This window comes from Xyrauchen texanus, chromosome 31 (genome assembly GCF_025860055.1).
Source record: "Xyrauchen texanus isolate HMW12.3.18 chromosome 31, RBS_HiC_50CHRs, whole genome shotgun sequence".
NCBI lineage: Eukaryota > Metazoa > Chordata > Actinopteri > Cypriniformes > Catostomidae > Xyrauchen > Xyrauchen texanus.
In genome coordinates, this window is record NC_068306.1 from 14,266,831 (window position 1) to 14,338,919 (window position 72,089).

The 72,089-nt window shown below is 38.8% G+C and overlaps 2 protein-coding genes across 3 annotated transcripts; one reads left to right on the top strand and one right to left on the bottom strand.

The window, feature by feature from the left end:
• Positions 1-12,141: 12,141 nt before the first annotated feature.
• Positions 12,142-20,972, bottom strand: LOC127625396 (zinc finger protein Gfi-1b-like). 2 transcript variants are annotated; one of them, XM_052100674.1, is made up of 7 exons: positions 20,858-20,972; positions 20,031-20,149; positions 17,974-18,159; positions 17,627-17,856; positions 16,926-17,063; positions 13,410-13,575; positions 12,142-12,949 (listed from the first exon to the last, which is right to left on the bottom strand). In XM_052100674.1, exons 2-7 carry the CDS (start codon positions 20,140-20,142, stop codon positions 12,771-12,773), a joined length of 1,011 nt encoding a protein of 336 aa, XP_051956634.1. In that variant the 5' UTR covers positions 20,143-20,149; positions 20,858-20,972; the 3' UTR covers positions 12,142-12,770. The 2 variants fall into 2 exon arrangements, with proteins under 2 accessions (XP_051956634.1, XP_051956633.1); XM_052100673.1 differs by having other exon boundaries at positions 20,031-20,208; positions 20,858-20,969.
• Positions 20,973-25,261: 4,289 nt separating this feature from the next.
• LOC127625242 (hamartin-like) lies at positions 25,262-56,639 on the top strand. The gene is given in 23 exon segments (XM_052100402.1): positions 25,262-25,319; positions 27,340-27,605; positions 29,270-29,373; positions 32,523-32,675; positions 32,765-32,909; positions 34,016-34,170; positions 34,482-34,555; positions 34,650-34,828; positions 36,215-36,330; positions 37,579-37,744; positions 38,349-38,467; positions 39,948-40,044; positions 40,921-41,016; positions 42,805-43,399; positions 44,247-44,290; positions 45,481-45,647; positions 46,312-46,494; positions 48,267-48,377; positions 48,981-49,103; positions 49,237-49,424; positions 49,694-49,867; positions 52,065-52,210; positions 52,213-56,639. Coding segments are annotated over 22 exon segments (3,693 nt in total). The 5' UTR covers positions 25,262-25,319; positions 27,340-27,496; the 3' UTR covers positions 52,662-56,639.
• The last annotated feature ends 15,450 nt before the right edge of the window (positions 56,640-72,089 follow it).

Here is a 72,089-nt window from a genome sequence, read left to right on the forward strand (position 1 = left end):
TAAAAGAGAATATGAAGGCCCCTTTATCTCTCATCAAACTCTCAATGTTTGCAGCTCCATATTACACAGTCCTCTGTGACAAATGATGAATAGTGTCCTCTTATCAGTATGAAACTAAACCATAAATCAAAGCCAGGGGAAACTAAATTGCTCACAGAAATTAGGTTATGCCAAGCATTCCCATTATGTTAATGTCTTTATTTAATGTGCTTAATTTTATTCTTGAATGCTACTGGGAGAAGAATATTGGAGCATTGGGGAAAATGCACCAGTTGAATAAGAGATACGGAGTATGTTATTTGAAAAACTATTATTTGTAGTGCACATGGTTGAATTACTGATGTGATTACACTTTTGAAAAAAGCTTGCATGGCCTGTAAACCATTACAAATTATTTACACTCTGAAAACGTATGTTCTGTTAAATTGTTTAATTGACTCACATTGACTTAATGATTCAGTCTGTTCTCTTAGGTCTAAAGTCTTGTATGGCAACAAGGGATAGAAAGGTGCAAAGATTGATACTGGAGTATCCACAGTGTAACAGTTTTTAAATTGTTGGTATTTAACTGCATCGGTCATATCCATTTTAGTGTTATCATGGACATACTGCACAGCCACTGGGACAGCCTATGGATTCTCTCCATTTTTCCTCACAATTTATTCTCGCTAATACCTTAATGTTCTGGTTATAGGACTTTACAAATAGATACTGAATTCTGCAGACTGAAACGTTTGGAAGGCATTTGCAGCCTCTGTTTATACACAAAATGTTTAATAAAACCTCCTGTATAAGAGAAATATCTGTCTTTGTCCTTTTGTTTTCACTCTAGAATCTCAAATTTTATATTAATGTTTGGTACCAATTTTACACTTTATTATCAGTTATATGTAAATGTAATTGTATTATTATGGCTGTTATTGTTTGTTGGCCTGTTTACCAATGCTGTTATTAATCGATTCATACTGTAATCCATATCTTCACATTCGTATGATGCTTTGAATGTCAGTTGATTATGGATTTGATATTTATAGTTTATGTATTTGTCCACAAGGGGACAGCACAGCCTTGAAATGCACAAAGTGCCTGTAACTGTGCAGATAATACAGCAATTGCAAACTCATTTTTAAAGGTGCACTCAGCAATATATTTACACATTTAAACATTTTATTTCTAAAGAAATGAATAGTAATTTTGAAACGTATGTATAAAATCATGACCACTCATGTGAGATGAAGAGTTCAGTTATAAAAGCTGTTTTATTGTACATGGAGCAGGTGTGCCTCATGGGGGCAGCCATGTTAGCATCACATGACTACTCTCAGTAACTGCCCTGTTATTGCACTCACTCATGGATTAAATTAATCCTGGCTAACTGCGTAGTGAATATCTTTAATGGCATTGGTAACTGAAAACTATTATTTTGAATGATGCAGCATCCAAGCCACTAGGTGTCAGTGTAAGACATACTTAGACATACTTTAAAAATTACTGAATGCACCTTTAAAATGTTGTTTTGATATTTTTGGATACCCCTTATTAAAAAGTGACATATCATTGAACCGTCGTATCACTAAATTTGATGTCCTGAGAATGACATGTTCATTAAAATGCAAAAAGCTGACTGTGGCCCACATGTGTTAACCAATAATAAACATAGAAGGCTACAGTTAACTGTTGTTTAGAGCCATGGAAGACTGGGGGAGTGTTTGGGAAACCATTTGTAAAGTAATTTGTTTTGCAATTACATCCAGCGGTCAGATAGGAGATTTAGATGTATCAGACCGCTCATCCGGGTTCTGTGACCGTCTTCATTCAGTCTCTTGTTTCTCGGCTCACTGTGCAATCTGTACAATAAGCTAATAAAATAATTTAAACAAATCAATGTTTCATGTACATTTAGTTATTCACTTGTTTGGCAAGTAGCCTTGTAATAGGCTGAATAATGAGTAGTCATATGGTCATTAAACACTAACAGAACTCCGACACAAACGAGAGGTTGATTCCAGCCGTTCAGCTATTTATTTCTTTTCACATAATCACATAATTTCAGAGCAAATCTAAATTATATGTCCATGTATTTATTTATTTGGTTGGTAGCCATCTAATAAGCAGGATAGCAGTTGTTTTTTATCCCAAACAAACCCCTTTAGGGTGATGCAAGTCCCCCTTTGCTTCACGTTGTTTACTTATGAGATGCTGTTTCTCTGTAAACGTTCTAAGACAGTTCATATGAAAATAATTCGAGTTTATAGACCATTTCAAAAATATAAACAAAGGAATTAGAACGGTCCAAATGTATTTCCAGATTCTTTCAACAAAGTTTCTTTTCAAGGTAAGTCAGTCCACTCTGTGGCTGTCTTTGGAACGCTCTTGGGGAGTTTGGGCAGCTATTTTTCTATGTAAACAAGCGTCATGAAAATGCAGCTCCAACCTACTTAAATGGGGATAGACAGAAATAACCAAAACTGTTGGTCAAGGTCACAATAAAAAGAAAAACATAATTCAAATAAGCAGTAAAGTCTGAAAACACTGTGTGGTGGGGTGAGCAAGAGACGGACACAGTGGGTGTGGCATCAGGTCTCGGAGAGGCATTTATTTAAAATGTCCACAACAAAAGGGAATATGAGGCATTCACGGTGGAAAGGGCAATGTGAAGAAAGAGTAGTGAAAATGGGAAGTTCCAGGTGATAGTGGATGGGTTCCTGGCAGCTGTTGGCACGTAGGGTGGCAGCTTCACTCGAGTGGTCCAGCTTCCCTGGGCCTCGAACTTGAGGGGAATAGCAGCCCAGCATCCTGCCCCGTCAGCCGCGATGCATACTCGCCAATCCCCCACAACTAACTCACACAAGAGTTGCGGGTCCGGCAACGCATCTAACTGGCACCAGAACCTCCCTGCTCCATTCCTGGACCTGCGAAGATGCCAGCAGGTGGGCCAGGTCTCCAGAGGAGAGACGTGCTCTGTGTTTAAAGGCAGCGGTGATGATGAGGCTCTTTGTTGGGTTCAGGTGAGCCCCATCATATGGCTCCAAACGAGAAAAATTCCCCACAGGCGACGATGATCCACAGGAGATGCGTGTCGTTCCGTCACAGCTGGTATAATAAATTGTGTGTCTTTAACTAAGTTAACAGACAAAAAAACAAAATTTTACCTTCTTGTATAGCTAATGCGCATATGGATTCTCTAGTTGATTAACAGGTGATTTCTGTATCTAAAAAGTGACTGGCTAGTTTACCTGTAAGGTGGGACTTCCTTTCTACATCCGTTGACCATTGGCTGCCATTGGGCATTCCAATTTCTCCCATTTAATTTAATAGAAATGGCCCAGATCTGCTCAGTAGTCTCTGTTTTGACAATCAGGAAATGTTCATAGAAAAATAACATCACTTGACATCACCAATAAACAGTCAAGAATTTAAACAAAAACAAAAAAGGAGTTAGAGTGGTCCAAATGTATATCTGGATCCTTTCAACAAAGTCTCTTTTTCAAGTTAAGTCAGTCCACTTGGCGGCCATCTTTGGAATGCTCTTGGGGAGTTTGGGCAGCTATTTTTCTATGCAAACAAGCATCATGAAAGTGCAGCTCCTACCTACTTGAATGGGGAAAGACCAAAAATGTTTGGTCAAGAGAAAAGATGCTTCTCCTACATTCAACTTCTGTGAATGTAGCCTTGGCCAGGAGGAGTTGATGTTGTTAGACGGTGTCCAATGTTCATTGGGGATTTCGACCCAGAACCGTAACACCCTCCCATTGGTGGGTCGGCAGTGGTGACCAAATCACTGCCCATCTCCTTCTTCTGGCTTCCAGCATGGCTCCTCCTGTTCCATAGCCAGCAAGAGGCTCTTTCTGCTGCTTCCCTCATCCTGCAATCTGCTGTCTTCTTTTCCTTTCCTATCATTCCAATGGCAGGGAATCCTCTACAGCCAACATCAACTGGGAACAGCCGCACCGCCATCCTTTCTCCCGACAATCTTGCAAAATATCCTGGTATTTGGCACTCTTTCTTTCAAAGGCTTGGTCACACCCTTCTTCCCACGGGACTGTAAGTTTGATCAGGATGATCTTCTTCACCAGCTCAGAACACAGGGCCACAGGCCTTCCTCCCAGGTCTACCTTCATATCCCATGAGTGGGCCTCTTGTAGTAGGCTGTCTGTTGTTCTTACTGTGGTTGATGGCTTTTCTCCCTCTCTCACAAACTTGATCGATGGTGTTGGTTTCCTGTGTGTTTGGTGTTTCTTGCATCTCTTGTGCTCCAGAGTGTTAGCAAGCGTCATGAGCACCTTCCATCTGTATCTTCCCTGGGTGAGTGGTGTTTTACACCCTGACAAGATGTGTGCCATGGTGCCCTACTCCCCACAAAGCTTGCATAGTGGTTCCTCTCTCATACCCCACTTGTGCAAATGAGCTGGGAGCATGTCATACACCGATCGCAGCAGGAAGAAGATACTGAAAGGCTCCAGTTTCCATAGATCCGCCCATGTGATCTTCCTCTTGGGAAGTTCACATTTGGTCCAGGCTCCCTGGTATGCTAGCACCATAGACCTTGATCTTCGTCCTCCAGGTACCGTACTTCCTCCTGGATCATGGCGCTTCTTTCCTTGGTATCTGTCTTCCCCATTGTTGGAAATGGGAATTTCTGAAGCCCTGTCTCCCTGTGCATGTCATTCCAATGATGTCATGTATCTTCAGCATACTTTCAGCTTGTGTGACAGAGGTGTCGGCTGTCAACTTGCATCCTGATCTTGTAGTAATGCCTGCGTGTCTGTCTTGTTCATCCTGGGAGTGTCTGTATGTCATTACCACTCTACACATTGCCACTTTGAATTCCTCCACCACTGATGACAGAGGAAGTTGGAGCTGTCCTGATCTTATGTAGAGGCCTTCTGAAGTGAAGCTTGGAGGGATTCCCAGCCACCTTCGGAGGTACTTGTTAATCTTCCTCTCCACTCCTTCCACACTTGTCATAGGAATTTCAAACACTGTCAACAGCCACATGAGTATCAGCAGCCGTCCGTGTTGGTAGAGCCATTCTTTGAATTTCCCAGGAAGTCCTGATTTTTCTATCCTTCTCAGCCATTACCTCTGACTGCTTTTCAGTGATGGTGATGTTGTTCCTGTCAGTGAGTCATCAAACCACTTTCCGAGGCATTTGATTGGATTCTCCTCTATCGATGGAATATCCTCTCCCTGCACTTGCAGCTAAAACCTGTTTATCAATTTGCCTTTTCTGATCACCATACTACTGGATTTCATTTGCTTAATCTTCATTCTGGCCCACGTTGCCATGCAGTCAAGTACTGTTAGCACCCAACTTGCCTCCACATGGGTTGTGGTTGTCAAAGTGAGATCGTCCATGAAACCTCTTATTGGGGGTTGTCGGATGTCCGATTCCATTTTTGGTCCTCGGGATTCTTTCCCAGCAGCTGTTACAAGGAGGTTCATTCCCATAATAAAGAGGATGGGGAGATTGTGCATCCAGTTACGATTCCCTTTTCCAGGTCTTGCCTCTGAGTTGTAAAGTGGTGTCGATGTATCCATTCTCTGTCATGTACAAAGTCACCCTTTTAGATAGCACTGAATATAACATTTCAAATAAGCAGTAAAATCTGACAACAGTGTGTGACAGACTGAGCAAGAGATGGACACAGTGGGCGTGGTGTCAGGTCTCGGAATGATGTAATCAAATGAACATTTATTTCAATCTACTTTTCAACAGGAAAGAAGAAAATAACTTAAGGATGATGTTGTAATATGAACTTTTGGTTTCCTTGTTTCCTTATATTTTCAGTTTCTGAATGTTATGGGCACATGTTTAATCCTCTCAGTGGATTTAAATAATGATTGCCCCTTATCTGGTGTCCAACTCTAATCTGTGTGTTTTGAGTCTTGCTGTGTCACTGCTCTGCTCTATCGTCTGCGTCTATCTGTGGCCTCTCCTCATCTCCAAAGCCATAAAACTCACTGACAGGAGCTTTGTCTGAGAAACAGCAGTAGAGATGTGGATTGAAGTCTGATAATAATTAACTCTTTCACATTCACACTCATCAGCAAGCCAGTAGGTCTTTGTGCATGTGTAAAAAAAGCAAAAATCAAGGTCACAGCGAGGCACTTACAATGGAAGTGAATGGGGGCAATGAAAGTGAATGTGGACAATTTTTGGAGGTTTAAGGCAGAAATGTGAAGCTTATAATTTTATAAATGTACTTCAATTTTTCTGTTAAAACTCATGTATCATTTGAGTTGTAAAATTGTTTAAATAATCATTTTTACAGTCGTTTTTAGGTTTTAGGGTTTGTTGACATTACACCATAATGGTAACAAAATTTTTAAATTGACTGTAAAGTTACACAGAAAAGGTTTGGAAGTGGTTTTATCACACTAAAATAATGTTCACATGCAAATTATTTACGTCTTGTGGCTACACTTTTGAAAAAGTTAGTATTTTAATATAAAAAAATTGGCCCCTATTCAATTTCTTTGTAAGTGCCTCGTTTTTAAGTGTGCTTTTTTTTTTTTTTTAGTATAATGCATAATTTAAAAAATAATAAATTTTTACACTTGTATTACAGACTAACCTACATTTACACACTTATTTCCATATGATTAGCTTGTGCAGTAGCTCACCTGAGAGACTTTGAACTCGGAAATCCGCGGTTCAAGAACAGTCAAGCATGACATGAGACGAGTGTCACAAAAGCGACATGAGATCACATGGTTGCTTCAGAACATATGCTGTTTTTGGACACTATCGATTAGGTTTAGCAGTAGGATGTCTTGCTTTGTTGACCTCTCATATAGTTTTAGATCACTAGTGGTTAGGTTTAGGTTAAAGTTTAGGTTACTTATTAAAACCTCCATCTAATATTTACCTTAAAACCTTGTCTGATTATGACACCATTTCACTTACTTTTGGAGCCCCCTGCTGGACATTTCAGTGCGAAACTGCAGTCAAACATGTAACAAAGCAAGTAATTTTGTTTTGCTAAAATGTGCCATGATTATTTTGAAAATTCACAAGAAAGAAACATCCTAAAGCTAGATTGAAAAGATAATGCTTTGCTTAAAGAGATAGTTCACCCAGAAATTAAAGCTCATCGTAATGTTGTTACAAACCTGATTGAGTTTCTGTTTGGAAAAAGTTGCAATGAAAGAGAATGGTGGCTGAGGCTCACATTCTGCCTAATGTCTCCTTTTATGTTACACGGAAGAAAGAAAGTCAGGGGTTCGGAAGAACATGATGGTGAGTAAATTATGACAACATTTTTATTTTGGGTGAACAATGACTTTAAGCTGTTTAACGTTTTTGGCATCAGATCTTGCCTTTCTGCTGTGCTTTCGACAAGATTAATAGAAAGTTAAAATTTCTAAAGGTAATAATTTTCATTTTTGACAGAGCTTTCTGTGATAAGGCTTCTGCTTTCCCGTACACTGTCACCTGCTGCTTTGCCTCAGGCAAGCACAGAGACAAAGTGCTTTGCATATGGCTCATTTGCCAACCAAATCTCTCTCTCTCTCTCCCTCTATCTTTTTTCTCTCCTCTGTTTTCCCTCCCTTTTTACTGCCTTTCACTCCAAAACTATGCATGTGTACACTTTTAAAGATGTCATGACCTCTTGAGTCAATGTTCATAATTGATGAAGTGCAAGCTTGATGACTTTGTGTATGGAGAAGTGGAGTGTGTTGGTGTTATTTTATTGTGCTGATGTGTTGACTCAGTGAGCATGTGTTCATAAGTACGGACTGATGTACACTAGGTCAAATTTATCTTCTTGCCTGCAGGCATAAACAGTTTTTGGCACTGGATCCATTATAGAGTTTTATTACAGTGCCAGCCTTTCCAAAAACCTGAAGCCACATCTCGCCTATTTCCTGTTTTATCATTCCTCAGAATTAAACCTGAATTAACTGTTCAAACACAGAACAGCTAAAAATCACAGTTTAAAAAAGTGATTCTGACATATGATGCTTGAATTATTTCATAGAATACAGTTGCCTTGAAACTTTTTGGACCCTTAAAGGAACAGTTCATGCAAAAAAAAATAAAAAAATAAATACAAATAAATAAATCTGTAATAATTTACTCACTATGATGTTGTTCCAAACCCTTTCATTGCCATGGAACACAAAAGGAGATGCTATATGTTAGTCTCAGTCAATTCACTTTCATTGCATCTTTATTCCATACAATAAAAGGGAATGGCCCAATATCTTTTGAGTTCCACGGAAGAAAGGACATTTGGAACAAAATGTGAGTGAATAACTTATTTTTGGGTAAAGTGCCCCTTTAAGACACACAAATGCACGGATTTGATTGCATCAGAAAAAAATTATATCAAACCAATGTGGGATTTATTCTGAAGAAAGATAGCACAAGCATTTTAGAAAAGAAGTTTGTTAGGTTTTAGATGATAAAACAATAGATATACTTTGCCAAAATTACAACAAAATGTATTTTGGCACCTTCTGGTAGTCAGACTTAGTGGAACATACAGTATATACAGTAGTTAATGTGATGAACTAATGTGTGAATATAATTGACTTACCACCACATATTCATCATTAAACGTAGCTTTGGGACCAGTTTGTTAATTGTAAATATGTCCAAACAATTGTTCAAAAAAATAACAAATACTTTGTGGTGTCATTGTATATTAAAAGCATGGGTCACACTTTATTTTTCAATAAGCTGCTTGTATTTCCATTTAATTTCCAAGTCCTCGTGGTGGTGTAGTGACTCGCCTCTATCCGGGTGGTGGAGGATGAATCTCCACGTCTAAGACAGTCAATCCGCACATCTTATCATGTGGCTTGTTGAGCGCGTTACCATGGAGACAGCGCATGTGGAGGCTTCACGCTATTCTCCACGGCATCCATGCGCAACTCACCGCGCACCCCACCGAGAGCGAGAACCGCATTATAGTGTCTACGTGGAGGCATGTGACTCTACCCTCCATAGCAACTGGGCCAATTTGGTTTCTTAGGAGACCTGGCTGGAGTCACTCAGCATGCCCTGGATTCGAACTCGCGATTCCAGGGGTGGTCTTTACTCGCTAAGCTACCCAGGCCCCCCATTATGGTATTTACCAATAGTAACATGTAACAAAACTACACCGAAATATAAAGAGCTACCGCAGTGTTTTTACGTAAGGTATTAGTGGACTGTGGCTGTACTGGCTACTAAAACTGCTTACATTTTATTATCAGATTTTACTATTAGTGGACTGTTTTCAGATTTACAAAATCACATGTGAAAGCATTGATCCATAAACTACTCTATCAACACACAAACGCACCTCTGTTAAAATAGGGAAGTGGAACTCAGATGTGTTTTTTTTTCTTCTTCTGTGCCTGCCCCTTTATCTCCCTTTTCTCTCTCCGAGAATACATTTGGCCCCCACCCACTTGCCTTAGTCCAAAAATCCTGTTTGTTAAGGCATGGTCTTCCAAATCTGACACCCGTTGGCTTTGCTTGTGATTTGCTGTTGGATTTACTGTCTCACTCAGGATGTAGCTCTATAACTGTCCAGACTCAGACCCTGTTGACGAAGTAATACACGCAATCATTTGCATGAGCACCACGGATTTGTTTACCAACTGTACTGGGAATGCAGTTCCCACCCCGATGCAGACACTGATTTCTAATGTCCAACCTGTTACATTAGTGAGGAGGTGTGCAGGGGCAGATGGGGAACAGGTCAGTAGTAGAAGTGATGTGATTTCTGCCAAACTATCTTCAGCTTGTCTCTCAATCAGTTCCCACTTACATTAATGGTTGAATGACAACACTTACTTGTAATTTAACATGTTTTTTCTTCTTTTTACTATTAAAATAGATCAAACAGTACCCATGGCAAAGGTTAAACACCAGTGTACAAATTGAGGAGGATGTAGGGTGATTTCCAGACCCACATAAGAACAAAAAAATAAACTTTTTTTTTTAACGGATCAAGGTCATAAACTGTTTAAGCATAAACCGATCAACATTCATAGAGTTTTGCCATTTACCCTGATTTCGTTAAGCTTATAAACATATTTACTGCTGTTCTTACCAGCTTATCCAATGTGTGCAAATGTTGCGTGCATGACTGTTTAGGATTTGACGTCAAAAGCAAAGAGTAACCCGATAATTTCAACAAACATGTAAATGCCGTTTTCTTGCTTTGTCAGATTATTTTGAAAATGGTAATTTTTTGCTGTTATCACTGCAAGCTCGGTTAGACACGAACACTAGGCGTGTCGCAAATTTTGACTCGAGCACTAAATGTGTGCTATTTTTCTAGCCGTGCTCACTCTGAGCGTGCGCATGCGCCTGGAATGATATGCACTAATTAGAGGGTCCACAAGGTGGCAACACTCACAACTGAGCTGTTGTCGTCACGAAGAAGCGCTAGATGTAATCCCTGGTAAACAACAGGATATGAAGGTGAAAACAACAACAGAGGAAGAGGTCAGGAGATCCCTGCATGTGTACAACTTGAGACTGAGGGAAAATAAAGGCATCTTTATGGATCTAAACTCCTGAAGAGAAATAGTCTCATAGCAGTCGCATCGCCCAACTGCCTGTATGCGTGCTCAGTCAAATGATGTATACTTTGAAAGGCTGTGGGTTCGACTGAAGGCAGACACTAAGCTTTTGTGTCAAAACCACTGATCTGTATATATATATAGATCAGTGGTCAAAACCGAAGTATACTCTGGGCTTTAATGCTCAGTGTTTCGAAAATGACTTTCCGGCGATAACTTTTAAATGCCCAAGGTGCTGTGCTTTTAGAATGGGACTGACACGAAGTGCACTCGTCTTCACATGACAAGACTAAAAGTAAAAATCTTCATAAATGTATGAATGATCATACAAGTAAAATGCTGTAATTTATCTTTGTTTTAGTTTTATAACACTAGAACAGAGGTTCGTAACTCCAAAGGGGGCCTCAAGATGATTGTAAATTAGTTAAATTAAAATATGATAACTTTAAAATTTGATAAAATCATGATGTAGGCCTACAACATATAAACGAACAGTTCCTGAAATGTCTGGAATCTTGAAATTGAAGGTTATTTATTCTATTTACATTCCAATTTTCTGGGGTTCCGAATATTGTCTTGGGCAATCAGAATGCCTCGGAGTCAAGAAGGTTAAGGACCGCTGTGCATGCAGATATTTTAAGGTAATCTAAAGTAGTTAGTGCAGGATTAAGGACTGTATAATTGGAGCAGACTTCATTACTACTTTGAAGTCAAATTAATCCGAAAAATCAGTCAAATGAAACCAAATAAGATCCCACTCCTGATAATATATCGACTGGCACAACGTTGCATATATTATTATTATTGTTTTATCCAGCTCCACTTTTGAAATAAGGGGGGACCCCTAGGCAGCACTGAAAACAACATTTAATGTTCTGAGGGGATCACAGCGGAGTTAAGTAATATGTGTTTTATGTCATGCCACAGTGTAGACTGATTCGATTTTCCTAACTGTCTCTTTTGTTTGAGAGAGGCGGTGTGCGTAAAGCTACAGTGTGTCTGTATGAATTTGTTTGGCAAAGCAGCTGGAACTCTACTAATGGGAGTGACCTGGGAGGGAGATGTCAGTAAATTTTTTAAGTATGAGTTTTTTCTCAAAGATGGCTTGGGTACGATGTCTTTACTTGGTCAAACTTTGCAAAAGTTCTAAAAACACAAGAATAATATATTTATCTAAATTTATATGTATCCCATTTATTTATCTAAATGTATATGTTTTCCTGTATTGCCTTCCTCTGACAAGGTTATGGTGACTGAGGTCTGTTTTTTCAGCCACAGTTTACAAACCTGCTAGGCAGGCGATTTGCATGTAGAGTTCCAGGTACCTATTTGAATGAAGCTTTATCTCCAGTCACACCAGAGATTTCACACAGCCTCTGGCAGTGTGCAGAAGCTTCGGCAGGGCCTATGGAACCGTGTATCCGGATCCTCATCAGGGCGGAGACACAAAAAGACAAACGCTGCAAAGCCTTGTTTGCTAACTGTTCTATTTTTTTTCACTGTTCCAAGACTGATTCCTAACAAATTTACACTACGTACTCACCGTCACCACCCCTTCAACCTACAGTTTAATAATCCACTTTATAAATTGACCATGCACTTTACAACGCCATTTCAATATTTATTTAGAATTCTCAGTAAGACACTATAAATAGAACAGAACAAAAAGACTAAATCAAATCAAATATAAACACATACAATATTTTCACAGCATTTAAAAAGCATTAATATAAAAAAAAATGTCTAATTTTAAGAGAACTAAAGTATTCAAGAGGTAGCACACAGGCCACTTCTGAGAATATGCTATTGAGAGTGAGAAATATGGCATGCTAACTTACATGTGGATGTGATTTAATAGTTTGAAATGCAGATAGAGCTTTTAAAAGTTTTAACAGAACAATTAATGTAAGTGCTTTTATAAAATTATAAGCTTCACATTTCTGCCTTTAAACCCTCTAACAATTGGCCCCATTCACTTCCATTGTAAGTGCCTCACTGTAACCAAGGTTTTGTCTATTTGTAAAGAAAGAAACAAAATAAATGTTTGTGGTTATTAACAATATGCCACAAATGCTGTCAATTGAGCTTAATGTGTATTAACCCGGAACGTTCCTTCAACATGAGTTGATTTAAATTAACTAAAAACCTCTTCATTTCACGTTCTTCAATTGTCTTTTTACCAGCCCTTGGTTTGCATACAACAGCCATAGGTAGTCTTCATTCCTTCCTTGCAGTCCATCACATCATTTAAGGCCGTGCTGACTCTCGTGGTGTCTACGAAGATCCACTTTCCTTTGGAAGCCCTTGGAACAGATCTCACAAATGAATGGCTTGAATCCGGTGTGTTTGCGACTGTGTGTAATGAGGTTGGAGCTCTGGCTGAAGGCCTTCCCACACACCTGACATTTATGAGGTTTCTCACCTGTAAACATAACATTTAACATAATTGCATTTTTGTAAACTGAAAGCCTTTTTAATCAGTGATAAAACAGTTGTGAATCTTTGCTTTAAAAAACAGCTTGAAGCTAAGATTTGCCTGCCACCCAGATTTGTTCTGTTTTCCAATACAGGAATGGCTGCCTGCTACAGCATACATGCAAACATAACTTTCTGTAAGGCTTCAGCAAAGCAGGAAGACCAGCTATGCAAATCGAGGCAGCATTTGTTCAATCTTCTTTTCTTGATTTATCTGTTGCTGTGCCGCTCTTCGAAAACACACCCTAGAAAGTGTATCTCTATTCAGGATAAGCAAGACTCGGTTTTACTGATGTACATAGAATGAAATCAGAGATAACACTTTGAATGTATTTCCAAATAACATGGGAACAGTTATTCAGCTACATTAAACCACAAGTGTTCTTGTTCATCTCATGACGTCTCACCTGTGTGGATGTAGGTGTGTTTCTTCATATCGGATTTCTGGTGGAATCTCTTGCCGCAGTATTGGCAGGGGTAGGGCCGTGTGTCAGAGTGGATCAGCAGGTGTGTGGACAACGTTGAGGAGCGTTTGAAGGTCTTTCCACACATCTTGCACTCAAAACTTCTTTCCTGTTCACACAAATCGACAACAACAACAACATTAATTACATTCAAATTTCTTTTAAAAGCCAAAATGCAAGCTGATCTCAAATGGGACCTCCTACTACCAGTTTATTTGCCGTTATTTACTTGTTTTTGCAAGCAAACAAAATGTGTTTAAGTTAGTTAAGATCAAAGTCAAATACATCAAAAAGTACATTTTGTTTGGTAAAACAAAACAGTTGCCATTAAACAGGGTTAAAAGGATTAGAAACCATGTAACATTCAAACGAGGAACAAATTGTCAACAAACATCAAACAAATGAAACAAAATGACTATCAATAACAAAAGTGCAGCAAAAGCTAAATATTTTTTAAGAAGTAGGGATGTAATAGTGTAGTAACCCCAAACAAGCAAAGAACTAAAGCTATTTTGTTCAATGTTCTCTACTATAACAAACTACTAGAAAAAAGATTGTTGGCATTGAAGTTGGCCCTTTCACTCCAAATGCAAATTTTCATAGCAATTTCTCGGCCCAACAAAGATTTCTAAACCGACAAAGTGATTTTTTTTTTTTTTTTTTTTTAAGAGTAAGTGTGTAATCTTTTTTCTCGCCTGGTGATGAAACGAGCTTTGGATCATGTGTCAGGAGCCACCGCATTTAACAAAACCATGCAATTAGTTGCTCAATGATAGTAAAAGCTGAAGTAACTCAAGGAAGCATCCTGAACCAGCAGTAAGTATGTATATTTTATTTGCATCAAAGTCTCAAAAATATAATTCTCTTATGGGTTCTCTTAAAATTTAAACAATATTGCATCTGAAACTGCATCCCTGACTTGCAAAATTCTTATGTGGATTATCTTCATATTGTTGCATTTTTGCCTTGTATATGTTTATATATACACTCACCTAAAGGATTATTAGGAACACCATACTAATACTGTGTTTGACCCCCTTTCGCCTTCAGAACTGCCTTAATTCTACGTGGCATTGATTCAACAAGGTGCTGAAAGCATTCTTTAGAAATGTTGGCCCATATTGATAGGATAGCATCTTGCAGTTGATGGAGATTTGTGGGATGCACATCCAGGGCACGAAGCTCCTGTTCCACCACATCCCAAAGATGCTCTGTTGGGTTGAGATCTGGTGACTGTGGGGGCCATTTTAGTACAGTGAACTCATTGTCATGTTCAAGAAACCAATTTGAAATGATTCGAGCTTTGTGACATGGTGCATTATCCTGCTGGAAGTAGCCATCAGAGGATGGGTACATGGTGGCCATAAAGGGATGGACTTGGTCAGAAACAATGCTCAGGTAGGCCGTGGCATTTAAACGATGCCCAATTGGCACTAAGGGACCTATAGTGTGCCAAGAAAACATCCCCCAAACCATTACACCACCACCACCACCAGCCTGCACAGTGGTAACAAGGCATGATGGATCCATGTTCTCATTCTGTTTACGCCAAATTCTGACTCTACCATCTGAATGTCTCAACAGAAATCGAGACTCATCAGACCAGGCAACATTTTTCCAGTATTCAACTGTCCAATTTTGGTGAGCTCTTGCAAATTGTAACCTCTTTTTCCTATTTGTAGTGGAGATGAGTGGTACCCGGTGGGGTCTTCTGCTGTTGTAGCCCATCCGCCTCAAGGTTGTGCGTGTTGTGGCTTCACAAATGCTTTGCTGCATACCTCGGTTGTAACGAGTGGTTATTTCAGGCAAAGTTGCTCTTCTATCAGCTTGAATCAGTCGGCCCATTCTCCTCTGACCTCTAGCATCAACAAGGAATTTTCGCCCACAGGACTGCCGCATACTGGATGTTTTTCCCTTTTCACACCATTCTTTGTAAACCCTAGAAATGGTTGTGCGTGAAAATCCCAGTAACTGAGCAGATTGTGAAATACTCAGACCGGCCCGTCTGGCACCAACAACCATGCCATGCTCAAAATTGCTTAAATCACCTTTCTTTCCCATTCTGACATTCAGTTTGGAGTTCAGGAGATTGTCTTGACCAGGACCACACCCCTAAATGCATTGAAGCAACTGCCATGTGATTGGTTGATTAGATAATTGCATTAATGAGAAATTGAACAGGTGTTCCTAATAATCCTTTAGGTGAGTGTATATATATACACACATACACTGGCGGCCAAAAGTTTGGAATAATGTACAGATTTTGCTCTTATGGAAAGATATTGGTGCTTTTATTCACCAAAGTGGCATTCAAATGATCACAATGTATAGGCAGACCATTAACAACGTGAAAAATTACTATTACAATTTGAATTAAACTAGTTCAAAGTGTTCTCATCAAAAAATCCTCCATGTGCATAAATGACAGCTTTGCAGATCCTTGGCATTCTAGCTGTCAGTTTGTCCAGATACTCAGGTGACATTTCACCCCACTCTTCCTGTAGCACAAATGAGGCTGTCTTGTCGGGCACTTCTCACACACCTTACTGTCTAGCTGATCCCACAAAAGCTCAATGGGGTTAAGATTCATAACACACTTTTCCAATTATCTGTTGTCCAATGTTTCTTTGCCCACTCTAACATTTTCTTTTTTTTTTCTGTTTCAAAAGTGGCTTTTTCTTTGCAATTCTTCCCATAAGGCCTGCACCTCTGAGTCTTCTCTTAACTGTTGAAAAATGGAAACTGGTGTTGAGCAGGTAGAATTCAATAAAGCTGTCAGCTAAGGACATGTGAGGTGTCCTTTTCTCAAACTAAAGACTCTGATGTACTTATCCTCTTGTTTAATGGTGTATCTGGCATTCCACATCTCTTTCTGTCCTTGTTAGAGCCAGTTGCCCTTTGTCTTTGAAGACTGTAGTGTACACCTTTGTATGAAATCTTCAGTTTCTTTAGCAATTTCAAGCATTGTATAGCCTTCATTCCTCTAAACAATGATTGACTGATGAGTTTCTAGAGAAAGCTTTTTCTTTCTTTTTTTTTGTTGTTGCCATTTTTGACCTAACATTGACCTTAAATCTGTTACATACTGTGGCAACTCAAAAAACAAATACAAATGCAATGTTAAGCATCATTTATCGAACCAAATAGCTTTCAGCTGTGTTTGATATAATGGCAAGTGATTTTCTAGTACCAAATTAGCAATTTAGCATAATTACTCGAGGATAAGGTGTTGGAGTGATGGCTGCTGGTCTAGATTTGATCAAAAATAACATTTTGTTTTTCAAATAGTGATGGTGCTGTTTTTTACATCAGTAATGTCCTGACTATACTTTGAGATCAGTTGCATGCCAAGATTTGCTGGGGCCTGTTGACATCTCACACATTTTGGTGATCAAGATGTTAAAAAATAAAAGACCCTACATGATCTCCCAGTAGCTAAATACCCTTGATTGTTCTTACCTGAGAGTGGACGTTCATGTGTTGCTCCAAGCTAACTGCATGGCCAAAGCTCTTTCTGCAGATGCTGCATCTGAAGGGACGTGTACCACTGTGAGAGCGTCTGACATGAACCTCCAGGCCATGAGGGGTGGAGAACACCTTCAGATGAGAACAGAACCCAGTGGTGAAAAAAATTCTAAAAGACAATTCTGTGTCATCAGACTGAACATTCTGATTACCATCTCCTTCTGTGTTCTACGGAAGAAAGAATGTCATATGGGTTCGGAACAACTTGAGGATGAATAAATGACATGGCCGCCGCTGGCCAAATTGATGCCCTATGCAGAGCTCCGCGTATCATATCGTGTGATATGAGCGTGAAGTGATCGTCTGTGTTCCGCAACTGCTTTTGGGCCCTTGAATAACGTATAACGTGTGAGTAAGGTTAGCCGGTGGACATTCTGGTACCCTCCTAGGGTAAGATGGTGCCCCCCTAGGGAGTTAGTGCCCTACGCAGACTGCATAGTATGCATATAGGGAGCGGTGGTACTGATAAATGATGACAGAATTTTCATGTTTGAGTTAACTATCCCTTTAAATATGGAAAATAGTAATGATAAAGAATGAGTGTGCATTTGTACATTTATTCTTTATTCTTTATATGCTTAATGAAGTGGAAACATAGGTACACACATTCACAAATGCCATTCATATCTGAATACCTTGTTGCAGGTAATACAGTGGAAGGTGTTAGACATAGGTGAGTAGTGTGTGCTGCAGTCAAGCGCTTGTGAAGGCTCTGAGCTCTGCTTCAGATGAGCTCCATACAGGCTGCTGGCATGCTGCAGGAGCGATGGAGGAAAGCTCATCTGCCTGAAGTTATATGGTGAGGGAACATGATCCCAGGCGTAAGAGCTCTTGTAGTAGGGAGGGAACTCTGCCAGTTGAGGCTCTGTTGGAGGTAGAGTAAAATATGTCCATTATGTGTGGATATTGTAACACTGAAATCATTCAATATTATACCAGTTCTTCATATATAACTATCAGCAAAAAAGAGTCAGTCACTCACTGGATATGTAATAAGGCTGGCTGGTTGTAACAGGTAGCTCAGGAAGAGATGGTATCTGGCAGTCAGGCTCTGTCTCACACTTGATAAAGTCATATGGTTCTTGGTGGGATAGGCGAGTGAAGGAATCTAATGGGGGCTGCTCTGGGGAACAGCGTTTCTTTAGTTCCAAAGGGACTAGTGCTGGGACTAAGAAATCACAACAAAATCAAAAGATATTGTAAACAGCTGCAATTTATCTAATGACATACAGAGGCCCCAAATGTATTTGAACATTTCAGTCACAAATGCATGCATTTCATTGATTAGATAATTCATGATCAAACCAAGTGGCGTTTGCAAACAAATGATGCTAGCTCATTTACTCACCCTCATGCCATCCTAGACGTGTATGACTTTCATTCTTTAAGCTTTTTCATCTCTGTTGGTCATTGAATGTAAGTGAATGGTAACCAGAACTTTGAAGCTCCTTAAAGCATAAATGCAGCATAAAAGTAATCCATACGACTCTAGTGGTTAAATCCATGTCTTTAGTAGCGATATGATAGGTGTGTGTGAGAAACAGATCAATATTTAGGTCATTTTAAATATAAATGACCACTTTCATTTTCACTTGCACATTCTTTTTTGTTTTTGGATATTCGTATTCTTTGCACATATTGCCACCTCCTATGCAGGGAGGAGAATTATAGAAAAAAATAACTTAAATATTGATCTGTTTCTCACCCACACCTATCATATTCGGAAGATATGGATTTAATCACTGCAGTCGTACTTATAATTTTATGCTGACATTTTATGCTTTCTGGCCACCATTCACTTCCATTGAATGGACCTACAGAGCTGAAATATATTTCAAAAAATCTTCATTAGCATTTAGCAGATGAAAGAAAGTCATACATAGGCCTATCTGGGATGGCTTGAGTAAATGATGAGAGACTTTACATTTTTGGGTGAACTATCTCTATTTTTGCAGTCGCATTTAATCTAGTCCAGAAGTTGTTTTTAGTATCAAAACGTGTCCAAATACATTGTGTTATAGCTAATATCTAATGTGTTGTTTAAAGCAAACAAACTTATTTTCCTGAAATGTTTTGCTTGAAAAGTGTTCGTGTTCTGTCATTAAAATGAATGCCACTTGATTTAATATTTTATTTATGCCTAATACAATTACATTTATAAATTATTAAGTGTGTCTGAAGTGTCCAAATTCATTTGGCGACACTCTATTCACTGGAAACACAAGCTGATCATCTCTAAATGAAAACAGATAAAACATGTAAGGTTAAATAAGAGTATTCAATAAAATAGGGTCGAGGAGCCTACACGAAAATCCCTGGCAGTATAATTTAGAATGACATGAGACTGTTCCACCTAAAACTTACTTTTAACTACAATACAATCTTCTTTTGTTCTAAATGATTCATAATCATATGATTCATATGATAATTCTGGGCTCTTGTTTGAAAGGGTCTAGTTTGCATATCCTTGACATCCACTCAAACCGTTCGACAACTTTAAAATCTGAGGCGCTAGAAATAAAACGCGCGAGACGCGGCAAAAGACGTCCGTCTTGCGCATGCGTACATAAAAAAAATAAATAAAAAAAACATTGAAAACTGCGCACGTTAGGCGTAAACGGCACCAAATCTCCAAAATACCGTCTTATTAGCTCTGCATGTTTTGAGATAGCCGAGGAATCATCTGCGAAATCATCAAATATCAATTTGACAGATGCTCATGCAGCCCAACAACTCAGCAATTAAATAATGTTTTCTCTGAAACTGAGAATGAGAGATTGTAGCCTATCATTTCAATTATTTTGAACAAATAGGCTATTTACTACAAATAGGCTAAAAATGTGAAGCTTATTAAATTTGACTGTAATAGGCTATCGTCTTCTCACGAAAACCATGTTAAATCCGACACATGAAAAGTAAACAAAAGTTGAATTGAGGCTGATTTTTGAACAATTAAAATAATACAACTGTTTCAACGATTAGAAATATGTTGGCAAGTATTTTAGTATTGCTAATAATACTCCTAATAATAACACCTACTTGTCTCGCATGCTGGTTCCGAGAGTTTGGGTTCACTTTGTTCGGCGTCGATCGGTCGGAGCATGTTGAACGATGGACACTTTTTACTCCTCACCAAAAACGATCGTGGCATGATGATCCTGTAAAAACACCGATTTGTTGGCTGTGAAGCTTCTTACTTTTTTATTGTTGTTGTGATCTAGAAATAAACATAAATGTGTCCACAACAATGATACAGCAAAACTTAAATTGATCCGGCTAATTACAAATGATTAACCAAAAAATAAATAAATAAATAAAAATATATAGGGCCTATATATATATATATATATATATATATATATATATATATATATATATATATATATATATATATATATATATATATATATGACCTGTTGTTGTTTAAAAGCAACCTGCTCTAAGCTCCTGCAATAATACCCATTTCTATTCAATATATAAATAATTAATTAGAGCATTCAATATGTAAACAAATAACACTTCAAACAATAATACTCCGCTTATAGCCGAGGAATTGTTTGTGCCTAATTTTTGCTATTGATGCTTGGGCAAGTTTCAGTCAAAACTTTTCCCTGGTTTGAGACACATATTTCATAACATATGTTAGTTAGGCTATTTTAAATATAGCCTATAATTGGTAGTCATTTAAAATGATTTAACAAATATTTCTTTGATTTAAAATTAAGCAACATCTGCAGTAATAATTCTGATACTTTGCACTTTTGAAAGCTGAAGAATTTTCAAAACAAATCTTTTACGTTTTATAGCCATTAATTAAAATAAATGCCGCTAGTTGCAAACTTTTTTTTCTATGAAAAATACATTACCTGCAATTTTGTTTAAATCCTTGTGTTTAATTACTTTGTTCTGCGTAAATAAAAACAATAAAAAACTGCTGGAAAATCCGTTGTGATGTTTAGAAACTTAAGCACTTCATCGCTGTGAGTTTGTTGCGTTGGGTTTTTCAGCTCCCCTCCCTGATTTTCAATCCGATAATTTTGCGCTTGAATCTGACTGTGCTTTCAGCCAATGAGATGCAACAAACAGGTGCAACATTTGCCTACAAAACTTAGTTTAAAGAGCCAGGTTGGGAGGCAATGTTTGCCGTAATGGCTCTAGTTTAAGCTAAAATAATAAATAAATAAATACTGGTTATTATTTTCAAATGACAATTATAAATGTTTATTATTATTATTATTATTATTATTATTATTATTATTATATATTGCATTTTTACTATGCATTTATGCTGCATAATAAAAATTGGGAATATTTAAAAGGTTAATTGTCAACAGAGCAATATGTTAAAGGGGACATTTATCCAATAATTAAAAAAAATCCACAGATGCTGTAATGACCAATTTATCATCATTGTAGGTCATCTGTTGACTTACCTCCTGTAGAACAGCTAGTGGGCTTAAGACATAAGATCAGTGGGATAAACCACCAAGAAACCTTGCACGCTTGAAAGTACCCCTTTAAAAATACACACCAAACCTGTAATGTTGGTGCCTCTGAATGTTTGCTTAGTGTTATTTGTACAGTTTTTTATTTATTTATATATTTGTAATATCTTTGGTTATTAAAAGCACCATTAGACTCACTTATTATGTGTTACGTTTAAACACTGGACGCTTTAAGAGTCCTACATTTTTCCATGAAAAATGTAAATAAATGTAAATCTAAAGACTACAGTAAAGGTGTTGCCCTGCTTGCATGTTCCTCCACTTAACAATGTGAATGTAAATAATTACTGGCAAACAAACGATAGAGTATTTACGCCACCCTGTGGATTGCTGTTCAACTACAGCGCATTTAAATATTAAGTGGCCTGGGCTGCAAGGTCTGGCAGCTAATCAACTTTAAAAACAAATGTTTATATATACTTGAATATGTGGCCCCCACAGCTGTCACCTTATAGAAGGCCCCCTCAAATAACTGATAAAAGATAACTGGGCTTAGGTGGTTGGGAAAAAGAAGATATTGATATTATATTTTGTGTGGTACAAAAGTAGGCTACTGACCTAGAAATGTAAAGTTTGTTGATACAAACTATAATGTTGGTTTGACAAAACCTTGCCTGAAAGTTTAAAATAGTTTTAAATGCTTGAAGTTAGACATTTTTACAGGTCTCACAGTAAGAGAAAGAAAGAAAGAAAGCATCTTATAGCAGATTAAAGGGCTTGTAAGTATTGACCGCTGAAGTTTTGAATCACGAACATTCAAACAGACTCTTAGATAATTTAAACATTCTGTTAATATAATCTAGTCTAGGGGATTTTGGCTTACATGATGCCTTCACAGGGCTAATAATAATGGAAGCCAAGCTGTAGGGTCAATTCTGTAAACAGAATTTACAATAAAATGACCAAATTACCACTATTTTTTGGTAAAAAATAGAAAATTGAAAAATTATTAGTTATAATCATCTTGTCATCTTGAATATATAAACATCTTCTGTTCAGAGCTGCGTCCATCTCAATCATGCTTAAACAGATTGAATTATTATTGATAATGTTTGGACAGTCATCAGTCCACTTAACATTGTGAATTCTGTAATAGAATATAATTAACTAGGATTGCATAACATATTTTGAAAAAGAGGATCTGATGGGACAAACTGAATGATGTAATATTCAAAGCGTTCAGCTTGTAATTTGCAAGCAGAGAGGCACAGAGGAAGCGTGCTGGGGCCATAACCCAAAGGTTGATGGATTGAAACCATCCTTAGCTCCATTCTTGATAATGGTTGTCTAGTAATTTATATGTGCCAATCTGAAGGTTGCTGGTTCGAGCTCTGTATATTCATAATGTCTCTGTTGTGCCCAAGGCACTTTAGAGGAAGAGTTCACCCAAAAATGTATAATCTCTCATCATTTACTCAACCTCATGCCATCCCAGATTTGTACAACTTTCTTCTGTAGAACACAAATAAAGATTTTTAGGTCCATACAATGCAAGTGAATGCTGACCCAATTTTTAAAGCTCCAAAATGTGCATTAAGGCAGTGTTAAAATTATCCGGTGGTTAGATACATTTCTTCAGAAGCGATATAAGTGTGGGTGAGAAACAGATCAATATTTAAGTCTTTTTTTTATTTTACCATAAATTTCCCTCCCTGCCCAGTGATAAGGATGAAGTATGTGAATCGCCAAAACAAAAGAAGAATGTGAAAGTGTAGATTGATAGTAAAAAAAAAAGATATACTTAAATCCTTGATCTGACTATTAAATATTGATCTGTTTCTCACCCACATTTATCATATTGCTTCTGAAGATATGGATTTAACCACTGGGGTCCCATGGGTAAATTTTATGCTGCCATAATGTGCTCTTAGAGCTTAACAATTGTAGTTACCATTCACTTGCATTGTGAAGACATACAGAGCTAAAACATTCTTCAGTCATACACAACTGGGATGACATGAAGGTGAGTAAATTAGATTTTTCATTTTTGGATGAACTATTCCTTTAACTCGAGTTATTCCAGCAGAGTTATACTGTATGTTGTTAAAGACTGTCAGTAACTTTTGACAACTGAACAAAAACTCATGAAGAATGCATGAACAGAGAGCTTTAGATATAGATTGATACAGTACTTTATGAATCCCATGAGGAAAATTACAATGCAACAGCAGCCAGACACAAGTAACACTCAGTACAGTAGGCTATACATTACAAAAACACAACAAATAGGCTACACAACACACTGTATAGATCACACACAATACACAATCTACAAAATTTAGACAAAGTTAATAAGAATAGACCAAACATAATCAGTATGTAAACCAGATGTGGATTCACAAAATATTCATAATATTTATTTTCCTTTTGACAGCAGTAATCAGGTCTACTTGAGCCTAGACGTCAAAGGCTCGGCACTGGACTTGGTGAGATCTCTTAAGTCATTGAGGTCTTTTTAGTTGGGGTAGTATGGGTTTCTCTCCTCAGCTTCACCTCTGAAACTGTCATCTGGATCTGCAACTTCTTTCTTGCTCTCTGACTTGCTGCTCTCTTCTAAAGATGGCTGCTCTCTCTCTGGAGGAGTGGGTACGGGGAGCTCATGGCAGTGTGGCACAGGGGCGATGGATGAAGGAAGGTCCGGATACGTGATAGAAGGTGCATTCTTGCCAGTCCAATGTTTGGAAGGGTCCACCATGCACAAGTAGCAGTTGCTTGAGTGGTCAGTGGGTTCCCACAAAATTCTTGGGATAGCAAACTTCATGGATCTCTTTTCCCCTCTGTACCATCCTACAAAAATACATTTATTTCAGCCATGACTACTGTGTAAGAGATTCTCACAACATTTTTCATATATGATATATTATTTTCAATAACATTGAGAATATTTCAAATGAAAAACTTTTAACAATTTTAAAAATCAACAAATTTTATGACATAAAATTCCGAGCAATAACTGTCCATTGAGTTTTTTTTTCCTCAGTGGTTCCCAGGTGAAATGAGGTGCCCAGGGTTTGTCTCGATCCCCGACAGGCATGCCGAAATATGCCTCTTAGCAGATGCTTCCACAAGATGCTCTTGTCTTAATGAACTGGCCGCAGACATAGCGGCGTCTGCCGGATGCTTGCAGCCTCTTGATGTCATCTCAGAAAAATGCAGATATGTATCCACTAGAACTAAACTAGTGGATACATAGAACTAAACTGAACTGGTGGGCTTAAGGCCCCTGTATTTATACTACTTTTTATATTACTGGAAAGTTGTAGAAGTTACACCAAGTTTACTCAGCACTAAATATATCTGGAATGTTCTGGAAAATACGTAAATTTCAAAATATCACTGTCCTGGTCACAAAAGCAAAGTTTGTAGGGAATAATAGCCATTTTCTATACTTTTGAGGTATAAGCAATTAGGAAATACTTACTATCCAGGGGGAACTACATTTGTTACACGGTGTTATTAGCAGCTTTTCTTGTTCAGATTCAGCTGCTGCGCTCACCACCTGAGTCACGCGAAAACCGCATAACAGCGCACTGCATCCCTCCACCGTTCAGAAAAACAGTCCAGGCCCTAACTGCAGGATCACTCCAAAACTTTCAAACGTGAGCCTAGCTCACGTCAGAGTTCATAATATTCATAACGTATGATTGCAGTGCTTTTTAAAACAATTTACGTCAAAATATCAAAGTCCTATTAAAAGATACAGACGTGTTTATGAGCGCTGGGGGATTATTTCTCCTGCAGAGCGGCGGAGGGTGACAGCGGAGGGAGGGGTTGTGAGGTGTTCAAGATGGCGGCGCCCTGTGGAGTGCAGTTGCTTTAACAGGTAAACAGCTTTATTAAACTGCGTTTTGGCAAGTTGTTTTTTCGCATCGTGTCCAGCGACAGTCGTAATGTTAGATGTCTTCGTCTCTCATTGTTTACGTGCTTTATAGAGTCTGTCAGACAGCATTTTATTTGCTATGAGCTTTTCGATAATAAGACTCTCTTGCCTGGGACTGCCAGGGAAATAATGGTCCTCATTGATTGATACAGTTTCAAAATGAATCTCATCAAATCTGCGCATGCATATGTACGAGTTTATGGAGGAAGGTGAAATGCATGTGGAAGTATTTTATTTTGTTGGCGCATTTTTTTAGAGAGAGTCCCGCAGATTCTGGCCATTGTTCTCGCGAGCTGTTTACGCCTGTGGTCATTTCAACAGAGAGATGCTGTCAGTGCATGTAGCCTCAACCACAAAATCTAGCTGAAGGAAAAGCGTGCATTATTATTTTGGACCATGCACAGGTTAAAGTAAATGCACGTTTACTGGATTTTGCTGTCTTGCTGTGGGGTTTGAACAGAAAACCTTTTGCTGGTTTCTTGAATGCAAATTCTGAGATATTATGTTTTACATTGTTTGGCTTTATGACACACAATATTGTAATACAAAATCAATCTTTAAGTTAAGATTGACTGACTGATAATTTGACATGTTACATTTAAAAAAAATGTTGTTTAGGATGGAAAGAGAGCATTTTAACTCACACCCAGTTTAAATGCATGGCCAGTTTTATTTAACTTATTATTTAAGTACAATTTTATTAAACTTTTTTTAGCAGGCCAAAGCAGATATGGTGGCCTTCACAAGAGTGACATCTCACATATTCTGTGTTTGTTTGCACACATAATGGCATGTGTTTCTCCCAGTCAGTATCAGCAGTTTCACTTGTACCACTTTTAAAACGTGGCACATATTGCCGGTAATGCTTTAAAATGATCAAAGATGTCCATCTATTGCATGTTTACAAAAGACTAACAATTAAAAGTAGCACAGATGGTTGCAAAAACGGTCCAGGTCAGGACACCTTCAATACCACAAGAAACAGGGCAGCTGAATGAAACACAATAGAGGTGTCCTTTTTAGAGTTATAACTTGACATTGCATCTTTTAAAGCGGTGGTAGATGAATTATACTATACAAAGCTGTTCATGTTGTGTAAAAACATTTAAATCCAGATAGGCACATGAAGAAGTCCCCTTTGGTGTAGATCATTTTGCTGAAGATGCAGTCATATATGCAGATGCGTTTGGTCTTTGTGATGTCACTAGTTCCACAGATTTCAAACAAGCCATTTCTGGAGCTTGGTTTAAATAAATGCTATTTTTCTAGTAAGGATGATGTGTTCAGTTTTGAAACTTACAGTATATGTTTTTATAGTACAATGACCTCTTGTATGTCAAAATATCAAGGAAAATTGTATTCCTCATGTCATGTCCCTTTTAATGCACATTCATTGTCCTCGTAGCTTTAATGCACATTCATTGTCCTCATATAGTTTATTGTAATTAGACCATTGAGACATTTCACTGGTCTCATTATGAATTTGCTTTGAGCATGTATTACAGCAAGGCATTGGCCTAATTCTCAGGCTGGTGCGACTAAAGTCCTCTTTTGTTGTGACTGCAAGAAAATGTATTAACTTGTGAAATTGTGAATCTTACATGCTGCAACAAACTGTTGAATCTCATTTTTTGGCATCCAGGTCTGTTTGAATAGCTTCTAATACACGAGGTGGAAAATGGGCTTAATTGGTATTAATTAATGTACCACTGGTGGAGTGCAACTTATGTTACTGCATTTATTGTAGCACATTATTAAGGTTCATGTTGCTGATGACTAAATGTGATTTATAATAGTGTGCGTTATAATTCTATAAAAACTTTAATGTGCACAGCAATATTTTTCTCACTCTGAACTGGGAAATGAACTGGCTGAAACTGCAAAAATGTTCATAAATAAATATTTCATCATGTTTGGTACTTCTGGACAAGAATGAGTGTGTGCCCTCAAATGTCTCTTGCAGTGGTGCCTGGAGACCTTTTTGACGAGCACCCCAGGGAACCCTCCAGGCTGGACTGGACACGGGTCGCTGTGAGAGTGACGTCTGAGAGCCCTTCCCCTCTCCCTTGTCTGTTTCAGAGACGCTCGCCTCTGAATCATCCTGAGCTGTCTGTACCATCATGTCAAGGGAACAGCTGAACGTGGGGGACCTGCTCCCTCTACTGGAGACCTCTGACCTCCGCCAGTTGGATGAGATCAAGGGCCTTATCAATGAACACCTCAATACAGGTCCCCATGAAATAGGGCTGCATGATTATGATGAAAATCATAATTGCAGATTATTTCCTTTGATATTGTAATTCTAATAACGATTATTTTGATGAATAGAATTTACATTAAAATACTTGTTTTGTTTGGGGGTAACTGCATGCCATAGTCTTTATATGGGCTATGCATCAAAATGAGCTGAGAACTGTGTTCCTGGTTTGGATTTTTATTTTAATTGCATGAAAAACAAAGTGTTATTCACCGTTTGTATAAATTACACAGTCATATGTTGATGGTGAGCATTACTAAGATGTCTTTAGACTAATATAAACACCTCTGATTTGCCTTTGCACTCATGCACACAACAACAGCCCAAAAAGTATGTTGTAAATAAAGAATGTTGGTGCAATGGGAGCACATCTAGATAAATGTAATGCTGTTATTGATAACATGATTATATAATTGCGACAGCTGTAATTGTAATCTCGATTAATTGTGCAGCCCTTCCATGAAATATCCTATCCTACATCAAGCTTAAAGCTGAAGTGTGATTTTTGTTTAATTTTTTTAAATAGGTATACATTTTTTATTTATACCTATTTATTTCTGTCCCATCTTAAAGAGACAGTTTACCCAAAAATAAAAATTCTGTCATTTATTCACCCTCATGACTCTTTCTTCTGTAGAACACAATAGGAGATGTAAGGCAGTACAATGATCAGTATGATGCTATAAAACGGAATGATAACTGTAGCTGCCATTTAGCCTAACATCTACTTTTGTGTTTCACTGAAAAAAACCAATCAAAGTTAATATCGAAGTTAAATGTTTTTTTTTATTCCATTTGATGATGCTAGTGGTGCAGAAATGACACAATTAAGGAATAGTTCACCCCTAAAATGAAAATTCCCTCATTTACTCACCCTCATGCAATTCCAGATGTGAATGACTTTCTTCTGCAGAACTCAAATTAAGATTTTCAGAAGAATTTTTAGCTCTGTAGGTCCATACAATGCAAGTGAATGAGTACTACATGTTTAAATGCACATATTGGGAGCATAAAAGTAATCCATAAGACTCAAGATGTTAAATCTATTTCTTCAGAAACGATATGATAAGTGTGGGTGAGGAAATAGCTCAATATTTAAGGCTATTTTTTAAACTATAAATTCTCCTTGCCAAGTAGGTGGCGATATGCAAGAAGAATACAAATCACCAAAAACAAAAGAAGAATGTGAAAGTGGAGATTGATGGACTTAAATATTGATCTGTTTCTCACCCACAGCTATGGATTTAACCCCTGTAGTCGTATTAATTATTTTTAATACTGTCTTTATGTGCATTTTGGAGCTTCAAAATGTTGGTACCCATTCACTTGCATTGTATGAACCTACAGAGCTGAGATATTCTTTTAAAAATCTTTGTTGTGTTCTGCAGAATAGAGACAGTCATACACATCTTGGATGGCATGAGGGTGAGTAAATTATAAGAAATTTTTAATTTTTGGGAAAAGTATTCCTTTAAACAATTGTTTGTTTTAAGGTCTGTAAGTGGGGCACCCTTTGGGAACTTTTTCATTATTTTGAGTATTTTGTCAAAATAATTGACATACTTTTCTCCCTTCATGAGTAACTCCCTGCTGTCTTTTATTGTATGATTGACAGTTGATGTTGATTGTTTTGCAGATCGGGGGTCCATGCTGCTGAATGGTTTGGTGGATTATTTCCTGGAGACCAACTCCCCCCAGGCCGTGCATATCCTGTCCTCAGTGAGGGAGCCGCACGATAAGGTGACTGACTGCAATTTAGCATCTTGCACAGTCTTGAATTGCTAGATTGCAGAGAAGGATGTTCAGGGAGATGTACAAGGAAAATCAAGAAGAAAAAAAAAAAACCTTTTGGCAGTATTTGGGGAAAACTGTTTGGAAACAAACAATCATTATTTTTCAATTCAATTTGGAGCTGGAAGTGGCATAGAAATTACACACTTCATTGATAAAAAATCTAAATAGAAGGTAAAAAGGTGTGTATACAGTATCTCACAAACGTGAGTACAACCTCACATTTTTGTAAATATTTGACTATTTCTTTTCATGTGGTAACACTAAAGAAATGACACTTTGCTGCAATGTAAAGTAGTGAGTGTACAGCTTGTATAACCATGTACAATTGCTGTCCCCTCAAAATAACTCAACACACAGCCATTAATGTCTAAACCGCTGGCAACAAAAGTGAGTACCCCTAAGTGAAAATGTCCAAATTGGGCCCAATAAGCCATTTTCCCTCCTCGGTGTCATGTGACTAGTTAGTGTTACAAGGTCTCAGGTGTGAATGGGGAGCAGGTGTGTTAAATTTGGTATCATCGCTCTCACACTCCCACATACTGGTCACTGGAAGTTCAACATGGCACCCCATGGCAAAGAACTCTCTGAGGATCTGAAAAAAAGAGTTGTTGCTCTACATAAAGATGGGCTAGGCTATAAGAAGATTGCAAGACCCTGACACTGAGCTGCAGCACGGTGGCCAAGACCATACATCGGTTTAACAGGACAGGTTCCACTCAGAACAGGCCTTGCTATGGTCGACCATAAAAGTTGAGTGCATGTGCTCAGTGTCATATCCAGAGGTTGTCTTTGGGAAATAGACGTATGAGTGCTGCCAGCATTGCTGCAGAGGTTGAAGGGGTGGGGGGTCAGCCTTTTGGCAGTATTTGGGGAAAACTGTTTGGAAACAAACAATCATTATTTTTCAATTCAATTTGGAGCTGGAAGTGGCATAGAAATTACACACTTCATTGATAAAAAATCTAAATAGAAGGTAAAAAGGTGTGTATACAGTATCTCACAAACGTGAGTACAACCTCACATTTTTGTAAATATTTGACTATTTCTTTTCATGTGGTAACACTAAAGAAATGACACTTTGCTGCAATGTAAAGTAGTGAGTGTACAGCTTGTATAACCATGTACAATTGCTGTCCCCTCAAAATAACTCAACACACAGCCATTAATGTCTAAACCGCTGCAAACAAAAGTGAGTACACTCCTAAGTGAAAATGTCCAAATTCGGCCCAAAGTGTCAATATTTTGTGTGGCCACCATTATTTTCCAGCACTGCTTTAACCCTCTTGGGCATGGAGTTCAGCAGAGCTTCAAAGGTTGCCACTGGAGTCCTCTTCCACTCCTCCATGATGACATCACAGAGCTGGTGGATTTTAGAGATCTTGTGCTCCTCCACCTTCCGTTTGAGGATGCCCCACAGATGCTCAATAGGGTTTAGGTCTGGAGACATGCTTGGCCAGTCCATCACCTTCACCCTCGGCTTCTTTAGCAAGGCAGTGGTTGCCTTGGAGGTGCGTTTGGGGTCATTATCATGCTGGAATACTGCCCTGCGGCCCAGTCTCTGAAGGGAGGGGCTCATGCTCTGCTTCAGTATGTCACAGTACATGTTGGCATTCATGGTTCCTCAATGAACTGTAGCTCCCCAGTGCCGGCAGCACTCATGCAGCCCCAGACCATGACACTCCCTCCACCATGCTTGACTGTAGGCAAGACACACTTGTCTTTGTACTCCTCACCTGGTTTCCACCACACACGCTTGACACCATCTGAACCAAATAAGTTTATCTTGGACTCATCAGACCACAGGACATGGTTCCTGTTTCCAGGCTTTCTTGTGCATCATCTTTAGAAGAGGCTTCCTTCTGGGACGACAGCCATGCTGACCAATTTGATGCAGTGTGCGGCGTATGGTCTGAGCACTGACAGGCTGACCCCCCACCCCTTCAACCTCTGCAGCAATGCTGGCAGCACTCATACGTCTATTTCCCAAAGACAACCTCTGGATATGACACTGAGCACATGCACTCAACTTTTATGGTCGACCATAGCAAGGCCTGTTCTGAGTGGAACCTGTCCTGTTAAACCGATGTATGGTCTTGGCCACCGTGCTGCAGCTCAGTGTCAGGGTCTTGCAATCTTCTTATAGCCTAGCCCATCTTTATGTAGAGCAACAACTCTTTTTTTCAGATCCTCAGAGAGTTCTTTGCCATGGGGTGCCATGTTGAACTTCCAGTGACCAGTATGTGGGAGTGTGAGAGCGATGATACCAAATTTAACACACCTGCTCCCCATTCACACCTGAGACCTTGTAACACTAACTAGTCACATGACACCGAGGAGGGAAAATGGCTTATTGGGCCCAATTTGGACATTTTCACTTAGGGGTACTCACTTTTGTTGCCAGCGGTTTAGACATTAATGGCTGTGTGTTGAGTTATTTTGAGTGGACAGCAAATTTACACTGTTATACAAGCTGTACACTCACTACTTTACATTGTAGCAAAGTGTCATTTCTTCAGTGTTGTCACATGAAAAGGTATAATCAAATATTTACAAAAATGTGAGGGGTGTACTCACTTTTGTGAAATACTGTATAATATTTTGACCAGCATAGCCCACCCAAATTAGACCTAGGTCCACAGAATATTAAAGCTTATTCTTTGACTTCAAATATATATTTATAAATGTTTTTAAAAATGCATAAATTCTGATTTCTGAAAGTGTGAATGTACTTTTAGAATGTGCCGCTTCTCTATTGTTAAGGAAAATGTGGTACAAAAATAAAAACGTGCAAAACTCAGCCCATTCATTTTTAATGAGGCCCACCCAAATGTAATTTCCTGGCTACGCCGTTGGTCCACAGTCTTAAGGAAAGTAAACACCTGTGAAAATATGAACAAATATTAAAGTAACCATTCATTTAAACAGTAATTTAAACTCCTCCACATCTGTATAAATACTCAGAGATCTTTTATGTCAGTGAAGTGTCCATTTTCTTCCCTCAATATTTAATAACAATACATGTCTAGGGTAAAGACTTTGTAAAGTGCTATTAGTAAGGCCTATTTGAAAGTAACTTTCAGTTTCTTCTTCCTCAGCAACTTTTTGATAAAATGAATGAATGCATGGCTAAAGCCCCCTGTCGCCTACCCACTCTCACTCTACTGGGGCACGTTGTCCGTAAACAGCCATCTTGGATCCACAAGATTGTTCGCTATCCGCTGTTGCTCTCTCTCCTCAAATGCCTCAAGGTATGTTGATGAAATGTTATCCTGTGAAAGGTCCCACAAGCTTTAAAGGCATGTCCCAAGGGTATTCCTGTGTTTCCTGTGTGTTACAGACAGACACAGATGTCGTCGTTTTGATAACTGGAGTCCTGGTGCTCATTACTCTGTTACCCATTATCCCCCAAGCTGGCAAGCAGCATCTCTATGAGTTCTTTGACATATTTGGTCGTCTGGCCTCCTGGAACCTGAGAAACCAGGGTGAGAAGTTAGGACAGTTCTTCATAGCTGCTATCCTCAGAGTTCACATAGTCATGGGAAAATGTATGGAGTTAATATAAAGTTCCTATCCTTGCTCTTAGATGTTTACACTAAATAGTAATTGTCTAAATGTATAAATTCCAGTGAAGGGTAACTAAAATACAATACAATCTATACAAAAAAATAATAAAAAAAAAATAATTATTCATTAACCACAAACAACTTGGAAGGTAATGGAAATTGATTTCCATTACCTTCCATGGAATGCAGTGTATGGAATATTTTTATTCATTTGGGGCGTTGGTTTTATTATTATTAGGGCTGTCAATCGGTTAATTTTTAATCAAATTAATTACATGATATGCAGATTAATTAATTTAATATATCACAATTAATTGCATATATAAATATTTGCTGAGGAAGCCACTCAAATAACAATATTTCAATAATGATGAAATAATTATATATATTATAAAAATGATCAATCGGATCATTAAAATGCATGACATTATTGTGGCAGACGAGTAAAGCATTGATAAGACAATACAAAAAGTGGCTTTAAAAAGCAAAATATTGATTGTTTCCATATTATTGAACATAAGCCTATAATTGGCCTACAGTCTGCAGCAATTAAGTTGGCAATTAATTTGTCAGTCTGTCCGAAAGAGAGGTATTAATAGGGCTTCTCTAAGGATGCATAAATGTAGTCAAACGGAAGCTTTGTGCAGCGACTTGCTCTCCGTCCAGCTGTGTTTGAATGCAAGTACGCATGCTCATCTTGTGCTATCACTAGTTTCAAGTCAGATTCTGGTTTGTTGTGTGTATAGCTGCGCATTGCCTATACAGCTGGAGTTTTTATTACTGTCCCCTGCTGAAAATAGGTTGTACAACAAGCTTGAATTGCTCAGATGATTTATTATATTTTTATGTAATTATTCTTTCTGAATTAACTTGTTAAATTGACAACCCTAATTAATATTCACTAAAAGCATCTGCACATGTTTAGACATCCATAGAGCTCAGAAATTTGGTAATAGGCTCCCTGAAGGCAACAAACAAAATGCACTCACAAACAGTCACCAGTGATGTATCTCCATTAACTTCAGGTCACGTACCAGAGGTTTATCTTATCCACCTCCATGCCAGCGTCTATTCACTGTTCCATCGGCTCTATGGTATGTATCCCTGCAACTTTGTGTCCTACCTGCGCTCCCACTACAGCATGAAGGAGAACATGGACACCTTCGAGGAGGTGGTCAAGGTGAGCTCTCACTTTCATGCAGTTGGTTTCATAGAATACAACAAAACAGCTCAATGTAAAGTTCTATGAAAAAAAAAAAAAAAAAAAAAATGGAAAATCTGTAATGATTCTTCAATTTAGTCAAAGTATAGGTTTTATTTATGTTAAGAAAATAGCCCATAGTGTTTAAAATTAGATTATATCAGTTGATGGTGTTTTTTTATGATTATGATGGTGTTTTCAATCTCTACTAACAATGGTGTATATGGTGTATTTTTATACTCAATTAGATGAATATTAAAGTCATGAATACACGCATTTTTATGTTTCAGCCAATGCTTGAGCATGTCAGAATACATCCAGAGTTAGTGACTGGAACGAAGGACCATGAGCTTGATCCCAGCAGGTGAGCCGTCGCACTGACTTATGCCTCATTTAAATGTTTTAATCAAGAAAATCATAGCCATGCCACTCTTTTGTCTTTTTTGTTTTTTGCACAGGTGGAAGAGATTTGAGATCCATGACATTGTTATTGAGTGTGCCAAAGTCTCTCTGGACCCAAAGGAGGCATCCTGTGAAGAGGGCTATGCCACCATGCCTGAGCATTTTTGTGCCCATTTACAGCAACGCCCGGCTGATTGCACTGCCAGCCCTTACGGGGACTTCCACAGCAGCTATGGTAACAATAACCTCATCAACTCAAACTTGTCATAGAATGAAATACCCTTCTTGCAATTTTTGGGTGGTGTAGCCTAGTCATAAAAGATCTTGTAGACTGTAAGATTTGCATGGGCCGATCAATTAAATATGACCATTATAATAACCATTGTGCCCTTGAGCAGGGTTACCCCTTTGAGACTGTACTCATAATAAATGTACAGTAAATCATGTTGTATTGAAATGTATTTATATATATATATATAAGGTATGTTTAGATTAGGGCTGGGAAATGTAAGTGTCACTTTAAATATATTTTTTGTTTAACGTGTTTAAAAAAAGTTAATGCATTTTAACATCACCATATTTAAATCATTAAAATAAATGATGACTAACCAATTTCTTGCAAGTTCTTTGAGACAAATTAAAAAGTAAATATATATATATGATTTTGTTTTTTTATGTTTGTTGGAATGGATCATGTACCATATTTTAATTGTTTTAATCACAGAAAACTATGCGGTTAATTAGTTAAACGTTTTAAATCGATTCGCAGCTCTAATATACATACACCGATTAGCCACAACATTAAAACCACCTGCCTAATATTCTGTAGGTCCCCCTCGTTCCACAAAAACAGCGCCAATCTGCATCTCAGAATAGCAATTGTACAGAGCGGTTATCCGAGTTACCGTAGACTTTGTCAGTTGGAACCAGTCTGGCCATTCTCTGTTGACCGCTCTGATCAACAATGCATTTCCATCCGCAGAACTACCCCTCACTGGATGTTTTTTGTTTTTGGCACCATTCGGTGTCAATTCTAGAGATTGTTGTGCTTGAAAATCCCAGGAGATCAGCAGTTACAGAAATACTCAAACCAGCCCATCTGGCACCAACATTAATGCCACAGTCCAAATCATTGAGATCACATTTCCCCCCATTCTGATGGTTGATGTGAACCTTAACTGAAGCTTCTGTCCCATATCTGCATGAGTTTATGCACTGCAATGCTGCCACACGATTGGCTGATTAGATAATCACATGGAGATTGTTGGTGCCAAATGGGCTGGTTTGAGTATTTCTGTAACTGCTGATCTCCTGGGATTTTCAAGCACAACAATCTCTAGAATTTACTCTGAAAGGTGCCAAAAACATCCAGTGAGCGACAGTTCTGTGGACGGAAACTCCTTGTTGATGAGAGAGGTCAACAGAGAATGGCCAGACTGGTTCCAACTGACAAAGTCTACTTTAACTCCGATAACCAATCTGTACAATTGTGGTGAGAAGAATAGCATCTATTTGACTTCATAAAAACAAGGAAACTAATTCAATCACAGTCATTGTCTATTTTGAGTCAATGAAAGTGACAAGATGTCTATTTTAGACACAATTTTTCTATTCCTTGCAGGAAGTTCTTCCTCGACTAATTTCTCCACCCCTCGTCAGCCTGTCGTCCCTCCCTTGGCCCTGCCCTCTTTCTCAGGGACTCAGCCCCCCTACCGCAGCCCCATTGGAACCCGCCAGGTAAGTCTTCGGCAAACAGTTACCCTAAGAATAAAATAATTTTTCTATTCAGTCGTCATTGAGAAATTTACCACAATTGTAGAACTTACTTTAAAGGTGCAGGGTACAAACACTTGTAGTTTTTTATGTTTTGTCTTTTAACAGCCAGACATAGCAATATTGCCTTAACCGATATGGTGAGTTTTGGGTGGGTATACATTTTTGCCACACCAATGGAAGATAAAAGGAGAGTTTTGATTAATAATGAGATTAATAATAAATAATGGAAGTCATTATTATTACACTTCCATTTTATGGTGCAGAAATTACACATTGCACCTTTTAAACAGTTATATTTGTGATCAGGCTACAGTGTTTTAAGAGTAACAGAAAAAACTAATCTCAACACAGTTCCCCTCTGCATAGGTTGAAACCAATGAATCAGTGCTCTGCATATACTGTAAACTGATCTGGGTTGGCAAACTTGCTTGCACACAGCTTCAATGAAGGAATCAGTGTCTGCCTCCCTCCACCCTTGTTTGTCAGCTGTTGTCTATAAATCACCCATCACTGAAGCCTGACCTACCCTTTCCACACCAGAGCCCCCCTCCTTCTCCATCCATGAATCATCTCCTTGTTCTCCAGGCAGGCTGAGGAGCAGAGAGGGAAAGAAGAGTGATTGATTGTTGAGTCATTCCAGTGGGTGTACCAGGCTTTAAAAAGAGAAAAACATGCTATCCTTAGCTGATGCAGAAACGGTCGCCCTGGCAACATGAATGACGCTGGAGCACTTTTTCTCGGGTGTTACCTCCCACTGTTAGAACCTTTATTCTGCTGAACCAACCACAGGCAGAAAACAAACAGTCAGAAGGGTCCTTGTGTTCCAATTTGGACTTTGTGGTCATATGTTAGTGTTAGGGGTCTAATGGTTCAAATTCCTCATGGTTTGGTTTATATCATGGTTATGTGGTTGTGGTTTTGGTACGGTTTGATAAATGCTTTGTATGTCATTGTTAAAGGTGGACCGAATCGAAAATTTCAGTTTCAGATAACACATTTTAACATTGTGATGGGTTTAAGTGATCAAATTGTTGATATTTCTTTTTAAAAAGCCCTTTTACAAGCACTACTCCATATGCTGTAGCAACATGCAACATGCAAATTAGAGACAACACTTTACATTTTGTGAAATGTAAACATTTGTTTGAATTAATAACACTGATATGTCTGTATAGGCAGTCAAGGGACTTATTGTTTGTTTGTTTTTAGAATTCCAGCTGTGAAGTTAATGCCACATATGGTGTTAAGGATTCTCTCTGGAGCCCCTCCTCCCAGTGTGGCATGGTCACGCCCCCTTCCTCGCATGGGATGTCACCGAATCCCGAACTGTCCCAGAGTGCTTCACACCTACCCAGTCGCCTCTACAGCACACCTGGTAACTGTACTGACTTGCACTTTAGTAATTAATTCACAGTTGAATCTGCATTTAGGAAAACAAGTACTGTATGATGTGTAGTTAATTGTGCTGAAGGTAATTTAAAGGTGCTGTAAGCAAGTTTAGCATTCTTTCATGAGCCGTTGAATTATCCTCGCCCCCTCATTCCAAAACACTGTCCTCCAAAGATGGTTTTGAGACCAAAAACGAGCAAAAGGTCAGCATTGTTTGTTCCTGGGGCTGTCAAGTTCAACAGTGGCACAATAGCACCCTCAGCTGAAAATCATGATTAATCATAGCTTCAATGATCTGCTTCAAATACAACACAATGAGAACAAGCAATATGATTGACAGGTGAAAAGCTTCAATGTCCGCGGTCTGTGGACACATTTTTGTTTGCTGTTTACAAAGTCTACAGCTGTTACAGGGACCAGTGAGATATCTCAGGACACTCAGAAGGAAATTGTTTTGCATATTTTCCATGAAAAAATTGCTTACATCACTTTTACATTGCAGGTACCCTACATTTAGGTCTCCATATCCACAAGCACTAGCATGAATTTGGTGTTCTGGTGGCTCAATTCTCTTGTTATTTTTCCTGCAGCAGGCAGTAAGGGCACCCCGTCCTCCAGTACCCCCGCGGCCTCCTCACCTCCTCCCAGCCTCTCGGATGAGTTTCCCCCTGTGTCCCTGCCACGCAGGACCTCCAGCCCGCCATGCAAGGTACTCTCCGACAAAGGTTGAACTTTTGTGGTGATCTCCCTTTAAGCCTTTTATAAGGATAGTTCACCCAAAAACTTTCATTCTGTTAGAATTTACTCACCTGTATGGCTTTCTTATGTGGAACACAAAGAGAAGATTTTGGGCAGAATCAGGGTTCCCGTGGATCCTTAATGTCTTAAATTCAGTTTTCCAAAATTTAAGGTCAGAAAAAGTCTTGTATATCTTTAATGATACAACAAAAGTCTTAATTATCATTTAAAGAGGTCTTAAATTATGAGGCGGAAAGACAGGACTTGTGAAATGACCTAATGTATCAAACTTCAAAAGAATACGATTTATTATAGAAGTGCATGCGCTGCATCTTTCAAAGTTTAAACGTGGCACTGTTGTTTTTTCTCCAAGCACGCGTGGGCTTGTGAGTGATTCCAGCTGTTGTAGAGCAGTTCGCAATAATTAGGCTATATTGGAAATGTATGACAAGCTATCACAAATGATCAACTGTTGATGATGATGATATAGTGTTGAAGAAATATAACAATGTTTACTTTTAATGATTTATATTGTAATGTTCCCAACCCTGTTCCTGGAGGCCGCCAAACAGTACACATTTGTGATATCTTCCTAATCAAAAACACATGATTTATCTTATCAGCTCGTTAGTAGGGACTCAAAGACCTGAACTGGGTGTGTCAGAAAAGGGAGATCTGCTAAATGTGCAGTGTTGGGGTACCTCCAGGAACAGGGTTGGGAACTAATGCTGTAGATCATTGTAGGAAAATGCATTTTATTTCCCTTATCTTTTTGAATGAGCAGTGATCTTGAAGCGGTGAAGTGCATACATATCAAAATACCAACCCCTAGTTGTTGTTATTTTGGTTGCACCATAAATTGCATCTGTAATTTTATTCAATTTGGACTCTTGTAGCCTCTGTATGGCCCTCCCCATAACAAGAAGGAAATACTAAGGCTACCAATATTTAAAACGTTTGGCAGATTAATTACTTTTCTTTTAACATATGATTGTATCAGCAAAATCAATAACCTCTTATTTGTATTTATTTATATACTGGTACATAAACATATTTTAATGTGATATAAATGTGGAAAACATTATAAGCAATGTTAAGGCCATTGTTGAATGTGTGCCCCTGCCTGTTTAAGTAAGAGTCTGTGATAGGTGATTTGTTTAGAGATACGGTATTCTTTTTTTTTGTTCAGGTCTTGAAAAAGGTCATAAAAAGTCTTGCAGTTGATTTTAAAACTCTGTATTAACCCTGAAAATGTAACTCTCAATCACCATTCTCTTTTATTGTGTGGCAAAATAATGCAATGGAAATTAATGATGACTGAGGCTGTCATTCTTCTGTGTTTGGGTGAACTATCCCTTAAGATAAAACTGCAGAACTGCAATGAGGTCACTGAAGTCTTTGAGTAGTTTCATTATAAACTGTGCTTTAACTTATGTACTTCAACTTTTTAGGATGGTAGACCTTTGGACCACACCAAACCTGCCTTGGTCAGGCAGGAGCCAATCAGAGAACTTGAGAAAATTGGGCCTGAAACAATCAATCACAGAGGTAAGAAAGTGCTGTTTCAGTCCTTTCTAATACACACAAAAAAAAAATAATACGACAACGGTCTGACCTTTAAGTGGATATAGTATAGTTCGTTCTGGATTACTTCATTCTGATTGGTCAATCAATTCATAAGTTAATATTTTTATGTAGAATAAGCAATAAACTGCATAATTGACTTTTGTCCAAGGCAGCCACATTCTTATATAGATAAGAGACTCTGTAGTTTCTTTCTTCTCACATAATGTAATTATTTCAATAAAAATCTATTTCATATCCATTTATTTGGTAAGGAGCAGTGTAATAAGTAGGACAAGTTACAGTCAGGGTAATACAAGAGGTTGTTTTGCAATAATGACTGGCTGACAGTACAAGATTCCTCATTATTGCAATATAACCGTGTAACGGGGTTCAATGTTAGGGCAAAGAGGAAGGGTGAGCTGGCGAGTTCCATTATAAAAAGGTATTATATTTTTAACAGAAAACATTTAAACACTCTTCTTTAAACACTCATGCCACACAGGCTCAGCGAGTGTGTGTGTGGGGTCTCTCTCTCCCTTCAACTGGCATCTGGCTTGCTTTTAACTCTGTCTCCACTCTCATTGCAATGACAAACCACTGTTAGAGACAATCATTGACGGGTGATGATCCATAGAGTTGTCATCTACCGATCTCACTCTCCATTCTTAAGCCGGCGCTCGACCATGCCCCCACTACCACAAACCTCCTTCTGTGTGATACAAGACCTTTGTCACCTTGTCTGGTTTATTTTGCGATTATGACCAGCTTATTGTACATTATCCCTTACTATATGTTTGCATGGTTTACAATCAAGAATACTGAGCTGTAATGGAAAGTCTTTTTTGTTGTCTGACACAGATGGCAGAAGTGACAACATGCCCATGACGTTGACTGAGCTCTCTGTCTTCATGAAGGAACAAGAGCAAATGAGAATCGTTAAGGAGCGGGAGGACGGTATGAACGAGAACATCTCTTTCTTATTCAGCAGTCATTTTTATCTCTGACAAGAGAATAAACAAAAGTTAATGCCATTTCGTAGTTGCATCCTTCCAGTTGAATTTTGTTTTTTCCCTGCAACTATGCCCTTGTCCCATGCCCTTATGTTTAACAAACAATGTAAAAAAATTAAAAATCTATTTATTGGGACACATTCATGAAACATATTTTTGCATTTTTAAAATGAAAATGTACACCTCCCAACCACATGCAAATTGTGTGCAAGACACTCAAATGTTTTGTGCTCTTTCAGGCAATGATTTGTGTTCTTTTTTTCTTTACATTTTGATAGAAGTGTAAAAATAAATCAATATATACAGTTGAAGGCAGAAGTTTACATACACAGGTTGAAGTCATTAAAACTCATTTGTAACCACTCCACAGATTTCATATTAGCAAACTGTTTTGGCAAGTCATTTAGGACATCTACTTAATGCATGACACAAGTAATTTTCCCAACAATTGTTTACAGACAGATTGTTTCACTTTTAATTGACTATATCACAATTCCAGTGGGTCAGAGGTTTTCATACACTAAGTTAACTGTGCCTTTGAACAGCTTGGAAAATTCCATAAAATGATGTCAAGCATTTAGACAATTAGCTTCTGATAGGAGGTGTACTGAATTTGAGGTGTACCTGTGGATGAATTTTAAGGCCTACCTTCAAACTCAGTGCCTCTTTGCTTGACATCATGGGAAAATCAAGATAAATCATCCAAGACCTAAGAAAATAATTATGGAACTCCACAAGTCTGGTTCATCCTTGGGAGCAATTTCCAAATGCCTGAAGTTACCACGTTCATCTATACAAACAATAGTATGCAAGTGTAAACACCATGGGACCACGCAGCAATCAACAGAACCAGAGAAGGTTAATGGTGGTGGACATCCTCCTGCCAGCATGAACTGAATATATTTTACACTGAAGCTTTGTTAAACTATTTTTTTTGACTCTCTTGGACTGTTTGTTTCACAAAAGAGCTTCAGATCACAGTAAAAGCATGCGATGACAGTAAGTTCCTCACTTTCTTTGAGACGCTATAGTCTGCTAAATTAAGATTTTACGATGTGAATGCACTTCATTCATAAAAACTATTAAATAAAATTTCCAAAGATTTTAAAAGCATTTATAAGGAGTCTAGTGACTTAAATGGCATCTTCATGGCCGTAGATTATGATTATTGTGAATAAACGTGCACGTGTGCCCTATTTACTAATGTTTGGAATTCAGGAAAACAAAAAGATTTAAGGTGTATGCAGCATTTGTGAATCTGGAGGAAAGTTTTCAGGAAGGTCCATTTTACACGTAAATAAACTCCAGATTTACATATATATTTATGAAAGTTTCATGAATGAGGCCCAATAAGAGGATATATTTGCCCCCTGGAATAATTTTTTTCTAATCATATAAAAAACTGTCCTTTTAGATTGTCATGTAATTTAAATAAATTCTCAATCTGAATGAGAGATTCAGATTGGGGTGGCTGTGACTCAGTTGGTAGAGCGGGTCGGCTGCCAATTGCAGGATTGGCAGTTCGATTCCCGGCCCACACGACTCCACATGCCGAAGTGTTCTTGGGCAAGACACTGCGATGGCAGGCTAGCACCTTGCATGGCAGCTCTACTGTCATTGGTGTATGTGTGTTTGGTAACCTCTAAGGTTAAAAAAAGCACTATATAAGTGCAGACCATTTGAATGAAATCTGAAGCGTCATCACCCATTTTGTTCTATGTCATCCTCATAGCTGCCATTACAGAAGAGCTTCTAAAGCTGACTGAGGACAAACAGGATTTAGTTGGTCTTCGTGGCTTTGACTCACCATTCTTCAGCACCACGGAGACCCTGACTGGAGCCCGGGAGAATCTCTTACCCTCTTTTTCCCACATTGGCTTGATGAGAGACCCTCGCAATGCCATCTCCATGCCTGACAAGGCTGACACCACACCCAGGGACAGAGGCAAAGTCAGCAGAGGCACATCCCAGGAGCATCCCTGGACCTTTCAACCAGTGTTTACACCCATTGAGCACTCAACACACAGCCATCTCAATCGAAGCCCCTCTGCACCCGATGACGAGGCCCAAAAATACGGCTTGTGGTCCCCTAGCCCATGCAAACCACCACCCCTGCCGTACGAGGCTCTGTTTGACATGGCCCTGCCCAGAGTGGCCTCCCTGTTTGTTGGAAGGAAGACCTTAGAAATTGTGAGGTTTCAGAGAGGTGACGTGGGCAAGCAAATGGAGGGAGATGGTGTAGAGGGGGTCGGGTCTGCCTCCCCATTGGAGGTGCTGGATCGCCTCGTGCAGCAGGGCGGTGATGCCCATGATAAAGTGCTTAAGAGGTGAGGCTATTCCTGGACTGTAACATAAATAAGTGTTTGTGCTACTGAATAATATATTCAATTGTGCAATTTGTTGTGGAGAGGTGTATTGTTACTTTTCTAAGAGAAAAAAACGAATGATTTTGGACTGGTCAAACAATTAATAAATCCCATAAACTTACAATGAAGGAAGAACCTGATCATATCCAGTGACCAGAAGACTTGAAGAAACAACCAAGAACACTAGCAAAGCCCTAACAATGCCCTAAACACTCAGCATCTGCATAGGAACTCCCTGGCAGCAACCCACAACACTCTAATATTGTGGTGATGAGGTTTGAACAGACAAGCACCACTCATATATACTATGTATTGTAGAAAGTAAAAATCTAGTTTACTTTTTCCAAACTAGACAAATTAAAGTTTCCGTAAGAAGGGCTGCTGGTCTTGCTATGAGACTTTTTCAACAGAACTGGGTAAGACTGGTTGAAGATTTGCCCTGACCCCGATAACTTGCTATCACACAACTGTTTACATTGTCTTGTCTCACATCCACTGCCACGCATATAAGTCAATAGCACAACAGCAGAGCCTGTGTTAACAGTATAAAAGCAGAGCTTTGCTTCTCTCTCTCGTCCTCTCCTCCCTCCCTCCCCTACAGCATACACAGACTTTTCTCGAGGACACAATTTAGTTGGGTTACTGGTCTCACACAAATTTAGGTGTGCTTTGGCACGGATCAGAGAGGATTCTGTCTGGAAAGGCTATCTCTTGCCAGAAAAGCTGTGTCCAAAATTGTCACTTTGCCACTGACCTTGTTGACCCTTTTTTCCTTCCTTTCTCCCAACATTTCCACAATCTCTCTCAGATTACCCCTGCCAAGCAAGTCAGCTGATTGGACACACTTTGGAGGTAAACAACACTGCATGAGCACACATTTACTGCTTGTTGAATAGAAGTGCTTTAAGAGTAAAGAGAACTAGTGTTGAGGTCTAATTGGTGATTATAACGTGTTCAGGATGGGCAAGGAGGAGGCAGGAACCGGCAGAATAGTCAGCATAACTTTAATGACGTAAAAGAACTGAAAAGTAACATAAAACACATAGATGCATGTGCACACACACACACAGCAGCCACATGTGTGTGTGTGTGTCTGTCTCTCTCTCTCTCTCTCTCTCTCTCTCTCTCTCTCTCTCTCTCTCTCTCTCTCTCTCAAACTGGTGCCCTGGCTCGTCTTTATCCCCCTCCCGGCTGATTAGGTGACTCCGTGCCGGACATGCACCCTCACTGCCTGGCCATGCCCTCTTCCTTGTCACAGTGACAAATGACCAAACCTTTAAAGAATAACTAAAAAATTAATTTCTCACAAAGTTTCACATCTAAAGAAATGAATAGTTGTTTTTACAATGATGTTTAAAATGTACACTCACATGAGATGAAGACTCTTGTCATATGAGTGGCTTAGAAAACGTATTCATTTATTTGTGATCACGTCCTGAGTAAATCTGCATTTTGGTTCATCTGGTCATTGATGATATTTGGTTGGACTATAACATGCTGTCTTTCTCTCTCCATTTTTTGTCCCCTTATTCTCTGTTCTTTCATCCTTTCCTTCCATTCTTTCCTTCTTTCTTTACTTGCTCCTTCCTTCCTTCCTTCCTTTACTACCTTCCTTCTTTACTTGCTCCTTCCTTCCTCCTTTACTTGCCTCTACCTTTCTTTACTTGCTTCTTCCTTCCTTTTTTACTTGCTCTTTCTTTCCTATTTACTTGCTCCATTCCTTTCTTCTTTACTTGCTCCTTCCTTCCTTCTTTACTTGCTACTTCTTTCCTTCCTTCCTTTTTACTTGCTCCTTCCTTTCTTTTTTACTCACTGTTTCCTTTCTTCTTTACATACTCTTTCCTTCATTCTGTACTTGAACCTTCCTTCTTTTCTCATTTTTCTTGCTTCTTTACTTCGTTTACTTGCACCTTCTATCCTTCCATTACTTGCATGTTCCCCCTTCTTTCTTTCCTTTTACTTGCTCCTTCCTTTCTTTCATTCTTTTCTTTCTATCTTTTTCTGTTCTTCCTTCTGTTTTTCTTTCTGTTCCACACATCCAGGTTCTGCTCCCTTGGATGAGCTGCACACACTGCGCAGTCAACTGCTGCTGCTGCACAACCAGCTCCTGTACGAGCGCTATAAGCGAGAGCAGCATGCCGTCCGTAACCGCCGTCTGCTTCGCCGCATCATCAATGCCACCGCACTCGATGAGCAGAATAACGCTATGGTAACTTCCCATAACTCAAACCGTAGACTTTGTCAGTTCAAACCAGTCTAGCCGTTCTCTATTGACCTCTCTCATCAACAAGGCATTTCCGTCTGCAGAGTAAATTCTAGACTGTTGTGCGTAAAAATCCCAGGAGATCAGCAGTTACAGAAATACTCAAACCAGCCCATCTGGCACCAACAATCATGCCACGTTCCAATTCATTGATATTAAATTGTTTCTCCATTCTGATGGTTGTTGTGAACATTAACTTAAGCTCCTGAACTGAATCTGAATTATTTTATGCACTGCACTGCTGCCACACAATTGGCTTATTAGATAATCGCATGGATGAATGTTGGTGCCAGAATGGCTGGTTTGAGTATTTCTGTAACTGCTGATCTCCTGGGATTTTTACTTACAACAGTCTAGAATTTACTCTGCAGACGGAAATGCTTTGTTGATGAGAGAGGTCAATAGAGAACGGCTAGACTGGTTTGAACTGACAAAGTCTACAGTAACTCAGATAATCACTCTGTACAATTGTGGTGAGAAGAATATCATCCCAGAATGCTATTCTGATATGCGGGTTGGCGCTGCTTTGGCGGCTTGAGGAGGATTTACACAATATTAGGCAGGTGGTTTTAATGTTGTGGCTAATATGTGTATGTGTGTGTTTGTGCAGAAAGCCCAGCTGAACCTGCAGAATGTGGATGTCATGTCTCTGAGAGAGAGCCTGCAGGTGGAGCAGCAGAGATACAGGCAGCTCTGGGATGACAGAGAGACTGTAGTTACACGCCTGCATAGCCAGATACGCCAACTACAGCAGGCCAGAGATGACTACTACACCAAAAACCAGGAGCTACAGGTGATTCACACACAACTCTCTCATTGATTTACATAAACACATAATTTTGTTTATGTAATGGTTACCCTGAAGGAATGAATGAATGTTACATTTATATAGTGTTTTTTTGACGCTACACTCAAAGCTCTTACTGTCATAAAACCAAGGTTATATTTTCTAAGGTAAGGTTAGGTTTAGGGGTAAGGATTAATGTAGTTTGTCTGTGGTACTCTAAATAAACATAATAAACACTGCAGTGATGCCCATACTGTATGATTAGGATTTAATTATGAGTGCAAATAGTATCAAACTATTGGCACCAGGGTGCAATTAGTATCTGTCATTATTTGCACCAGGGATGGGATGCAAATAATAATTACCACTATTTGTACTGGGTATAAATTGCATATATCTTTATTTTCACCAGGGTCCACATAGCATCTGACACTACAGTATATGCACCAGGGTGCAATTAATATCTACCATTATTTGCACCGGGGTTGGGGTGCAAATAACATCTGCCACTATTTGCACTGGGGTGTAAATTGCATATACCATTATTTGCACCAGGGTGTAAATTAAATAAAATAATATACAGTCACATGTATAAAAAAATCTGAGTTTTTTTTATTTGTTGCTCTGTATCAATTCTCGAGTTAGAATCGATTACGAGCAACAAATTAAAAAAACTCAGATTTTTTTATGAAATTACTTATAAAAAACTGCATAAAGTCTTATAGATACAAATTTTGCCTTTCTGTTTTTGTTTTCTTTCTGATTTTTCTGGATTCCATGTTAAATGTTTTAATTAAATTTTATGATCAAATTGTGTTTAATCAAAAACATACTGTACAGCTTTAATCAAATGAAAATATAATATTTTTTAACAATATAAATTTTTGATAATATCGTTACAGTATTATCAGGTACCAGGGCTGGTATCGTACCAAAGCCAACATTTTGTTATCGGAGCAACCCTGCACCAAACACTATATTGACATTTAAAAAAGGGAAATTGTAAAAACTTTTTTGCTCAGGAACTTATGGAAAGATAACATCATAATAGATTGTAATTTAAAATAATGAGATATTTATAATGACAAAACAGGCTGCATATATAAAAAATACACAGAAATATTTGTTCACACTTTAAATATATCTTATAAAAAGTATATTTCAGAATTTTCAAAGCTCTGTTAATTTTTTTTTTTTTTAATAGTGGGCATGAATGTAGTGTAATGGTGATTGAGAGATCAAAAGCCTATTGTATCGTATTTGATGCATGTAATTTCAACTGGCTTTTTCAATAAAATAATATACAACATTTTAACCAAGCACAAATACTCATTTTAAAATATCAGTGACAATATAATAATTACTGTTACATTTACGTTATTAAAATAAGCTATCATTTATCCCCAAATAAGAGTCACTTTTCATGCAAGTCTGAAGCCATTTTAAATAGATTGATATACACATTTAAACCAGATTTTTTTCCATAAATAATCACTAGATGGTGTCATAAACATGTGAAACTTACCATACATGTTTTGGCTTTTCAACTTGAACAGAGAGTGAAACAGGAACAGTCAAACATTGTGCAATATATTTGATACATATGGCGTCGTAGGGTTATTTATTAATGTTGAATGCAGAAAAGCACACACATTCCAATTTAAATGAATGTAAATGATTGTTTCTGAAGTCATGCAATTTTTCCCATTTTGTTGTGTCTGCCACTGCAGAGTACAAAATTACTATAATATTTGAATATGCATCTGTGACCCTCTCAGAGTAAGCTACAAGAATACCAGAAGCAAATAGGCGAGATGGAGGCAGAGCTTCAGAGGTCAAACAACAAGGTGTGCCACACAGGACACCTGCTGAACCAGCTCAATGCCAAAGTAAGGAAAAGTTACAGACTCCTAAAGCTCCAAAAAAGAGCCAATCTTCCTGGTTATCTCGTTATGTTTAAAATATTTCAAATGAGGTTATCTCATTGCTTTTTCATATGGAATATAGAATGAATCTTTGGACAACAAGTCTAGAATGAATATTCCTGGTTAAATACAACTTAATATGCAGTTGATTACCTCAGAACATAGTTAAAACATTGCTTTAATCTGTGTATAAGAATACAAATAAAAAAACACTTACAATGAAATTCTTGCAAGAACCGAAAATTAAAAAATATCTAGCTGCCATAAAAGTATGACCACAGCATTTTAACATAAAAGTTCTATATTTTAAACATTGATTTGCAATGCTGCATATTTGCCTTATAGAATGTCATTGTAAGTGTAATACTGTTTGTTTGTACAAACTGAGAGGCCAGTTTAAATTTTTTTTAAATGTATTAATTGTTAACAAATTTTCACAAAGGTTGTCGAGCATAATTTATACTTAACCTGGAAAATTCCTTTAAATATTTAGTGTATGGTGCGAGTCATGTAACAGTATTTTAATTGGTAAATGTCACTATTCCCCTTCCTCTCTTCTCTCCTCAGTTATCCTCAAGTGAAAGTATTCAGCAGCAGTTAAGTTTTCTGAATAAACAGTTGTTGCTTATGGGAGAAGCTCATAAACTGTGTGTTCAAGAGCTGCAGCAGACTGGACCAGACACTAGCAAGGTAAATAAACATTCACATCAGTCAACGATAAGACCAACGTCATCCTAGCATAACTGCAGCTCTCATTGTCATTTTCTCACTCTCTCTATCTCCTCTTCTTATATTTCTTCCTTTCTCCCATTCTCTCTTGTAGGAGGTGCAGATGCTGCAAACATCTTGGGGGAAGGAGACGGAACGTCTGAAGCAGAGTTTGTTATTCCAGAACCAAAAGTTGGATGCTGCTCAGCAGAGAGTGGCAGAGTTGGAGTCACAACTCTCCAAGAAAGAGCACCTGATCGTTGAACAAAAGAAGTTCCTAGAAGATGTCAAGGCCCAAGCCAAGTATGAGAGCTCTGTATCTGTCTCACAAAGCAACTGCTGTTTGACCACAAAAGATAGAATTATGCACTTCTTGATAAGTGTATTAGATTGGCGATCAGATCAAATTAAATTTATGTGAACGTGTGTGAATTTTTTGTAATCATTGCCAGCTGATTCTCTGAGGTTATCTCAAATATGTTTTGCATTTATTCTTTTATGTGTAATGTACTGTACTTCCATTTCCATTCTAGCCTCAGCATTGTCTCACTATCTCACTCTATGTCTCTCAGAGGGGAACTGCAGGCCTCTGAGATCAGGTATCAGGCCCAGCGGCATATAACTCTTGCACTGCAGACTGAGTTGTTGCAACTGTACAGCAGACTGGAAACAGAAGGCTCCTCTGTCACTGCTTCAGCCTCACCAGCAGAGGGTGCCACTGATCCCCGCAGTTCTGCAGAGTCTAGGTACTTTCTAAATCATTGTCATTCGAATAGGTAGGTAATTTTGATGCATAGCGCTTTTCACAGTGTACATTGTTTCAAAACAATTTGACAGAAATTCATGCCTTAATGCAGTGGTTTTAAATATGTGGGGCACACTTCCCTTTAGCTAAAGGAAGATTTACCCATTCTCAAATATATTCACTTTCACACTCTCAAATTAGCCGTGGTGAAAATACACGAAAGATCCAATGAAGTCTGTTTGCAATATCTGCTTATATGGTGTGTTCACTGCATATTGCTTATGTTAACTTGTTATGACTTGAAATATAGTGCATCAGTGGAGGATAACTTTTATGGTGCTTTTTAAGCCTGAAATACAGAATGAATATCCTCTTATCCCTCATCCATTTCTTCCAAGTTGGGCTGGGCAAGATGTTGAAAATTAACAATATAATGAGATAATTTTGCAGACGAATATTTGGCCATTAAGTTTCGTAAAGAATGCATCAGTAGACTAATTTCACAATCCTTCAGCGCTGCACAGTTACTCAAAATAACATCAAATTGCGAGTTGGTCATATGTGATTATTAATCCACAAAAGGCTGCGATTTAAAGACAGATGTTCTATGTGTGTTTCAGAACAAACCGTTGACACGCTGATCTTTGTGCATATGCATGGTGGTGCTCTCAGATCAATTCACGTGCATTGTGAAATCAAAGTAATGCAGGTTCAAGCATTCATGCAATTCCAAACATTAGAAAGTTAACAGAAAGAATAACAGAATCGATTACAGTGTTTCAGGAAATGCAGAACATTGTAAACCGTCAAATACACTAGCATTTTCTGTGTTGAAATATAAGCTCCTTGTGAATTTGAAATAAATACGACATCACGTTCGGTGTCAAAATAAAAGCCCCAGGTTGAGGTGAAGTAAATGGGACAGAAATATATTACTTTTGTATAATGCAAATCTAATTATCAGAATAATAATGATAATTCAGCATTCTATAATAATAATCAACCTGATGTGCCCCACAGTAAAAATATAGTATTATGCAATGTTCAGCTGGGGTTTCAAAAATAAGTCAGTGAAGTAGCTTTGCACACCTTTTCATTACAAAAATGTGTTAGTAAAACCATATAAAGGTAAATAATGCTTTTTATTAAGCTTCTGTCTATGCTTCTATCATTGTAAATGAAATATAAATATAAAGTGCATATAAATGAATATGATTGAGTTTCATTCTCCCTTGTGTTTATTTAATAAAAACGAATTATTAGATTTTTACTTAATGTATTTTAAAATATTGAATCTACTTGCTACAATGGCTGTTTGGATGAAATGATGGTTCCTCTGATTTGAAAAAACAAAATGTTTTGAGCCATTTTAAAGCAAACACAATTATCTTGATATATATTGAATATTGTCAATAGGCTGAAAAATATTGATGTAATTTTTTAAAACATATCACCCAGCCCTACTTCCAAGGATAAAAAATTATATATGCCATAAGGACTTGTGGGTAAATGATGATAACATTTGTATTTTGATTGAGCTATTCTTTTAACATTGCTCCTGCAAGCAGTATTACTTTTTATTTAATCTATTTTAAATATAAATATTAAATGCATAAATATTTTATGTATTTGTACACGAAATGTAAATGTATACATAATGTATACAGAAAAGAACAAACAATATATATTTTTTTGCAAATTTTTTTCATTATTCATCAGAAAGAGTGACATGAAAAAATATATACTGTGTGTGTGTGTGTGTGTGTACATATAATTTGTATATTGTATATTTTTGCGATCAGATTATAGGGTTAGGAGAGAAACCAGATGAATATTAATCATGTGAAGTTTTACTGTACATAGTATAGTTTGAGATTCACTATATATATATATATATATATATATATATATATATATATATATATATATATATATATATATATATATAGTTTGAGATTTTTATTTGATAACCTGTTATAAAAATGTTGGGCATAAATAGTCTCTTTTGTGTGATTTCATTATTTTCTAGCAACATACAATAAATGAACAAAGATTAATAAACAAAGAATTCATGATGTCCTAGGTTAAAGATCTTGGCACAATCTTTCCTTGATATCAGAGTTTTAAATACATAAAAATATTTGGATTCTTACACTCAAAATAACTAACAATCACAAACACTGTTTCTGGTTTCACAGTGTCATCGTGGTGGACCGGCCAGTGAAAACATCCACCAAAGAGGATGGCAAATCAACTAAGTCTCCACACGGCAACGGCTGCACTTTATCAACAGGGTGCCCGAAGACCAGCCTGTCCTTGGCCACCTCTGTAAACGGCAATCGAAACACCCCCCACCTGTCCTAGTGGAACCGCCCCCACTCCGTCCTCATTCCCTTCTGGGGCCCCCGGGACCTCTGGTCCACACTGACACCCCCCTCACTGTAGGCTCTTACCCCAGCGCCAAGAGCTTTCTTGGCATGCGAGCGCGAGAGCTGTTCCGCAACAAAAGTGAGAGCCAGTGCGATGAGGACGAAGACCCTCCTCCACGTCTCACTGGCCTATCACAGGGCCTGAAGACTGAGCTCTGTGTGGAGCTGGCAGCAAAGAGTACACCCAGTGCTACCAGCTCCAGCTCTGCGCAGAGCTTCACGCTCACCACATCTGCTAAAGAAGCTCAGCCTGATGCTCAGAGAGCTAATTACCGAGATACATTCGGCTCAAGATGCCCAGTGCGACCCAGACAGCAACCGTTAAGAATCATAGACTATAATGAAGGTCACCAGGAGCACAGCTAAAGTTATGGAAAACATTGAAAGAGAGACAGGAGAGAAAGTAGAGGAAATCTAAATCAGACTTGGTGTGTGGGGAGATGCGAAAATTTAGATACTAGAGTGTAAGGCAAGACTCCTAATTCTCAGTGTTATCTGTCTCATTTCCACAATCAGACAACAGGATTTGGAGCCACTAAATCAGCAAAACTGGAAAAGTGGAAAGCATGGACTAAAATCATTCATAAAAATATTTCGAAGTAAATTATCATATTCAATTTTATTTAACAATTGACATAGGATTCATGAATAATTTTTACTAATTCGATCTGCTCATGTTTTGTGAATAAGGCCCTATGTCTTTTAGCGAGCCCAATTTATTTGCCATCATAATTGTCACTTTTACATCTTTTATTGTTGTTTTGCTAATTTATCAGCACCCTTTAAAAGAACCAAGTTACTGTTGCAGCACATGGAAGCTTTGAGTTTAGTCTATTAGATGCAATATTATTAATTCAGTTGTAGTGAAAATACAGCGCTTACACCTTCCCAACTCATCCGCACAGAGCTGAATGTTTGTTTGGAAACCAGTTGGTGGATCTTTCTTTTTGTGCCATGCAGGAGTCTTTTATAAACCATCACATCAGGTTTTACCATGAGACATGCCAAGTGAAGTGCATTTTTATTTGCTGAAATCATGTGTTTATTTACAGTGTTATTGTGTGTATGTATGTACGATGTCTGTTTGTGTGTATGATGTATATGAGAGCCCACCAGTGGTATGAAAGTGATGGCTTGTATCCCAGACTCGGGCTAAGACTAATTCTGGGTTAAACTGCAGTTTATATTCATCATGGAAAACCTCTTTTAGTCATGGAATCGACTTAAACTGGGTCTGGGAAGTGGACTCTAAATGTTACAGCTACTGTAAGAGGATGGTCCGTCGTGTTTTTAGGAGCTTTTTATATGAATAGTATTTTTTAATTATTTATTTTTTGCCCTATATTGCTTTTGCATGACAAACAGAATTTTAAGTTGATTTTGGGAGAGTATTACCAGCCACTCACCAAATTTGGCCATAAAAGTGGTCTTATCATTGGCCATAACCATGGCTGGGTTTAAGGGGTCTGCTTTGCCCCCCTAGATTTTCCTTGTGCAAATCCCCCCTTCTCCGCACCCCCAGTCGGACAGCAAAACGACCAAGTGGGACTATATTGCCCCCCCAAAGAACACAACCTAGTACTGCCCCTGGCCGCAACTACAGACAAACTTCATTCCGATCTATCTAGCCACCAATCGAGTGGTCAGCTTTTCAAAGCGTACACTTTTGACAGCGAGACCTTACTGACGCATTTGACGCATGCTTGACAGACACTACAACTGCTTTGTGATACTCTTTAGCACAGTTATTGACAGGCGCATTTACAGATGCAGACTGTGAAAACAGCACTGCACACAGACAGTACACGCATGCTTAGCTGATGATGAAACTGGCGGCACGCGCTCTGTGCACGAGACATAGCTGTACGCGAAGTACACTTTGGCCGTAAGAATTTTATCCTTCTATAATCCCTTTGGAGATATTGTAAGTGAAATCTACATGTTGACCATCATCAAACCTTATCCTAACAGTCACTTTTCAAATAACAGTCAAACATGAGTCAGTTCTGTTTGACAATACCAATCTTCAGTCTGAAGGTCAATATCATAATACATACTCCCTTAGAGCTCTGCAGTATAAGATCCACCAAAACTGTAGACATGAACTGGATAAGAAACTTTTCTTAACCTTGTTTGTGTTTGTTCTGCCACATCCTGGCACTGGTGTGGTTTTTGATGACTTACCAGCTTTGGTAACCTGTCTGTAACCGTCTCACTTCAACACACTGCATTTGTTTTGAATATTATTACTAATTTTACACTTTGAGTGCCAAATACAATATTCTTTATATGTTCTGGTTTTGTTGTATTACTCACGCCCATCTATTCTTATATTTATTTCCATAGAGGGGTATCTACGAGACAAAAGTTCTTTATCAGTTGGCTTGTTTGATCAGAAAGGTCTGAGCTGAAAGTGGGTGGACTGTAGTGATGATAACTGTATAACACCAAATAGAGTGTAAAATGACACAGAATCTCCACAAGATAGTCAAGTTGACAGTCAAAGACATCATTTATGAATTGTAACCAAATCCTGTTGTCTCCTTGAAGTCTCTGCTGTTCCTTCTGCCTTGCTATCTAGAGCATGTACACAACAATCCTCTTTTAATGCCAACAACAGGAACTATGTCTTAACAAGACACAAGGTACAATCAGTTTGAAATTAAAGGAACGTATGAATCTGAGCTCCATCTCTGGAGATGAAAGGTTGGGGGAGGAAAGGCAAGGTTGGTTAGAAAAGGTTCTTAAAGCAGTTGCTTGTGTTAACTGTGAATGACAAAAATAAACAGTCTTCAATGTTTTGCACTACAGATTGGGGCTTGTTTGGATTATTTTTCTTGGCACTTAAGTCACACAAAAAAATTATGAAAATTGCATTAGACATTACTATCAAAGTGGCATCTGCACAACAATTGTGTAAGCCCTAATGCTGTAATTACTGGAATTAACTTAATTTAGCACAGCTTGAAATGTCAAGTATCTAAAATCATAAAAAAAAAAAGAAACATCCTCACTTTCAACTGCTTTTATTTTCAGCAAACTTACCATGTGTAAACATTTGTATGAACATAAAGATTCAACAACTAAGACAAACTGAACAAGTTTCATAGACATGTGATGAACAGAAATGGATTAATATGTCCCTGGGGTTGGGGAGTCAAAATCAAAAGTAACAGTCAGTATCACTAGTGGCCACCAGCTGCATTAAGTACTGCAGTGCATTTCCTCCTCATTGGACTGCACCAGATTTGGCAGTTCTTGCTGTGAGATGTTACCCCACTCTTCCACCAAGGCACTTGCAAGTTCCCGGATATTTCTGGGGGGAATGACCCTAGCCCTCACCCTCTGATCAAACAGGTGCCAGACGTGTACAATGGGATTGAGATCCGGGCTCGTCGCTGACCATGGCAGAACCCTGACATTCCTGTCTTGCAGGAAATCACGCACAGTTCGAGCAGTATAGCTGGTGGCATTGTCATGCTGGCGGATCATGTCAGGATGAGCCTGCATGAAGGGTACCACATGAGGGAGTAGAATGTCTTCCCTGTAACGCACTGAGCTGAGACAACAAGCTCAGTGCGATGATGCTTTGACACACCGCCCCAGACCATGACGGACCCTCCTTCTCGATCCCGCTCCAGAGTACAGGCCTCGGTGTAAAGCTCATGCCTTCGATGATAAACGCGAGTCCGAACATCACCCCTGGTGAGACAAAACTGCATCTCGTCAGTGAAGAGCACTTTTTTGCCAGTCCTGTCTGGTCCAGCGAAGGTGGGTTTGTGCCCATAGGCGACATTTTTGCCAGTGATGTCTGGAAAGGACCTGCCTTACAACAGGCCTACAAGCCCTCAGTCCAGCCTATTGCGGACAGTCTGAGCACTGATGGAGGGATTGTGCATTCCTGGTGTAACTCGGGCATTTGTCGTTGCCATCCTGTACCTGTCCCGCAGGTGTGATATTCGGATGTACCGATCCTGTGCAGGTGTTGTTACACATGGTCTGCCACTGCAAGGATGATCACCTGTCCTTCCTGTCTCCCTGTAGTGCTGTCTTAGGCGTCTCACAGTACGGACATTGCAATTTATTGCCCTGGCCACATCTGCAGTCCTCATGCCTCCACGCAGCATGCCTATGGCACGATCACGCAGATGAGAAGGGACCCTGAGTATCTTTCTTTTGGTGTTTTTCAGAGTCAGTAGAAAGGTCTCTCTAGTGTCCTAAGTTTTTATAACTGTGACCTTAATTGCCTACCGTATGTAAGCTGTTAGTGTCTTAACGACCATTCCACAGGTGCATGTTCATTTAATTGTTTATGGTTCATTGAACAAGCATGGAAAACATTGTTTAAACCCTTTACAATAAAGATCTGCAAAGCTATTTGGATTTTTATAAAATTATCTTTAAAATACAGTGTCCTGACAAAAGAAAGTTTCTTTTTTTGCTGAGTTTGTTCCTTAAACCTATCTTAAAAATCTATAGACATTTGTTAATCAAATGATTAAGTACAAAATTGAGTCTATTGGGAATACCCATAATGCCTTGCTCTTGAGTTATTTAATTATGTTTCCTTGGTCAAAGGAAACTTATGGGAGCATTTTAATAGTTGTTATTTAGGTTTTAGCTCTTTTGTAATATAATTATTGTTTTGTTGCAAATATATGTATCATGTGATGTCACCAGGGTTATCTGTGTCCCCTTTGGTCAAGTTGGGTCCTGTTAACTCCATTTCAGTGCGCTTTGTGCATGTTCAATTGAAATATAGGTATATATGCATTTCAGTGGAGTATTAAGTTTATATAATGATTGACTTAGAATCGGTTCTAATCTTCTTTATTTGAGCTGTGTTTTCATGATATAAATTTGAGTCAAATCAACTCAATTTAAGTAGAAACAACAATATTTAAGTTGCAAATCTGAATTACGTCTGCTTGCATGTAGTTACCTTAAATAGTTATGTTTATTCTATATGATCACCAAGTGAACAAAATTACACGTTTTGGAGACATCATTAATTAATTGAGTAAAGTCAACTTAATAGGGTTTTCAGTTTAGACCTTTTCTTAACTTAATGTTTCTTAGCCATTTTGCAGTTATTTTTGCTGTATGTTCAACTAATGCTTGACAAACAACAAGTGTCCAAATACTGACCACTTTATTAGGAACATCTGTACACCTACTTATTTATGTGATCTGCCAATCATAAATATACGGGTCAGGAGCTTCAGTTAATGTTCACATCAACCATATTGATGAGAAATTATTAGAGCAAATCCGGTTTGGGGTAATTTTTTCATTTTACTCTTTAATTGTGAATAAATAATTATTTCTGAAGGACAATGAAAGGAAACTGCAAATGTAATTAAGGATTTTTCTACCTTCAATAAATGTATTTTGGAACAATGTATTGGTGGGCCCTGGGTTTGGTCTAGTTTGGCCAATTACCCCACCCTGCTCAAAAACCAATTAAAACGATAATTGGCCCCGGGGCCTTTGCAAGTCATAATCCGTCCCTGCATTATTGAGATATAATCATTTAAATGCTTTCCTTTTTTACTTCAGTGTATAAAACAAAAAGTGACAAAGTGACTCAGAATGGCAGAGCATGTTACATCTTTTAAGGTGACTTTGAATCAGCAGTATCAGTTGTTTTATAATTTAACATTATTTATCCACCTAAATGGTGCACATATTTGGGCAAACAAATTTCTATTGCCAAGAAGTCACTAATAAAACACCTTTTGACAGCACCATTTCCAATATATAAAATATCTAACTTAAATCTTAATTTCTTAAAAGGAAGCATAACATTAATTGAGAGTCTTCAGCCATCCGATAGACAGGAAGCGATCATTCAGACATCCACCACTAGAGGGCAGTGTTGCTCTTGTTCAGCCCATCAATCTACAGGCGCAGCCGAAGCGCTGTTGACTCACCTGAGAGCAACCGTAATGGCCCAAAGCACATCTAGAGGTTAGTATTTATAAACAAGCCTTTATTTTGATTATACATTTGCACACATACTGTGAATTATTATTTATTCACATGATACGGCGACCCTGGAGCAGATAGGTTCAAGGGCCTTGCTCAAGGGCACAACAGTGGCATCTTGGCCCCTTGAACCCCCGACCCAGTACCGCCTTCCCCTACACGCACACTACGCAGTCTGCGCAGGGCACCAACTTACCCTAGGAGGGCACCAGAAAGTCCACCGGCTGCCCTTACTCGCACGTTATACGTTATTCATGGTGCCGAAAGCTGTTGCGGAACACAGATGATCACTTCACGCGCATATCACGCGTACAACAAAAACAGCGGGAAAAACAGCGCGGACGGACGCAAAATTCTTTAAAGTTCAGTAATGTACCTCATGTTAGTATGATTTTGAAGCCGAATGTCTAAATATTAAATTAAGTCTTTCAACTAACTCAAGTTCAAATTGCTTTTATTTAGAGAGTGACCTAAACATATGTCACAATTGTTCCCTCAGAGCAACTCGTTTAAATTCGGCGGCAGAGCGAAACACGACTCGAGCCGCTACAACTGAGAAAGTAAGATTAGTTTATCAAACGTGTGCATATGTAGGACTATTTCATGACTGACTCAAAAACAAAAAAAAAGTCTTATGTTTAATTTAGCAGTACTCTGAGGGGTCAAGGAGACTGATGCAGAATAATTGGACGCAGAGGGAATCCATACCAATTTGTGATTTCAGAATCTACTTGAGAAATTAGATGTCAGTGCAAATACGAAATTGCTCCTCAATGTTTTCAAAGATTGCATGAAATTTTAAGTATCAATCTTAAGTATTCACAGCAAAGGGATTTCTATCCGCTCTCTCTTTGCCAACTTGATATGCAACTCTGTGAAATTGTCAAGACACAGGAGGCAAGCTGAGTTAAAGCAGTGCCATGCAGTTATGCTTTGGCTATAAAGAGGCTTATTTTTATTTTTATTACTTTTCCTATGTCTCTTGAAAATGGTGTAGTTTCCTGGTATCAAGGACTGGTCTTGATTTTTTTCATTCATTTGAAAAGTGTAATTAAAAGGTAACCTGATCCCAGTGTGAAAATTGTGTGAAATAGTTTCAGTATAACCTATCTAAAAGTCTTTGGTCAAATTAGAAGCCCAGCTAAAGTAACACACATTACAATTAACATTATTTTTGTAGCATGGCAACTGCAAGAGCATCTTTCCTAGAATTATCTGGGAAAGCATGAAAAATATTTTTTATTCACATTGAATTCATAAGATATTGTTATGCTGCAGCATGCTCATTTTGTATGTTTTTGGCACATTAAAGCCTGGTTATATTTAAACTGTAGTGTTTATTCCACACGGATGCATACTGAAGCAAAAAATGCAAAACAAGATAATTTTTGGTAAGCATATTTCATACTGACACTTAAAAACGACTTCATTTGTCCTCATTAATAGCTTAAAGGTCCATAAATAAATAATCGTAAAAGAGGATAGTTTTTACTTTATGTTTAGCTAAATGCAAAGTGCACAGAAATAGAAAGAATGTTTATCTCAGGGCCCACCCCCGCTATCAGATTTAGACAACTGATACACACTCGCAGGGCCATAGCAAGGAATTCTGGCCCCCCCTTACTGTATATTGCTCCAGGCCCTTTTCATATGAAAATGTACAGTTTAAAATGTGTTGTGGGCCCCACTGGACCTGTGGGCCTATAGAATCGTTACCACCATTCACCCTATTAGCTACGGTCCTGCACACACGTACACCTTCAGATCAGACTGTTTTACAGGAAAGGGGAAAAAATGCTTGTTTAGTTGGACCTTTGAGATGAGAGTAAATTCAATTAACGGAGAGTGGTTTGTGGGTTCCTCGCTTCTGATACTGTTAGCCAAGTAGACTCCAAACATAAAAAGGAGAGAAGAAAGGAAAAAAAGAGCGAAAGGGGAAAGAGAGAAAGGGAGAGAACAAGGGATTGAAGCGCCAATCCCAGTGGTTTAATTATTTTAATTATCATCCTTTTTCAGCTTTTCTAAAAAAGAGGCCATTAAAGGATGCCCATTTGGGTTAATCTGATTAAAAAAGGCATGATGGAGGGAGAGATAAAAGGCTGCGCATGTCAGAACTAATCAGGGGAGTTAAAACTGCTGTTTGTGATCTGGGACGGGTATTAAAGTGGGCAAAGTGTGCGTTTTTTTCTCCTTGTTTCAAATAGTCTAGAAATTCAGCAAAGTCTTACTGGCTGCCGCTGTCAACCTGCACACTATTTTATATATCAAATACAGCCAGACATTAAACTCGTTACATTTTAAACCATATGCATTGCAGTGCATTGCATCTACCTTATATTAGAACTCCTAGCAAACTGTAAATAATCAGCTGTTGCAAATGCCCTTGCTCTTTACTTTACATTTCATTATCTAAAATAGGTCAAGTATACTTTGCTTTCAATAGACAGACTGTGAATAACCCCCCAAATGATGACAAATACGACAGGAGCTTAAATTGCACTTGTTACATTTGCATTTACCAATTATAATCCAGTACTTTGTATAGCACACAAAATATAGTTCTTTATTGTTATATTTTTGAAGTACACATTTGCCAACCTAATGCAAATATGCTATTTAGATTATTGTGTTTTAACATATTCGATTACCAGTCTGGCTTAGAACTTGATGGATGTGACTTTCTGCAACCGACCTTAATTGAAAGTTTTGATTCGCTGTTAAAGCATCTTTGTTCAAACATGTGCTGTGATCAAAACATCAGACTCACTTTGACTAACCATGCCGAGACGGGCACCTAATGTCTTTTCATCGAAAGTTACAGAGAACCTGACATGCCACGCTCGAGTGTAGAAGACCGGCTAAACCTGCGCAGGTGTTGAACCACAGCATGAAAAGGAGGAAAGAAAGATTCCACTTTCAGAATAAATCAAGTCGAAGCAATATCCTGCATGTGTAGAGAGATGGATGGGAGCCCATGTAATATTAAAAGCACAGTGTCTGGCAACGCAAACGGTGCCACTCCTTTCATTGCTCCTGCTCCCTCCACTACCTGGCCACTGGCTCTTCTCTCAAGGTGACACTTCAAAGCACCAACGCAGACGTGGAAGGCCTGGCTGCCAGCAACCTGCCCAACCCTCATCCACCCCCTTCCTCAAACAGGCGCCTGCTACCCCTGCTGGGCCAGGTCAACGCCAAGAATCCACACCGCTTGCCACTCGGGAACTCTTGTCAAAATCTGCTTCGTATCCTTAATTAATAACACTACTTTCCTACTGTAAACACAAGGGGGGAGAGATAGTGCCCGTCTGGAGTCCACTGGCACGGTTGGTTACCAGGTTCTCCATTTCGACAAAGAAATTAATATCTGCAGGAATGTGCTATGTTGTATTTGTAGGGCTGTTATGTGTACAGTGTTTTTGTGGATTATTTGTAATCTCTTTTTCTTTGTTTTCCCCAGGTTGGTCCTCATTTTGAGCCAGCAGCACCTGTGCGCAGTCTATCAACAGTAAGAACATTTCACAAAGGGCCTTTTGGTAATGGCGTCCGTGGCTGTGTCCGAACCCTAAGGCAGCTGCCTTGCTGATTAGTTAATCAATTACTAAACAGGCAGTGTTTTTTGATGAAGGGACCTTCTAAAGAAAGTTATTTTAGACAGGCTTCCGAGACACCATAACGTCCAGCCCGATCTCACAGAATCAAATTACTATACCTTCAATTTTCCAAAAGGATTTTTACTTGACTTGCTGTATGTTTCATGACAGTTTCCTGGTGAATTAAACAAAAGTATTCAAACACATTTATTCAAATCATGAGTAAAATGGCTGATTATTGGTTCATAAACACTTGCTATCTTATGACATCTAAACACTTTTACTATAGTGCATGACTTGTAAGGCACTCTATTGTAACATTTGCATTACATAACCAACTACATGTACAAGCTTGTTGCAACTTCCAGCGCTGCACTTGCACTTGTGATGCAAAGGATTGGGTAACAGTCGACATGTGAGCTGAAAGTGTTATAAAATGCTAGAAAATAACGTTGTTGCTTCAGCCATTGTGTTTTTCACATCCGATTCGCTTTTAGGACACTAGGTTAAGGTTTAAGTTTTCGGGGAGCGAGGTGGGTTTTGTTGAGTTAAAACTCTATAGAGCATTAACCGTAAAACCCGTATTTATTTGGGGGAACATTTAATTAGCTTTTAGCGCCACCCAGTGGACATTTCACCTTGGAATATTGGAAGATGTCACCACTGTCACGTAATTTTTATGAGATAAGGCTTTGTTTTAATTATCTAAAACAAATTCAATAACCAATTGCCTATTGACAAACATTAGATTCGTAAATGCCTTGTTGCCTTCTTACCTCTGAATACTGCTGTGGAAAGCCGGAGGTGTGGCCGAGCTATGAGGGAAGGCTGGGGGAGAATTATCACAATCAGCCGGGAGAGGGATATGGTGTAGCTGGAGCAGCAGTTCAAGAGAGAGAGAGAGAGAGATGCACAAAGTCTGTCTGTGTGTGTGTCTTTGTTTATTTGTAGCTTGCTAAAAAGCAGTGTGTGTTTTTGTTTTGTTATACACTGAAAAGTGTTCATTAAATGTTTGATGTGGATTGTTCACCCCCGCTTCCTCCTTTCCACATTGAGAACCTGATTTGCCACAACTGCCAATACAGTGAGCATTTTTCAGCTTTTTCCATACAATTCGTGCATTTCACCAAGTATAAGAGTGTGCTATGTTTGGATTCTTAAGAGTTTGATCACAACACACACTCATGACCATGCACGCACAACCCCAGATGGGCACACAGCTGCATCAGCTGGGTCCAACCATTATCACCTCTCAAATCTGAAGGGAGAGTTTTACAAACACCACCGTGATCGATATTTGCCAATCCATCCTCCACTATCAGCCCAAATAAAAGGCACAGGCGTCAGACAGGACTGGCGAAGCGGGTCGTAGGGAGGTCCTCTGCGTCTGTTTGATGTTTGTGTAGCACTCATCAGTGTGTTGAGGCTGCTTCACCTCTGCTGCTGTGGAATCAGCAGGTCATCGTTGTCTTAACCCTGCGTGGTGCACCGCTGATTGCCTAGCAGTTGCTGCGAGATTGCTTTTCTGCTTTTAGTGGATGTGGATCCTAGCAGTAAGCTGGGCTCTGTTTTAATAGGGACTCAACTCCAAACTCAAAGGTTGCTGTACTCTTGGCTGCAAACACAGGCTTGTTTATGTAGTTAGTTTACTATGGTTTTCTGCCCATTGCCAGTGTAATGTGTTGCCTGCTAATTTAATCTAGTATCATAGCAGATGCATTTCTCAATTAATATTGCAGATTTGTTGAAACATCACATCTTAACAAAACTATTGCGTGTTTACATGTTCAACAATATGCTGATAGGACTAATCATCAAAAATCAGCTAATTATAAAAACAGAGATTTTTAAATGGCCTGTTTTTCTCTGTTTTTAATGTCAAAATGTGAACAAAAATTGAACACGGTAAAGGTGTTTACATGCAGAGTGAGATCTTGTGCTGCCTTCACGTGCGATTGTAATTATCCTACTTTCTACTATCCTACTTAAAATTACGAGTATTTATGTACTGTACCTTAAGTGCTTTGTTGTCGGGTGAATAAGAAACACGGACAACGTCAGGTTCAGTCTTGCACACTTCTCAGGGAACTAATACTTTTACACAATTATACATATTAAGCTTGCTGACGACAATGGAATTTTGGTCAAATCTCTGTGTAGAAAATGTACAGTATGCGTTAAATGGTTACTTATATACAAAAAAGTATGTGATCGAAACAGCAAGCGAATAGCTGTATTTAAAGACATTTATAAAACCTATTATTCACCACAGACATTGCACTCTCATAGAAAACTTGTTTTAAAGTAATTAGGATATCACATAAAGGTAGCATTAAACTGCATCTAAATCATGGTCCAATACGTAAAGCGTCTTTGGAAAATTGTGGAATAGCTCTGGTTTAGCTAGTATTAGCATGCTAAGGCAATGCAAGTAATACTCAGCAAATGGTGATATTTAGTCACCTTAAACAATTTGGATATTCACATCTTTATGTTCAAGTCAACTTGGTTTATGAGTAATTCTCCCATTCGAATAGAGCCATTGGCATATGGGATCTTTAAGGCAGCAAATATCTTGCAAAGCTAATGCACAGTGAAAACATTACTGCCCTACTTCCATCAGTTGCCAATGGGGCCAGTCCACTACAGTCCCTGATGAGCTTTTGCTTAAACTGAATGCCAGTGTTTGCCAGTAGCCTACAGACAAAACACAGGAGGCCATAGACCCACCTGTCTTTAATTAAAGGGTGTAGTGCAAAGCTAGCATTGGTATAAACTGAAAACGGTACTCTCTTAACAAAGCCTGTTGTCAAAACAACAGGCTTTTTGCCCCGGGCATCTTTCTTAGATAGCCAGTTCTTTGTTTAGTACATAGTTTAGTCTCAGCTTTGTTAGGATTTCAGATGGTTGTCCAGGGATAGTTCACCCAAAAATGAAAATTGTGTTATTATTTACTTGACTCCATCACCCCCTTTAGTACTGAGGGTTGTTCAACCAGACCACGTGTTGGCAATGCGATTGACAAGCACTCGCATCTGTAAACACGTACTTGCGTAAAGTATATTTCTGAATTATGAACTGTCAGCATCAGTTACCATTTGCTTTCCTTGTATGGAAAAAAAATGCAATGAAAGTTAATGTTGACTGCGGCTCACATTCTGCCTAACTTCTTATTTTGTGTTCCATGGAAGTAAGAAAACCAAACAGATTTGGAACAACATGAGAGTGAGTAAATGAGGACAGAATTTCAACTATACCTATAAGATTTTGCTAATATCACAGTATCAGAGCATATAAGCTTTTAGCTAGATCTGCACAGTCACAGCTAGATATTATAAAATTTCTTTGCATGATTATAGTTGCTTAGATTTTTTTCCAGCATTTTAGTACTGCAGAGAAAGAGATCCCATCTTGTGAGGTGGGTTGATAGATTCATGGCCTGCAGTTGATCAGAGGAAAGCCATAGATTTATTAGAAGGCTTGACGACAAAGGTAGGAAGAGAGTCTGCATATGTTAATCCGCTGGCTGAACGATGATCAAAGCTGAAACATACCAGGCCCCACTGAACGCCCCAGGGCAAACCATGCTCTCCAGCAGTCTTCTCAAGAGCGCAGGAGAGGAGTAAACACATTATAAAAATCAATACGCCATGGTTGGGACTTGGCTAGATGTATGGTGCTAGGGGAGGTGGCATTTAAATGCATACTGTAAAATTAAATTAGGAAGGGAGAGTTTGACTGAGGAAAGAGAGTTCTGAACTCTGGAAACCAATGTAAAAAAAGGTATTAAAGTTGATTTTGATGTTTCATATTACAATTATTTAATGTTGTTGAATTAAACATCTTAAAGGATAGTTCACCCAAAAAGGAATTCTCCCATAATTTACTCATCCTTATGATATCCCAGATTTGTGACTTTCTTTCTTCACCAGAACACATTTGAAGAAAAATAGAAGAATATCTCAGTAGGTCCTTAAAATACAAGTGAATGGCAATTTCTCTTTTGAAGCTCCAAAAATCACAGACAGTCAGCATAATCATCACCATACGACACCAGCTGTTAAATTAATCCAAAGCGACACTATCGGTTTTAGTGTGAAATATATCAATATTTAAGCACTTTTTTAAACTCTAAATCATCCTTTTGTTCTGCAGAGGTAGGCATGTGTGACGTAATTGCATTGGCATTTGAAACACGCGCGAACTGACACACGTGCGTCTGTCACGAATGACGGAAAAGGTAGAGTCGGGACGAGGATCTAAGTGCAGCAGGTTTTATTAACAATAACGGCAACACAAAGGAACACCAACAAAAGAAACATCCACGATGGGAAAAGGTAAATAAACACGGAAGGCAAACAAAGGATTAACTTAACACGGAAGGCAAACTACGTTGATAGCTGGAGTGAAAACGACGAAGGAAGCATGGGAACAGGCATCTACATACAACAAAGACCGACAGGGGAAAGGAGAAACAGACCAGGTTAAATACACAAACACAATGAAGACTAAACGAGACACAGGTGAGAACAATGAAGAGTGCAGGCAGTGAGAGAGGCCTTTTGACAAGGACAGTGAAACACGGGGCGAACAACAAGGAAAACACGACATGGAGCGCGAACGGTGACGGGTGAAGTGGAAAACACGGAGCAGACAAGGAAACATGACATAAACGTGATAGTGCGACAGAGAACACAGGGCAGACAACAGGTAATCGTGACAGCGTCACAGCCGGAAGAGCAGTGCTGTTTACAAATGAGGAGGAACGCTATACAGAAGCTTGGTTGGCTTTGGTTTAGATCTGTATTTATCTGTTTCTTTACTCACAATGTTGTGTTTCTGTGCACCAGAAAGCACTTGGACTCCACCCTCTTGTGACGCTTACCAGAAGCGATGATTTAGAGTTAAAAAAATACTTAATTATTGATAATTTTTGCACCAAAAGTGATCATATCGCTTTAGAAGACATTAATTTAACCTCTGGTGTTGTATCGATGACGTTTATGCTGACTGTCTCTGATGTTTGGAGCTTCAAAAGAGAAATCACCATTCACTTGCATTTTAAGGACCTACTGAGCTAAGATATATTTCTGTTTTTCTTCAAATGTGTTCTGGTGAAGAAAGAAAGTCATACACACCTGGGATATCATCACCTTTGAACTATCCTTTTAAAGGGTAACTAAACCCTAAACCAACTTTTTTTAGTTAATGATCTGTAAGCATGGGGCTTTATTAGTACTGGTCATTGATTCAAGTAATTTTTTTGACATTTGTGTATAAAGTGTTTTAATTCTACAATATATGGTGTAAAAACGTCTGAGTGCTGCCCTCTTCAGGTTGAACGGTGGCTACTGCAGTTGAATTTTCCTATTGGCTGTTGCGGTACTTCGTGACGTAAGCGGTGACAGCTGACGTAAGCAGGTTCCAGCTCACCACGCCAGATTCATGTACATGTCGTCTTGCGACCGTGTGAGGAATAATAATAACATAGAGTCTGACAGCAGCTGTCAATTAATCCGTCACTACGAGTCTCAGGTGCCCCCCTGCTCAGCCCCGCACTCGGTTCGTTCCCTCTATCCCCGCCGGGGTCTGCCCACTTTTCCTGCATTTTCAAATATTTCTAGTGGGTGGAGTCAGACTCTGAGCAGGTGTTTAGTTACCCTTTAACTTCTTTGTAATTGGACAGATTCAAATGTAGCAATATTTCACTGTTTTGCAATCAGTGTTGTCCTTCCTCAAAGGATGACGAAGAAGAAAGTAGAAAACAGAAACCAATATTTATTTATTTATTTATTTGTTTATTTAAAGGGGCACTAGTGGTGGTCCTAGCTCACTTGGTGCCCAAAGCGAGATAAGAACAACACCTTATCTCATGCAAGTAGCATGCAATGTTGCTACTTAAGCTATATTCAGAATAGGACTATATGTTTTGTAGTCCTATTTATGTAATAAAATGTAATGTACAAATACAAAATTATGAATTATATAAAAAGACAATTATGGTGTTTCAGTTTGTACAGTATAGTAACCATGAGACTGGTGGACTGACCAAATTTGGACATGTAAAGCATAATGATGGGAAGTCTGATTCATTTCTGTGAACTGATTATTTTAACAAGTTTGTTACAATGGTTACATAATCAGAGTAGGCTACTGTTGTGTTGAGAGTAATTTCTGATTAAGTCTGATTTGGAGAACTGCTTGAATCGCATAACTGAAAAGAATCTGATCAAAAGCACGATTCATTTGTGAACTAGATATTACTTAAAAAGAAGTGATCTCTGCTACAGACAGACAGACAGACTGATTGATTGATTGATAGATAGACAGACAGATAGATAGATAGATTGATTGATAGATACTCATGACAGTACAGTCAAAATATTCAGCTGCACTCCAGTATTATTCTTGGCATGTGTAGCAGAACTCTGACAGCAACTCAACTCAAAGCAGAAGTGAAAGAGAGTGTCTCATTGTCAGACCCTAAATCCTTTAGCTGTTCTTCACCACTTTGCTTCTCCTGTACATTTTAGCCCAGTATGCTTGTGTGCACACCTGTATTCTCCATGGCCCTCACTCTTCAGTGTTATGGCTCCCACAGGATCAGCTGTCACTGTGAGCTATCCAGCTCCTACCTGCTTGCCTACTTAAATGCCTGGTTTGTTGTGTCTGCAAGGACTCCTTAAAAGGTCTATTGTCTGAGTCTATTCTTGGGATAACTATGTAATTAATTACTCTCAATTAAGGGTGATCTCCAAATTATCAAGGGTGGTTAGCATCTCTCTTAAGTGTTGCTTTACTTTGTGGAAAAATGTTGCTGAAAGACTGAAAAAAAAGAAGAGTTTTTCCCTCTTCTATGAAGAATTCTATAAATTATTTTGAAAGGATTTATGAAATGACTTCACCTTTCCCCCTTAGCTTGGCATCTTTTAACATTGTGTTTTTTAAGATGAGTGACTTGCAGTTATTATTTTTGGTTATTCTGCTAATAGATGTTAATCCCCTCAGGCTAATGTCTGAAAGTAGCTATCAGTTTTATTTATTTATTATGCACTTAATCTACATAAATGGCATGGAACACTTCCAGGACTTTCATGTACTGTATGCTCTCTTCTGTTCCTTCTCCAACTGTGGGTTTGGAGCAAAGGAGGTCCATATTTCAAGAAAAGTGGTGTTGAAGGCACCTGCCAAGATCTTGGGCATTGAGTGATTGGCAGCTAACTTTTCTAGAGGATGATTGGCAGATTAATTCAGAGCTACTGAGGGGAGACTTGGGCCATTAGAATCACAGTGTGGAAGATCTTTGTCAACACCTCCTTCCTGACTTGGTCTCCTCAATTTCATGAGACTACAAGTTTGTATCACTTTACCTGTTGCCCTGCTGAAAAATACAGTTTAATCCTGCTTGCTTAGCCAGTCTTCCAGCCTAAACAAGATGGGTTTCAGCTGGCCTAGTTGGTCTCCTAGCATGGCCACGGTAGTTTTAGCTAGTTTAGGTATTTGGACAGCTAGTGATCTTGCCGTCTGAGCAGAGCATAAAACCAGCAAAACAGACCAGCCTTACTAGAAGGGCATTTTTTATTTTATATTCCTTGTAGTTGAAGTTGAGGCTTGCAGCCGTAATATTATATATGTAATATATCTGCTTTATCGTAATTTAGTTTGGAGTACAATGGATATCTTTCTTGTTTTTGAAAATAAAATAAAAAATGCCCTTCTAGTAAGGCTATATATATATATATATATATATATATATATATATATATATATATATATATATAGTTCAGTGCTGTAATATATATATTATATAACTTATTCAAAGAATAAGTCAGAAGAAACTATCACAGCTGAAAATAGCTAAAAACGTGCTTATGCTCAGCGTTAGTATTCAAATCTCTTCTAAACATCCTGACTGAATAGTCAGCAGCATAAAGTGTTATCTGTTGACTATTGAGGTTATAATAAGAATATTTTACACGCTACAAAGCCTCCGTGCTATCCTCTCTCCTGTTTCCCGATGTTGCCTGTTCAGAGCTTGCCTTTTCTACCCCATCTATCTCTCTCCCTCTTTTCCCCTTTATGTTAGAACAAATGCTTATTTATACTGCCAGGCAAAACAGCTGTTTAGAGGCAACAGTCGACTAGGTGACAAAAACAGTCTGAATGTGTAATGAGAAGAACAAGGCAGCCTGTCTCCACGCACAGCAGGACGCCTCACTCTGCAAAACAAATAAAGACAAAAAACGAACAGAAACGATGTTAGAAATTGCCGTGGCAAAGTTTAATGTGATCTCTGATTACATTTAGCCAGAGTAGCAGAAAGAGTATGTAGACGCAGAGTGAGAGGGTTGGGGGCGAATCAGTGGTTGTTCGGTTGCCGCCACATTCAGCGTTGGAGGTCAGTGAAAGATATTTTTTTCCAATCGAGGCCCACTGCAGCAGAAAATATGAGACAACAGCATGGGGAATCAGCTTAGTCAAGTGTACACCGGGCTTGATTGTTCTATGTAGGGTTTGGCATATCTGCAGGTAATTGCGAGTGCAACCAGTTCAATGCTGTAATTGGAGTGAGTACTGCCCGATTACATGGCACAGATTGCATTTGGATCACTCTAATTTCACTGTCAGTTATGCACCTCTTTGTGATGTCATCCTTTTTTAAATTAAAAAATAAAAATCAGTTAAAGTGATAGTTCACCCAGAAATGAAAATTATATCATCATTTACTCACCCTCATGTTGTTCCAATCCTGTATGACTTTTTTGTCTTCCATTGAACATATTTCCACTTGATGATTATTAAAATGAGCAATGTCCTAGATTTTAGTTTGAACATCTGTGGGGTCCAAATGTAGGTTCATCCATCCACCCGATCCGACTGTCTGTCTGTCTGTCTGTCTGTCTGTCTATCTATCTATCTATCTATCTATCTATCTGTCTGTCTGTCTGTCTGTTGTACTGAATATCACTGATTCAGCTTTTATGCAAGTTCTACATTCAAGAAATCAAGTAACTTATTTTAAACACAGTATATTCCCCACCAGTAAGAAAGAAAAATTTTGAAAGAAGCCAAAGCAGGATTAATCCATATACTGACAGCCAATCTGGAATGCTGCTAACACAGACAAGTTAACTGTTAACTGTTGTATAACAAGCTATTTGCCTAGCAAAAACACTGCTACTACTGTGAATCACCATGCTACCCGCCTTAACATTGCATCAGGCATTTCCAATGAGGGACAATTGAAATGGTGCTAATGTTAAATGATTTTACCAACAATTTGATTCTCCCTTAAGAGGTATATTTATATTATTTAAGGGATCATTTTGTGACAGGTCTAGCATGCCTGGCTCTCTGTGCCAGAGGGACTGTAGAAACAAAGACCTGGAGCATCTCTTCTCCCAGCCCGCCAAGCTCAGACCCACCCCGGCGTGCTTGCCATCTTTTGCATAGCACGAGCAGCCATCAGGGAGCACCCTGGGATGACATGATTTTAATAATGGAGAAAGCACGCAGATCATGATTAGCGTATTAGGGCTAGGGTAACTAATTACCTAATTTTATTGTCAAAGGGGCCAGAGGGGGGCCACAACAGAGTTCTGAATCAGAAGGGCCCCTTACAGCAAGAGGAGCAAGAGGTTTTGCTCTCAGCAGGGGATGTCACAATGCTGGAACAGCCTCTCTCTCAACCTGTTGCCGTATGCCTCACGGCGGCCCTCCCCCGTCCTGCTGTTCAAGTTCGTGTGACATCTGCTCTGAGACACTGTGTGTCCCCCCGTGAGACAGGCCTCCCTACCACCTTCCCCATGCAGATGTCGCAGTCCCCTGGTCTGGCGCAGGCTTCGCGGAGCACGCCAGGCCTGTTTGAAGTGTGATGAAACGGAATGGAGCGAGCCGCTCAGGGGCCCTGGGAGCTGGTGGAGGTGTGTGCATGTTGAGTGAAGGTTGGGGTGTGGGGGTCTGTTGAAGGGCCAGTGAAACTGGCTCATTACAATATCACTCAGATACGGAGCCGAGTGTCGAGTTGTTCCCCCTCTGTTGGTGCAGGTCCCACGAGGGACGATGGAGAGTCGTCTGGGGCCAGACACGAGTCTTGCTCGTTCTCTCTGTCTCTCCCGATTTTGCACTCATTGTCTGGCTTGTCCCTTGCCCCATTTTCTTTAGATTTATTTTTACTGGGCTTAGCATTTTTCTGTTGGTCTGGGTGTTGAGCACT

What these genes read in the sequence shown, in the direction of transcription:
- LOC127625396 (XM_052100674.1), bottom strand. Translation starts at nt 20,142, where the DNA reads ATGCCACGATCGTTTTTGGTGAGGAGTAAAAAGTGTCCATCGTTCAAC. An exon ending in GGAACCAGCATGCGAGACAA is followed by an intron (nt 18,160 to 20,030) that starts GTAGGTGTTATT and finishes GTGATTTCTTAG; the next exon opens with TCCCAGCACTAGTCCCTTTG. An exon ending in ACATGAACGTCCACTCTCAG is followed by an intron (nt 13,576 to 16,925) that starts GTAAGAACAATC and finishes TTGTGTGAACAG; the next exon opens with GAAAGAAGTTTTGAGTGCAA.